This window comes from Xenopus laevis, chromosome 8L (assembly GCF_017654675.1).
Source record: "Xenopus laevis strain J_2021 chromosome 8L, Xenopus_laevis_v10.1, whole genome shotgun sequence".
NCBI lineage: Eukaryota > Metazoa > Chordata > Amphibia > Anura > Pipidae > Xenopus > Xenopus laevis.
The window spans coordinates 111,121,467-111,193,555 of record NC_054385.1 but is presented as its reverse complement, the minus strand read 5'-3'; the positions used below and the strand labels follow the sequence as shown (position 1 = coordinate 111,193,555).

The 72,089-nt window shown below is 37.8% G+C and overlaps 1 long non-coding RNA gene across 1 annotated transcript; it reads left to right on the top strand.

The window, feature by feature from the left end:
- The first annotated feature begins 20,832 nt into the window (after positions 1 to 20,832).
- LOC121397171 lies at positions 20,833 to 53,598 on the top strand. Its single transcript, XR_005963559.1, has 3 exons — positions 20,833 to 20,912; positions 52,716 to 52,797; positions 53,123 to 53,598. It is a non-coding gene; the product is annotated as an uncharacterized LOC121397171 (long non-coding RNA).
- Positions 53,599 to 72,089: the final 18,491 nt, after the last annotated feature.

Genomic DNA, 72,089 nt, shown 5'->3' with positions numbered 1-72,089 from the left:
CTCAAATAATTTGCACCTTTATTTAATTACCCTCAATGTTATTTGTCTAAAAGCAATCATGTTGATTGGTCAAATGTATATGTGTTCTCCTCTGGGTAATATTACTACTAATTTGAATAACTGGGCTACCTTTTTTCAAAAATGTGTTCTCCTAAAACTGCCAAAATTACTAAATTGCCAAAGGTGTCGCTACTGTCATATAATTTCCTGTTGTGCTGATTTTGCTGCTAGTATGTTGCATTCCATTAGTAGATACCAGTGTATCACAGAGTGCATTGCTGGGCCCTTTATAGGTTCTCAGAACCTTTACTGAAGGCCAGATAAGGTGAGATTTAGGAGAATGCCAATATGCTTTCATAGATACTGTTGGATGCTAACCTTCAAGGTCATGTAGAATGACATTTGGGGATAAATATTTATTTTCTGTCCCTGTTGTTATGTTTGCTATGGCTGAATGACTAATACATATAATGTTTTTGTTTGTATGTAGCCATGACCACATAATGGACATCGTATGTGTCTTTAGTGAAATTACACGGGCATATGAAGTAGAATTAGAGGAATACGCTTCTTTGTGTATGTGAACAACTCACTGGAATGTAATGTCATTATAAAGCAAAAGTTCTTTGCCCTGTATTTGCAAGACTATAATACTGAATTTATATTTGCCCCCTATATGTTGCCTGAGATTTAATTGTAATGGGACTAGGGAAAAAACAGACTTAGCAAAGCCCCACGTAGGAGTGTTCAACCTATGGTTCTTTTGCAATATGTCCTCTCAGCCAATGGTTTTCACACTTTGAGAGTAGATCCCCTGGAGGATCCTGGAGCAGTGGCAGGGGTTGGCTCAGCGTGACTCAGCGTGAGGCTCAGAAAATGTGAGATTTGAGCAGAATGTCTCCTAGACACACCTGAAAGCCAGTCAATTATGGTGATATTTGGTCTGTCCTATACATTCTTGGAACAATTATTCTTGGTTTTCCTATATTTTAAACCTTGTTATAAATTAATTGGTGCCTAATAAAACATTGGAATGGCAAGTGGGGCTTGAACTTGAGTTTGAAAATCCCAAATCGCTCTAAGCTGCTCCCCTTTGCATATCCCTTCACTGAATCAAATTCAAACTACTAACACTCACATTCAAGGCCCATAACAATGAATCCCTTGCGCAGCTTTTAATCTGCTTCTGACCTTTACCTCTCATCACTTCAGCCCATTCTGATCTACATGTCTTCTCTCAGGCTTCTGCTTTTCTCTGGAACTCTCTATATTGAGCTTTCAGACTCTCTCCTTCTTTCCTTCCAAACTTTCAAATACTCCCTAAAGACCCACCTGTTTAGGGAAGCTTATTCAATGTATCTTAATTAATCAGTCCTTGATCATTATCTAATGTAAAGCACTGAGTAACTTGGTGCTATATACATAAATGATGATGATGCTTGTGTGCACAGAAAGATTTTAATGTGCACACAACAACTTATCAAGTGCTCAAGTTATTCCATGCACAGACAAGGAGGGCTTGGACTTGCAGTGCATCATTAGGTACTCCTTTCTTTTGAAATTCTTTTTATTGAGATTTTCAATAAAATACAAGTATATGACAATATGATAAACATACAGTGTTTCAATAAGGAGCAAAAGAAGTATTCATGAGCATTACAGTAAACATTTGACATGAAAGACAACAAAATAAATAAACAAACAAAGAAAAAGGGGAAATACAAATAACATAAAATAATGAAATATCAGAATAATAATAATAAAGTAAAATAAAATTAATTTAGATAATTTAGAAAAATAGACCTGGTATTCTCTCCTACCAATTAAAGTCTGACAATGCCAAAAAATATATGAAGAACCATTTTTGTGAATGAAGGCATTAAATATCTCTTTTAGCATTTTATTAGCATAGATCTTGTCCCATAAGACCAAGGATAAATGACCTCTTATCAGCCTCTAAAGATGAGATATAAAGAGACCATCTATTCCTTATTCTATTTCTCTGGAGAAGATCATCCATTCTAAATCTAATTACCTCTTGAATACATAAGTTAAATAGATAAGACAGCACGTCCTTCAAAGAAGGGGGGTTCTCTTTTATCCAGTACAAGAATATAGATTTCCGAGTAGCTGCCATAACTAACCAACAAAAAGATAATATTTCATCTGAGACATTAATAGAAGAGCCATTGCAAGATACCTGAAAAAAGCATTAGGTACTCCTTATAAAACATTTGTAAATGTAACACTAGTACTGATGAGCATGTGATCACTAATGGACTGCTAACATATTGGCCCTTGAATGGTGGGTGCAAGATGTGCCTACTTGTTGACCATTTGCTGTCAGCTACAAATCTATGCTAATGATTCTGGAGGTGCAAACATTTTACATGTGTTTCGTGCACTCTATGCAGGCCGGTCAAGTTGTTCCACTGGTATTTTATCCAACCCATTCTGAATGGTCCTTGTTTTGTGTATTGGTTCATTATTGTTCTGAACCAGGTGTCCCCAAACTGTTGCAAAGTTGGAAGCACAACATTGTCAATAATACCACCAGACCATCCACATTACAAATTTAGGTAGGTAGAGTTCTCCTGAATCTACCAAACCTAAACTTTTATGTCAGACTGTCATATGGTGAAACATACTTATCACTCCAGAGTTTCTTCTGTTGGTGACCTTTGCACTTCTTCAGTATGCCTGCTCATCCATAAAAACTCTACACTATCAATCAATAGATCTTCATCTGGCTTTGCTTCCAGAGAGAGTTGGAGTGTGATAGTGTCTTCCAACTTAAGACATGCATGTAATTTTAGACAGAGTGTAACATACTGTGTGGGCTTGAACCAGTGACCTGGTGTTTTCATGCTATCTGCATTACCTGTACTCTACATGAGCAGACAGATAAGGGCTCCAATGATTATGGTATCCCTGTATTTGCAAGTAGGCATGGCTTGTTTCACCTGTTGCTAATCTGGACACAAATTAGCCATCAGTCTGGCTATATAACCCCCTGCTCTGTACTGACTCACTGCCCATTATAGGTCATGCCTAGGTTCTCTGGTCCTATGATTGCTGGTCCTCTGATTCCTGCTACCTGCTCCTGTCCCCTGCGTGAATTTCTGGTTCTGACCTAGCTTGTTCTTGATCTTGAGTTTGCCTCACTTGTCTGTTCCTGTTATCTGGTTCTAACCCCAGCTTGTTCCTGACTTTGAGTTTGTCTCACAATTCTGCTCCTGTTACTTGGTTCTAACCTGGCCTGTCTGACTACATCCAGCTCCTTCCTTCCCAGAGTATATGTTTTGTGCCCTTGTCTGTCCCTGTTGGAGTACTGGATTCTCGTGCAGTAAGTCCTGGCCGCAGCTGAGTAGCTGAGGGCCAGGCCCAAAGCCAAAGGTGGCTGTTAAAGGCAGAAGAGCACACCTAGACAGGAATCTAGTCACTGCCCTCTGGTTTAGGTATGCCATATGTGACACAGAGTGTCCAGTTGACTTAAAATTGACTAAAAATGTTTTTGGATATTTTATGGTTATGTTGTGTATTTTGTGACCTGTTATCTTGTTACTTGAAGCCAATAGTTTAGATCAACCTCCTACTATTTACTAATGAACACAGCATGAAGTGGGCTTACTTACCCCTCTGCATAAATACTGTATAAAAATAATATAAGGATATATTTTATTTTATATTCAAAGCTGTATTCTTGAATAACCCAAAATAGGTAGAGTAAAAGCAAGAGAAGAAGTTAGTTCATCTGGTTTTTCCTTCATGTCCCCTTATATATGTGTGTAAGTTGGCACAGAAGATGGTCTCAAGGGTGTCTGGAGCTGGTGGACTTGCAAACACTACAACCCCTGCACATCCACTACATTAAATTCACTTTCAACATTTAACAATCCACAAACCTTACTTTCTGGAAAGCATTATGTACTTTAGTTTTAATATATTTCCACGAAACAGGCTGTGTGGTTAAAAAAGCCGCAGTTATTACATATCAGCTGATTGCCAGCATTATCATTACAGGCAACCGAGTGGGTGTGGCACTTATTTTCTTTGAAAATACTGCAGCAGGTTTTGTCTGTGCTCACAATAACTTTTGCAGGGTTCCAACATTCAGCAATATAATGGAAAATGCTGGTCTTTATGTTGATGCAACCTGACTGTTTTCTAGTCTTCTGGTTCTTTAACAGCTGTGAAAACAATCTACTGCAATTCTCTAGTGAAAAGTACAGTTATAGATTTAAAAGATAATTTTGCCAGACATTTGGCACAATAGTAGGAACGCTTACTTCTTCATTTTCTTTTTCTTTTTATTAGGTAATGAATCAAAAAGAACATTCAAAAATAATAGCCGGACCATAGAACGATGCTGCCAAATTGTGGCTGTACATTTTTCCATCCGTCTTTACTGCACATTCCTTAACAAATGTGAGAGCTGACACAGATTTATCCCCAGTGTGAATCAAATCAGAAAATGGAAGTGAAATACATGTGGAACAGTAGGTTAAACAGTAGGCTAAACCATGTCATTAGTAGAGGAGTATTTATAATTGATTGATGGACAAATGGAGCAATTATAACTGAACAGGTTTGCCTTTATAAATCATGAAGCCCCATATGTCTGTCAATCCAAGCCACACTACTTATAATTTCCATATACAACATTTTCATATGTATTTATTGTTTTTTTGAACTTAACAATGTTAACATTATACATCAGTGGCATGTTATTAGATTCATATACTCACAATAGCCTACTCATTGGACTCCACTCCTTTTACAAAGTCATTCCTAGACTGCTGATTGGGTTACCCTTACGTCTACAACATAGAAGGGGAGCTATAGTCCTAAAAAGGGTGACACCTGTAAGGATGCTCCTTTCAACTCCCTACGGGCTTCCTGCTGTATTTCATTATACACTCAAATCTACTGACGGATTATTTAGCATATGATGACACATAATCTAAAGAATAATTATATAAATAAAAATATATTTCTCTTATTAAATTAAAGTGGGGCCACATTTATGTGTGTTAATTTTTATTTATAGCACTACAAGGTTCATTGCTTTAAATTGTCATAATTCAGCTATAAAGCTATAATTAGGATAGTTAAAAGTATTGATAGGCTCCACAGAGAATATCAGAAAGGTTTAATACTCGAAATTTGGAAAAAAAAAAACAATCAAAACTTTTTTAAAAAAATAGAATTTTTCAAATTCCGGTTAATGTTACCGATTCAAGTTTTTTCACCAAAAAAAAAACTTGATTTTCAGGATGTCTCCAAACAACTCCAAATTGATTTCAAGACGTCCCCATAGGCTAAAACAGCAATTCGGCAGGTTTATGGTGTCGAATAGTCTAATTCGAATTCTTAAAGGGCCATTACATGATACATTTTGAAATTCAATTTTTTTTTTTAAAAAACTCTTTTCAAATTTTAATTATTCCCTAGTTGAGTTACACTAAAATAAACTCGAAAAATGTACATTTTTAAATTCCAAATTCGGATTCGAATTAAAAATTTGAATTTTCACTTCGACCCTTAATTAATCTGCCCTTATAAGTCATCCCCTTGTGTATGGATTTAAGAATTGAAAGATCCCAAGAGGAGCACCAAAGGAAGGGCCTTGTTCTCTAAGTGTTGACTGAGTATTATCACTGGCTGTTATTTATGTCCTGTCCATGTCGCCCAGTGAATTAATATATTGAGTGAATCAATTAATTAATTTACTGTGTATCATTATTATTGTTTCATTTGTGGAATATATTAAGCTGTTTTTGTGAAGTTTCACCAATAAAACAATAAACTATTACTCAAATTATTGGGGATTTGTGAACACTCGCAGAAAGGTCCTCCTCAGAAGAAAGAAGAGTGGCAACAGGCTTGTGACAAGTGAAAGGTTAACAGCAGCAAGCTGGGAAAGATTCCTATGTAGGTGCCATTCCTAGTAATTCATGAGTTAATGAGTATTGTCTATAGTTCATTTCACAGAGAAAGTAAAGCTAAAAAGGAGCAAGTCGGTTCATCACCCTGCTGCTCAGGCACCAAGCCTAGGTTTAAGGCTACGGGTTTACGGAACGCATTTTAGGACATCTTGCGGCTAAATACCTGTCCTTCCTGCGATGTCCTATGCCTTCTGAATGGGGCTTTGAGTGCTTTTACCGTCACTCATCGTCCAAATCTGCGCTCACACCTCCATCCTGTACTCTCCCTTCTCAGCCGTCAGTCATGCTAACTTCGCCCTCAACCTTCCGCCCTCAGTCTTCTGACCTCAGCCTTCAGTCTTCAGCCTTCAGCCCTCAGGCTTCCGCCATCTGTCAGCTGAAAAGAGAGATCTGAGGGCTGAAGGCTGAAGACTGAGGGCAGAAGGATGAGGGTGGAAGGTTGAGGGCGGAGTTAGCATGACTGACGGCTGAGAAGGGAGAGTACAGGATGGAGTCACTCGACGCCCCATTCAGAAGACATAGGACATAACAGGAAGGACGGGTATTTAGCTGCAGGATGTCCTAAAATGCGTTCCATAGGGATTTGCTTTTGCGGAATACTGTTTGGCATGTCATTCGTAGCTCTATAAGTAAGGATAAAAAAAACAAATGTTAGCACATGTGTAAATTAACTTTTACAATTAAAATGGTGCAAAGAACATTCCAAGAATTGCAAAGTAGTCCTATTATCAGTTATCTGTTTTCAATAAGCAAATGTGGCCTACTCTATATAAAGCCAAGGACTTGAGAGCATATTTAATAGGCCTCATAGCTTTAATATAAAGTGGTTAAAACCTAGTAGAATTGTTTAGCACAGCATCTGGTTAGTAGTCAAGGGAAAACATGCACTAGGACTCATTTATCAACAATAGGATAATCTGCACCTGGGCAATAACCCATGGCAACCAATCACATTTTTGCTTTCATTGCAGCTGGCTGAAAAAAAAAAGAACTAATCACTGATTAGTTAATATAGGTTTAGTGTCTTTGTGGTATTTGGGCCAGCTTTGATAAATGAGCCCCACTATAGCTTGCCAGGTAATTGGCAAACAGAAGGTTTTGCAATGCTGAGCATAGCATAAAAAATGATTTATACTCATTCTTACAACATTATAGTCACCTTGCTAACTTGCATTTCATGTGTGTGTTTACATCCGTTAGTACTGTTATGCTTTACAGATAGAATGATTTCCAGCAAGCTCTATATTTAAAGCAGAGTCATAAAAGGTGTGTGTAAAAAAACTGAAATATCAAAAAGTACTTATTAGGAGAAGGAGAGACAAGGATTGTTTTCTGTGTAGCGATCGCTTTATATCAAGTCACATGTACTTTTTGCAATATTGGAGCAAAATAAAGGAGAATAGTTCTAGATCTGTAAGAGCTATTAGCATCAGAGATCCTTGTGAAACCTTCATCATTGACATGGTAATTAAACAAGGCATTTGATCAAATCCTTTTTTATCAAAAAAAATGGTGACTGCTTGTATTTTTATGAATTGCAACGTCAGTGTTTGAATTGGGCAAGAAAAGATTTTTTGCAGGCAGGAGAGCAGTAGAACACCTCTTACAAAACTATTCCAGATTCCAAGGACTACTTTGAACGAACTTCTTTGCTTTGTAAAATGGAGAGATGAAAAGAGCACAGTCATTCAATCATTTCCTTTATCCCAAAGGCCTGTGAAAGAAAATAACACACTGAATTGAAACCAAGAGTTACTCAGAGAGCGCCCAAAAGGTTTCTTTTAAATATCTGCCTTTTCATATTCTAATATGTGCCGAAATGCAAGTATTGTACGGAAGACATTTCAAAGAAAGGACAAATACGCATTCCTTACAGGAGAAATAAAAGGTGGTTTAGCTGGAGACCCATTATTTTTCTGTAAAAAAAAAAAAAAAAAGCTAATACAACAAATTAATGAATCTCTACTTTAGTACATTAATTGGAAGATAGGTTTGTATGGATGCAGAGAATATTGCTAAGCTGGATTTAACTTTGGTTGGCAAGGCCAGTGTAGTCATGGAGAGTGATTTTCCACAGCCCGTACTTACGTATTAAAAAGCCAATAGAACAGTGAGTCTTTGATCTACTACCAATTTACAGAGGTTGCAAAGCACAGAAAGATGTTGTCTTCTCTGCTCACATGGATGTATTTATTTTTATTGAAGAACCTTGTGTATAATGTCTTATAAATGGTATTTTTAAGATATTTGTGATCTATACCCAAAAACAAAGATCACAGCATTGAGGGCCACTGCATTTATAATACAAGTTGATTTGGCTTGCAAAAGCATCTGAAAGCATTCGGCATATCTCACTTTCTACACACCATTGCATAAAAGAAAGCTTCTAAAACTGCTATATGCTTAAAATCTGATCATTACTGAGTCCCCAGAGATTGCTAATTAAGATACCATACCGTGTGATGAAATGTGGAGCGGATAATCCAAATTAAAGGGATACTGTCATGGGAAAAAACATTTTTTTAAATGAATCATTTAATAGTGCTGCTCCAGCAGAATTTTGCATTGAAATCCATTTCTCAAAAGAGCAAACAGATTTTTTATATTCAATTTTGAAATCTGACATGGGGCTATACATATTGTCAATTTCCCAGCTGCCCCGAGTCATGTGACTTGTGCTCTGATAAACTTCAATCACTCTTTACTGCTGTGCTGCAAGTTGGAGTGATATCACCCCCCATCCCTTTTCCCCCCCAGCAGCCAAACAAAAGAACAATGAGAAGATAACCAGATAACAGCTCCCTAACAAAAGATAACAGCTGCCTGGTAGATCTAAGAATAACACTCAATAGTAAAAACCCATGTCCCACTGAGACACATTCAGTTACATTGAGAAGGAAAAACAACAGCCTGCCAGAAAGCATTTCTCTCCTAAAGTGCAGGCACAAGTCACATGACCAGGGGCAGCTGGGAAATTGACGAAATGTCTAGCCCCATGTCAGATTTCAAAATTGAATGTAAAAAAATCTGTTTGCTCTTTTGAGAAATGGATTTCAGTGCAGAATTCTGCTGGAGCAGCACTATTAACTGATTCATTTTGAAATGTTTTTTTTTCCCATGACAGTATCCCTTTAACATTAGTGCTAAAAAAACCTCCTCCATAACACAATTTAGCAAATATGCATGCTTCAAGATCAAAATGATCAATAACCAGAAGAGCTTTATTTTACATATTATATGGAATTGTCCTGGGATGTGATATATTTCAACCTTTGTATTAGAAATTTTTTTTTTAGGTGTCAAGTGTTTCATATTCCTCCTCCTTTATCTTGTAAATTATGCAAATTGTAAGAATAGGCCAAAATTTAAATACATTCAATAATATGCCCATCAACATTGCAACGTGCAACATTATTTAGGCTATAGTGATCCTAACCAGTGGCTTATGAGCAACATGTAGCTCACCAACCCATTGGATGTCACTCCCAGTGACCTCAAAGCAAGTGCTTATTTTTGAACTCCTAGCTTGGAGGCAAACTTTGGCTGCATAGAAAAAGGATGTACTGCTTAACAGAGCCTACAGTCCACCTAGGAACTGCCAAATGGATGTGTTGCTCCCCAACTCTTTTTACATCTCAATGTTTCCTCTTTTGCTTATGAAAAGTGATGGCTTCTTTGCACTTTGAAAAATGATTGCTATAGAAATAAGTTGTTTGAGACTGACTGTAGCTTTATCTTCAGATCATCCATTTATAGGTAGGACTTATAAACTGAGTGATAAGTAGAACATTTTCTTGGACTCAAGTGAGGAACCTTGTGAGTAGTCTACAGTCTTTTAGAAGGCTGGTCACTTTGTCTTCCCTCCCTTCTTTCTGTTTCTACTCCATTGTCACTGAATTAAGTCTGATTAAACCTTCTTAAGATATCATCTTTAGATGAAAACATGTAAAAATCTACAAGCAAGAAGGGAAATAGCAAATGTCTAAAAATCCAGCAGAATCTGTTTCCCAAAAGGTCACTCCTCTTGCTGCCCAGCAGATAAAAACATAAAAAGTTTATTACTAACTTGAAAATATTTTATAGTAAAATAAAATATTTTATTAAGGTATTTGGGTTTTATAATGTAATTATTATGCTCTTGAACAATGTTGAGTTTGTCCAACAAGGGTTTGTTCAAATTGTATTAAAATGCTGGCTCATAAAAAGGTGTCTCTGGAACCCTTGCATAATCAGGAGCCAATAAGAATATCTTAGTGGGATGACAGTAAGGGTTTCGAGCTCAAAATGCTTTAGATTATAGTGGGTACAGAAACAAGTGTATTGGTTGTTTCAGGTATACGTTGATGTTCTTCATTTCATATAACCGCACAAAATGTTTTTATCATTTCTGTGCCTCCCTTGCAGAAGAGGTTAATGAACATATTATACTTTCAACTTTTTCACATTAAAATAACGGGAATACGAGAATAGAAAAACATGTAATCTAAGAAGCTTTTCTTCAAACAGCCATGGATTGTGTTCAATGCTATAATATCCATGCCTGCTGAAATGAAATCCCACAGCCATAGTCTTATACCAGCTGCTCCATTTATGTAATGAGGTTTTCGTGATGAAAATAGAGCTGGACAAAATGGCTTGATTGATTTACATGCTATAAATTCCATGCATCAAATTGGGACCTACATTCACGAAAATATTGGATTGGGCCAATTTACTTCATGTGTCAACAGGAATCACAGAATCTGCAGCATACTATTAAAAGTAGATTTACAATTTATATAGTTTTGGACTCTAAAGGATCTGGCAAACTTTGTGTACCACATCAAACGCATGCTTGGTCTTGTTACCACAATTTAAAAAAGTCCCTTGTTAAATGCTGACTTAAATGAACTTTTTATTCTGAAATTGGCATGGTGAACGTTTAGCAACACTACTCCGATTACAATGTATTTTGTTAAAAGGCCAAGTTCACTTGGTGAAATAAAAAGTATAGCCATTCTCTTAGACTCCCAAAAACACACTCCTACATATTTGTAGGTAAAATTATGTAAAGAGGAATTGGCTTTTGTGTTTTCATGCTATTTCTATAGACTCAAGAAAGAATATGGAACATTCCAACAATGGGTTTTGTATGGAAAATTGTGGCCATATATCATCATCATCATCATTTATTTATATAGCGCTGTCAAGATACGCAGTGCTTTACTGCAGTTATAACAAACAGGGAATAAATGGTGGATAACAAACAAGGATTACAGAGTACAATAGGGTTAGAAGGACCTAGAGATTAGAGTTTACAAACTAAAGGTTAGGGTACAATTGAGACATTAGGATTATATAAACACGTTGTCATTTTTGATACAGCAACGATTAATTAAGGTACATCAAATATATGTGCCATATGCCATGACCTGTCTATTTAATCACTTTCAAAGAACTATTTGAGTGGTTATCTAGATTTTTAAAGAATTGACAAAAAATATCAGTTGAAGGCATTTTTCTTTGCTTCAAAAACCTTTTTCTTGCAAATAGTTTCATATGAGGATTAAAGTTTGAGTACAAGATCATTTTAAATTCAGGAAATTTTTATTTTTAAACTTGACTTTAATTGCTCACTTCATCAGTAGAACTAAGCAGGCAAATGCATGTAAAGGCTTAACCTACTTTTGAATCTTTCATTCAATGACTTAGGGTTATGGAGAGCAGCACCCCATCTCTGGAACTCTCTTGCTTACTTGTTAAAGGGATACTGTCATGGGAAAACATGTTTTTTTCAAGACACATCAGTTAATAGTGCTACTCCAGCAGAATTCTGCACTGAAATCCATTTTTCAAAAGAGCAAACACATTTTTTTATATTCAATTTTGAAATCTGACATGGGGCTAGACATATTGTCAGTTGTCCCAGCTGCCCCCAGTCATGTGACTGTGCTCTGATAAACTTCAGTCACTCTTTACTGCTGCACTGCAAGTTTGAGTGATATCACCCCCTCCACTTCCCCCCCCATCAGCCTAACAAAAGAACAATGAGAAGGTAACCAGCTCTCTAACACAAGATAACAGCTCCCTTGTAGATCTAAGAACAACACTAAATAGTAAAAGCCAAGTCCCACTGAGACTGATTCAATTACAGTAAATAGGAGAGATAACAGCCTGCCAGAAAGTAGTTCCATCCTAAAGTGCAGGCACAAGTCACATGACTGGGGGCAGCACTGGGGGAAACATAAATTAATTTGGGGTACAGGTAATTTATGCTAAATACACCACTTCAGCTATTTCTCCACTAAGAAGATGTTAAAGTAGACAATCTGCATTGTTTCTCTGCATTTCTGTTAATAACTTTTAGTTCTTTCTTTCTCCTTTTATAATATATTTTTCTCCCCCACCCCTTCAACTCCCAGCAAAACAACTTTTAGCCAATGTAACCCTATAACTTTTTGAATAAACTCTTAAAGTTTGACCCCAGGAGGCACTATTAAAATGCACGACTCAAGTTTGCCTATTTTCCAGAGTTAAGCAATTTCCCATAATCGTGAGAGTGGAAAAAAGGCAAAACAAACATTGCATTTTTTTCATCTTGTTGCCTTCTACCTAAATGATTTCCTGATTCGAGCAGCTTACTCCATATGTTTCCACTAAAGAGCTGATACCAGTTACATGGTCTCATTTTGCTCATGACTCAAGCCTTAGTATGGATGATGTCTGTAAGATATGATTTATTTCAAATATCTCCCGGGAGTTGAATCAAGAGAGACTGATTTGAATTTCTTTTCAGCAGTCTGAAAGACACATAGACCATTTTTTAGAGTTAAATAATATCACTGGAGTCATGATATTTCAGTAATTTGTTAATTTAGGGTTGTATTAATTTGAGCTTCACATTCTATAGCTCTTACTAAATCTAAGCCACAAAACTGTTCATAACACCCATCTGAACAATCTGTTCAGTTATAGCTGGATAAACTCATTCAAATAATAAGCTAGAAGATGCCTGTGGACCTCTGTAAGAAAGTAAGCATGGACATGTTAAATATTGCAGTAAATTAATTCACAGATTTACTACATGGCTGTAGCTTTGACTGGCAGCTATAAACTGTATGTGATAGGAAATTATTAAAGTGTTCTGCTTTCTAGTCATTATGGGAAAAAAAGTATTTTTTAGGGAAATTTTAATATTTTTTTTTAATGGCGCACAATGACTTTAAATTTCACTTTATCTTTAAAGTTGTAAAGTATGTTGAGTTTAAAATATTTTTGGGCTGGTATAATAGAAACTGTAACCTCTGCACCTGGATTAGTAGCACCTAGTAACTAAGCACATTTGTTTTTAAACAGCCGGCTTATAAATGCTACCCACTGGTTAATTTCTGTAGGTTACAAGACCAGGTGCAAACTTTTCATCTTTGAATACATTAAGCGATTTGAGTTTTATACCTGTAGAAAGGACAGATTGTTTTTTCCCCTCCAGGCTGAGTCTGCTGGTTAGACCCTTACATGCCATCTACTCCATACAACAAAACAAAAAAACTTGGGCAAATGCAACCGATTGCATCAATTACTTTCACCAAAATATTCATGTTCTCCGTGAGGTTGCTATTATATATCTAACAAAATGTTAATGCTGTAGTCTACAAATAGCACTGCCTCATAAAGAACCGCCAATACAAATGCATTTAAGTATTGTGTTTAAATTGAATACATTTGTTCATAAATACATGTATTAATGTGTAAAGTATCATACATGGGCACAGGTAATGTGCATAGTCCATTATCTTCCATGCCTGTATGTTGAAAAGAAATTTGAAATCCATACCTCTAAATGTTCTTGACATTGATCACAACTCATGCAGGTCTCACAGGGTGTGTGTGAAATGGTCCACAAGGAAAATTGTTATTGTTAATATAATAGTATCGCAGTAGAAATGCACTTTAACCAAGGGGCTGCTATGGATAACTCCCAGAGAGACTTCAAGTCAAGAATTCATTACTGCACCACATATTTTATTCCACTCAGAGCTTTAGATTTTCAGTATACATTAACTATTTATTGTATGGCTAAACTCCAACTACTTGTTTGTTAACAATTATTTTCTAGCCCCATACCCTTTGCCAAACAAAAGAATGATGAATGCACATTCCCTTGTCCCCTGTTCATCATCATCATCATCATCATCATTATTATTATCATTAATAATGAACATTTAAAAATTGTCAACATATCCCATGGTGTTGTACAGTAAGGGCAGAGAAACACGCTCAGATTCAGGGAGATTAGTCGCCCATCGACAAATCTCCTCTTCTTCAGACGACTTATCTCCCCAAACTGCCGAAGTTGCCCCACGAGGAAACTTCGGGCGACTTCGGAAAACTAATTGTTTTGAGTGCCATCCCATTGACGATTTGGTGGGAAGGCATTCAGGGGAGATTAGTCGCGATTTTTTTCGCCTCAGTTCAACTAAAAAATTATGCCCATAGACTTGTACGGTGGCGTGCGTAAAAAAAAAAAAAAAAAAAGACACCGGGCAACAAAATTATTTTAAAGCCCATAGACTTTAATAGGCGTTTGCGACATTTCGCCGGCGGCAAATATTTGGCGAAACGAAACAGGTCAAATTCGCCCATCCCTACTCTCCCCAAGAAGAGGCGAGTAATCACCGGGCGACGAAATCTCCCCAAATCCACAATTCAGGGTGTGATTCACAAGTGTTATAGTACTTTCTAGATGTGCTTCAGGATTAATAAAAGCCACCATATTGAGTACTCATCAAGTCTACCATATAGTGTTGACTAAACTCAGACTCCAACCCCCAACACATATGCTGACTGCTGAGGGATGTCCCATGACAGATTTGAGTAAAAACAGTGAGATATAAAGCTTCAGAATCTAGTGGAAGCAGATCCACAGAGATTTGGAAAGGAAAATAAATTCTTATGTTGAGCTCTACTGTCATCTTGATGCAGATTAAGGCTGAATTTATCTTTTGTGCTGCCACATGACGGCTATCCCTGATGAACACAGGCAGCACTGTATTCTTAGGGGAACACAGGCCTCTGTGCTTAATATTTGCACCTTGCCTAATATATCACACAAAGGTTAAACTGCAAGTAAGATAAAGTAGCTTCAACCTATATGTTGGTGAGTGGTTTTCTTGTAAATGTGCACAGCAAATCATCTTGAAGTACATCAATAACGAGGCTCAGATTTTTAGAGACCATTTTTCTCCTTTTGCAGGTGACCGTGCCTTTACTGTAGCTACTATGCTGTAAGATGTCCATATCTTTATATAAGAGTCACTATACTTGAATATGCAAGGGATAGACGAAAACAGAATTGTTAACAATTTGCCTTACTACAGAACTGGTTACCTATGATGGGAGTAGAAGAACCTAGCCCTTACCTGATCCTACTAATAATGTTCCAGCATCTAGTGGAAAGGCCTCCAAGAAAAAATTAAGATTGTTATAGCAGCAACAGGAAAACAGACGTGATAATGATACCCTTGGAGATGTTGGACAGGCAAATATCCAAATACTGTTGGCCACAAAGTGTTTTTGTTGTGAGTTTTGATGAAATTTGTCTGAAACAATAAAGTAAATTCCATTTTGTTTGTTGAATAATTACAATTATCATAAGGCTTTAAAATGTGTACTTACAGGGAAAGTGGTTAGTAAACACTACTCCAAGAATGAGCTATTTACAAAATGATCCAGATAGAACAAGGAGAAGTAGACGCCACATCCCAGCGTAACCTGCCAAGATGTCAAAATCCTTAGGAATCCTGATAAAGCTCACAAATGTAGCTAGCTCATCTTAAACTCATCTAAGGGTATCACAAAATTCACACAATACTCTTTTCCACATAAATAGAAGTAGAGATGAGTTTATAGTGGGAATTGCTAAACTCAGTTTATTCTTAAATACTAAAGAACTCCCTGAGTCAGATATTTGTCATTGACTTTAGGTAGTGTAAACCCTCTAATGAAATGAATGCAAAATTGTTCTATTGCAAATTACTTTTTGTTTTTCTAGTTTTTAATGTGCAGTTTTTAAACTGCTAATATAATGAATTTGAAACCACAGCGCCACCAGTATTTTTTTTTTTCCAAGATGAACATGAACAGATGATTCATTAGAGAAGAAGGCAGAAATAGTACTGGGAACAGCTCTGCGGTTGTAATAAAACAATGTTATTAATTCAATGCAAAATGATTTTGAAGGTTACTGTTGAACAACAGCTGATAAAATATTATGATTGATTACAACCAACCAGACTTCAGTGCATAGGAGTGGCAGAAGTCAGGTAAGTGGTGATTGGCTGAGGCTAATTATATTTATTACAGATTGAGTAACTGCATCCGAGCAAGAACTGAGGGCACCCAGGTAACAGTGACTTCAAAGCACTAAGCTTAGAAAGCTATCAGAATAATGCAAATCTCTAGTGTAGCTGCCAAAGTTGTTAGTCTTATGATGACTGACAAAACCCCCCAGCTGTGACCACAATATAAAGGTCAGGGCTTTGTACAGTAGTGCTCAGCTTAAATTTTTTTTTCTATTTTTAGGCCCCCCCCGACCATAAATCATGGGAATATGTTGTATCTTGAATTTATTTATGCACCTGATAGGCTTGTGCTTTCAGCCTTGTGTTTTCGAGGCACACTAGGCCCTACATAACCTAGTCCATCTCCTATGGGTGAGGTTCTGCTGGGACACTGGTCTCTCTTCTTCTATATAACTAACAAATAACCACATCTATACAAAATACTTTATATTTATATAAATATCACATACATATGCCTGTAAGAGGATGATCTGGCCGTCTCTTGGTATACAGGTCAATGAAAGTTTCGGCTTGTGTGGGTAAGGTAGTCATCAGATATTCATGTTAAAATTATTAGTCATGCCTCTCACCAGAGACCGGAACCAATTCATCCCTTCTTCAATCGATCACTTGAGGAAGGCTAAACTGGTCCCAAAATATTCGAGCCATATGTTAATGTAATCCACCTCCAATAAATATTGGGACCACTCCACTTGTTTGCATCTAACAAGTACAGACTGCTTTTTGTTTTTGTAGAGTCAATTACCATGTTCCTAAAAATAAAGATACAGCTCTTTATTTGAAGTCTAAAAATTTCCTTTCTTAAAATGGCATCAGAAACCATTGGTATATGCATTAAGGTAAGTCATAGCACACCACAACTTGAGTATTAATGCTTTATGCTTTAATGGCTCCATAAGTAGATCCATACAAGACATAGTTTCAGGACCCCTTTCTCAAGCCTCAAGTCCTAGAGCAGTTGGTCCTTCCACTGTCTAGCACCCGACCCACAGAAAGAGTTTATTCACAGGTAGAAGCTCATCCTCAAGCGGTATATGCATTAAGACCTCAGATATCCATTGCAACATTTTTTAATTTAGAAAATAAAGAATGAATGATGTGGTAAGGAAAAATCTTGATCTAAAGCTATTAGTGAATAATTGAATTACATGTATTCTCATTTCAAAATATGCAATAAATGGGCACAATTCCCACCACACCCTGTCTCTGTGTTACAAAAGTAACAGAGTCATCTTTAGCTAGATAAACCTGCAAGGCAGTGGTGCTTTGTACAGACATATTCTAGTCTTTATAACATGCTATTTTGCTGGAGGGTGTATTGGCATACATACAAACCAAGATTTCCCTGTTGTTGCTTTGGGTGGGTAGATCTCTTGAAATAATTAAGTAGAGGCAAATTACCATGTATTAGTTAATCTCTGGAGATGTGTTGAAATCTTAAACTGAGTGTGTAGTATGCTGAAATTACATTTATGGATATTTGGCTGCTTGCAAGGGGATGGAAGTAAAGTAGTCTGTGTGGGTTCTGGTATTGGGTAACATGGAGTACAAAAAGATTTTTTCATGGGAACTATAGCAAAAATTTAAATTTATATAAGCATCAGAATCCTGAAATAAGAAACTTTCTAAATACAATCAATTAAAACGTCTGTACTGTTTTAGAAATAATCAAGTTTATCTTCTCTATTCCTCTCTCAGATGAATGGAGAGAGGCGGTATTTCATTCTAGCGGACTGTGATGATCTCTAACTTCACTCTTTGATAAATATACCCCTATGGGAGATGGCCTTCCTGTAATTTGAAAGCATTGTGAATAATGGGTTTCTGGATAACGCACCCTATACCTGTACCAGAAATACATTCTTAGGCTATCATAATATCTAGTAAATATCTGGTTGTGTTTCAGCCCTGATAAGCTCTCAAATCTCAGCAGCCCAGAGTTACTAAAAAGGGATGGATGGCACTAAGGGATCATATGAAAGTAAAGCGCTACATAGCAGAAGTTACATTTAGCATATGGTTTTAGAAAGATAAAGAAATAATCGTAATAGTTGGTGGGGAGCAGTTGTCATACCTGTCACCAACCCCTTCCTTTACTATCTTCCCATTTGTGAACTATAAAAGAATTTGAATAGGACACTTTAACTTATCCATGAAGATAAAATATTTATTTTCACATCTGTTGGAATGAACTTCATATATTATGGGATATTGTGGGGCAACTTGCTTGAGGTGGGTACTAGTGCATTCACAATGGTGATCACACTGTATAAACAGAACATTTGATAGCAGTAGGATTGTGGATTATCTGATGACCCCAAACATGCCCTTTGTTGGATTCTTGTTCTGATTTGAGGCTTAGGGCTGATGTATTAAATCAATCTTATAAATGGGTCATACAAATAATCACCTGGAAGCTAACCAAAAAATGTGTGGCCAGCTTCAGACAATTTTAGCACAATGTCATATTGATACTATTCAGAGCTTACAGCTGTTGGTGGTGTTGTTTCATTAGGTAATAACTAAGCCAACATGACCAAAGGTGACCTTAACTTCTATGCAGGAGGAAACATTATGATTAGTAAAAATATATTATATACTATATAAAATATGCCATGTTAAGACCATTTCTAAAGCCGTATTAAGCAACAGGTTGAATACGATACAAAAGGTACTTAATACCATTTTTTTCAACGGGTGCTTAATCAAATTATGCATGCATCATTAACTTGAGAAGTAAAGCTCTCAAGGGCAGAAATTCCTGTCTTATCCAAACAAGCTAGTTGTCTTTTTCCATGTCATTAAGACAATGTGAGTCATCACGGCTGGTATTAACAAATGTCTTTTAAAGTTTCTGCCACTGGTAACTGTTCCCTAAATGAAGATTGGAGAACAAATGAGCTTCCTGCAGCTGTTATTTAGTTATAGAATGATGTTCAAACAGTGGTTGAATCACACCATGTCTAAACATGCAGTGCTAAGCTGCAGACGCCCTCTCACATCTGTAAAGATTGGGAGAAGGTAGCAATTTGGGAGTGCCTGAAGGTGCAGGGAGTTCTAGTAGCAGCTTGCATAAATATATCCCAGTTCAGGGCCCAAGGGGTTAAACATCCATGTCTGGGCTTGATGTACAATTATTTTTGGTACAATAATAACATTAGTGCTGGTTGTTATCTTCTCTTTAATGGGGCTTTAGAACAATATAACACAGGGCAACAACATTTATATATATGCTTCCAACCTTCACAGAATGGTTATGCACTACCGAATGACTTGATATACATCTCATATGAGGCAAGCATTCTGAATAATAAGATCTAAAACTTGATTACATGGTGCAGATATCTTGTACAATGTTTTGTTTGGATAGGGGGTTTGAGTCTCCTTTGCTCAGGTGAAAACAACCTGATGCAGAAGGGAGGTTGCGGCCCCTGAAACATTGTGCAGGCTATGCATTTTCTGAGCAATGTACCCGTGCACTTGTGTATGGCAAGCCATGTAAAAAGCAAGGAGGATGAGTGACAGGTGAGGTTATAGGACTCAGGAGATTAAAGGAGAATAAGCCAAACCATAGCTGTTTAGCATTGAATGAAGATCTATTCTAGTCTATGAAGATGACCCCAGTGGAAACTCATCCTCTTTTCTACGGATTCACAGTACATGCTTTGGGCTACTGACCTGTTATCTGATCTTAGGGGAAAGCAACATATAATAAACACATTATATAAAAGTCAAAATACAATTCTAATTCATTTTGCATTCAGATTTGCATTGTCTGTGAGAGAAAATAAATTGACATGTCTGCAGATTCCATTGGGAGCCCACCTGATTTGGATGGATTCTGTCTCAAGCTAGCCTTGGTTACTACTACCCTGGCCTTGAGGCAGAGCCACCAGTTTGGCTGAAAGAGCAGTTGTTTGTTTTTCTGTATTGTTGGGTGATATCTCTATGCTCTCCCACTGGTAATTTCCCTTTTTGCAAGTCTATAAAATCTGTGATTCCTTTGTTCAGGGTTCTGACTCTTTGTGAATTCAGAAGCCACAGATCTTGTGTCAAATAAACTTTATATTTTACCTCAAGTGGTCTCCTGTTCTTGCAATTCCACAACGGTTTCTTGATGATTTTCAAACTTTCCCATGCTCAGCTTTTCAGCACAGCACAGTGAGCATGTTCGGTGTCATTGACACTCAAAATATAGCTAACAAGATCCAAGATGGCAATTTCCTGTGGACAAAAGGCCTGAATCTCAATGGTTTTAGGGCTGCAGATCCTTTCTGGTACATTATGTCCAGTACATAATATACAACATTTCTAGCAGTAATTATAGTCTTTTTAAAGAAAATGCAGATTTTTTTTTTCTAGAAATAAATCACATACTGGGCAGTCAGTGGGAACTCCACCTCCCTGGGCACACAAGAAATTGACACACCAAATGGATACAAAGCAAATAATTTAGATGCATGTTGAATGGGCGTACACAATCCAGTGCAGTCTTCAGCATGAATCTAATTAATAATACCTGAAAAAAGAGATATTGATCTGTGAGTTTAGTTTTAAGGAGCAGAGGTAGAAATTCTAGCCGCCTTGCATAACTACACAGCCTGCTGTTTGCCAACATATGCGAGTAAGTCAATCTCTTTCCTATGTACAGCAGACATAACCACAGCTTGCATAACTGCAGATCTGAATAATTGCCTAGTTTTAGTATTGTCTCTATTCTAAGTAAACATCTGTCTCTGTATATCAAGTTCCAAATAAAATAAGTACAAATCGTTCGAGAGTTAGTCATAGGAACAGCAAGCAAAAATCCCCATATTTTTTAAATACCTGGATGTGTTTATTGTAATGCCCAGATGACCAGCACCCAATGTATCACTTTAGAACCAGAAACTGGATGGTTCTATCAATACCATGAACATTTTTGGGTAAAATATATCAATTAGCTAGATGGCTCACTGAAAAAGATTTTGTTTTTGTTTTTACCCAGAATTTATTTTTTCAAGGAAGGAAGATCATTCTGCTGTCAGCAAAAGGAGGAAGGATCTTTGTATTGCTGCAATCTGCAGTTTTAACTGTAAATATGGGGAAGCACAATGAAGGGAAGGACATGAATTGAATTACACAATACGTAAGCTAAAACGGAGTCAGTACAAGGACAAGCTGAAGTAAGCAGTCAGCATTGCTATTCTTGCCTTAAAATAGGTACTGAGCAAAAGACTCCATCGTTTTTGAATTACACATTAATAATCATTCAATGACTGAATTAAATCTATCTCCTCACATTTTACTATAGAGAAGGATGCTCTAGGGAGAAAATTACTTGAGTTGAATTAATCTCAGTTTAATGTCTTACTGGAGCAAGGTGCAAATATTTGTTGTAGTCTCTTGTAGCATTGAATGTGGCCATGCAGGTTACCAGGATGACAACACCATTGTAATTCAGCACACTACTTATTTGGTCACATACAGGTAGGACCATAAATATTTCGACAGAGACAACTTTTTTCTAATTTTGGTTCCGTACATTACTACAATGAATTTTAAATGAAACAACTCAGATGCAGTTGAACTGCAGACTTTCAGCTTTAATTCTGTGGGTTGAACAAAAAGATTGTGTTAAAAAAAGGCTTTAGTTCCTCAAATTTTTATGCAATCACTGAATTTCAGGGGCTCAGAGTATGGAGCTGGAGTATGCGAGATATATATATGAGATACAAAAACAGCATTTATGAAGATGAGAAGTTATCAAATTGCTTTTCTGCTGATTTATGTATAAATCTCCTGCTGTTGCATGAATTTCAGCTGCCATACACTTTTTATTGCCTTATCAAAGCAGAAGATGGTGGGTGGTCTTCATAGTGCATTATTAAATCAAATTACAAATATACATTGCAGACATCTACAGGTAGCAAAAACCTTCTTGCAGTCTGATATTATATTGTAGCTGGGAAGATTCTGGACAGTGGGGGGGGGCAGTAGATGTGATCTATTTGGATTTTGCCAAAGCGTTTGATACTGTGCCCCACAAACGACTGCTTTATAAACTAAGGTCTGTTGGGCTTAATGAAGTTGTTTGCACATGGATAGGAAACTGGCTACAGGATCAGGTACAGAGGGTGGTTATTAATGGTACATTCTCTACTTGGAGTAAGCTTCTTAATGGGGTCCTTCAGGGCTCGGTATTGGGTCCACTTTTATTTAACTTGTTCATTAATGACTTAGGGGAGGGTGTTGTAAGTAATGTATCAGTGTTTGCAGATGACACAAAATTATACAGCCCAATTAATTCCATCCAGGATGTGGCATCCTTGTAACATGATCTTGACAAACTGGCAATCTGGGCAGCTAAGTGGCAAATGAGATTCAATGTTGATAAATGTAAAGTCATGCACCTGGGATGTAAAAATATCCAAGCCACTTATACCCTTAATGGGACTGCACTAGGCAAATCCATTATGGAAAAGGACCTTGGAGTCCTTGTAGATGATAAACTTAGCTGTAGCAAGCAATGCCAGTCAGCAGCATCAAGGGCAAATAAGGTCTTGAGCTGTATTAAAAGGGGCATAGAGTCAAGGGAGGAGCACTGTATAGAGCACTTGTAAGGCCCCATCTAGAATATGCCGTACAGTTTTGGTCTCCATCACTCAAACAGGACATTATTGTATTAGACAGGGTACAGAGAAGGGCAACTAAGCTGGTAAAAGGTATTGAAAATCTTAGCTATGAGGAAAGACTGGCCAAATTGGGGATGTTCATGCTGGAGAAGAGGCGCTTAAGGGGTGATATGATAACTATGTATAAATATATAAGGGGATCATATAATAATCTCTCTAATGCTTTATTTACCAGTAGGTCCTTCCAGCTGACACAAGGTCACCCATTCCGATTAGAAGAAAAGAGGTTCCGCCTAAATATTCAGAAGGGGTTTTTTACAGTGAGAGCTGTGAAGATCTGGAATTCTCTCCCTGAATCAGTTGTACAGGCTGATACATTAGATAGCTTTAAGATGGCTTTTTAGCAAGTGAGGGAATACAGGGTTATGGGAAATAGCTCATAGTACAAGTTGATCCAGGGACTGGTCCGAATTCCATTTTGGAGTCAGGAAGGAATTTTTCCCCCTCTGAGGCAAATTGGAGAGGCTTCAGATGGGGTTTTTTTTGCCTTCCTCTGGATTAACTGGCAGATAGGTAGTTAATAAAAAAAAAAAAAAAAAAAGGTTGAACTCGATGGACGTGTCTTTTTTCAACCTTACTTACTATGTTACTATGTAAATTAATTCACCCCTTCTTCTTTTCTACTGTCAGGGTCATGGCACACATTCAGATTCGGGGAGATTAGTTGCCGGGCGACAAATAACCTGTTCTTTGGGTGGACTAATCTCCCCGAACTGCCTCCCGTCGGCTAGAATGTAAATCGCCCGTGGGATGGCACTTAGAGCACTTTGTTTTCCGAAGTCGCGCAACATTACCTTGTGAGGCAACTTTGGAAAACGAAGTACTCAGAGTGCCATTATGCCGGCGATTTACATTCTTGCCGGCGGGAGGCAGTTCGGGGAGATTATTCGCCCTGAAGAAGAGGAGATTTCTATATATATATATATTTATATATATTAACCTGGCTCTAGACAAAATGGATTCTAGAATACCTGACAGTTAATTATTTAGCTAGATCACAATCATGGTTGGTCATATTGGGTGACAGGAGAACTAATCAGAATGCAGAAATGTGTGCCCATGCAGTTCCAAATCAACCCCGAGACTCCATTCTTACTGCAGCCAGTTTTTCCCTTTTGGTCGATTGCCTGTTGGGAATTTTCTGCACCATTTAAAAGAGGAGTTTTAGGAATCCATCTGGTGAGATAATTTTGAGCTTTCTGGATAATGGGTTTCTGGATAATGGATCCCATAACTGTACTAGTATACTTTCCTTTGTGGATTACTTTCAGGCTGTACTACTTCCAATATTGCTTTGTATAGGAGGAGCCCCTGATGTGAAGCTTTAACAACAATAATACATCCAGCTTCTGATGAAGTGGCAAGGAGCCACGATATGCGTTAAGCGGGCAACCCCCTTGGGAGATATGCTGCTGTGATTTTTTTTTTGTAAATTCTTTCTTTATTGCAATTTTAACAAAAAGGGGAAAAGTAGGGAAGGGTACAAAAAGCAAGAGGGGAGGGGAGGGGGGGAAGTTGAGTACATCAATATTGGCATGTAGATAATACAAAAGTGATGCTGCTGCTGTGATTTTTAATGGATTTACAATAAATTTTGAATACTCTTAACTCTTCATTCTGGCTCTATGGTGCTCCGTTTTTTCTACACAAATGCTGCCATAATACATCCTTGCCAGCAATTTCCCTTAGCCACTTAATACTGCTGATTTAGTGAACACCTGCAAGTAATTTGCTAAACCTTTAAATGCATCAAATACCTCAGTACTCAAGTATCTTGGCTCACAGCAAATCAATGTTCCCACCTCCCTCATCTAATCTTCTACAGCAGTGGGAGAGGTTTTTGGCAGAAATCTTTTTTTTTCTGAAGTTACATATTAATTAGCTTTTGAGTGAACCAAAGGAACAGTTTCAACAACTTCCTGGAAAAATGATAACTTTATCAATTTACCTTTACAGGCATTAGAAAATATAAAGAATACTTATTTCAGAGGAAATAAAGACAGATCAGAGTGGTATTTTAGGAATTGATAATCTACAAGTTAGATGCATGCCACAATTATTCCATGTCTAAAATTGCTACACGTTGTAAACATTTAAAGAATACTGAACAAGAGCATGCTTTATGGTCATAGGACAAGAGAAAGGAAATGAGAATGTGAAGACGTTTAAAGGACATGGGCCATATTTCATTTTATTTCAAGTACAGGTATGGGATCCGTTATCCGGAAACCCATTATCCAGAAAGCTACGAATTACAGAATGGCCATCTCCCATAGACTCCATTATAATCTAATAATCTAAATTTTTAAAAATGATTTCCCTGTTCTCTATAATAATAAAACTGTAGCTTGTACTTGATCCCAAATAAGATATAATTAATCCTTATTGGAAGCAAAACCAGCCTATTGGGTTTATTTAATGTCTAAATGAATTTCTAATAGATTTCAGGCATGAAGACCCAAATTACGGAAAGATCCGTTATCCGGATAACCCCAGGTCCCGAGAATTCTGGATAACAGGTCCCATACCTGTACAGAGAGAGGATTTCCTAGTTGCTAGAATCAGAAGAATATAGCATACTCATGAACACTTCTTGCAGTTATTTATCAAAGTCTGAATTTATCTCAATATTTTCTGCTGCAAACTCCAATCATCTGTTTTTTTACTCTTAATTATTATTACATTTTCCTGAAAATTAGTTTTATGATAAAAAAAATCAGATTTTCATGATTTTTTTGGATTTTTTAATCCGATTTTTTTGGATTTTTTAATCCGATTTTCATGATTTTCACGATTTATTCGGAATTTTCACCTGAAAACTCTGAAAACTTCGGGGTATTGCATGAAACCCAGCGCACAAAAATCATTGGGACCTCTCCCATTGACTTATATGCAACCTCGACAGGTCTGAGATGCCAGATTTTTAGATTCTGATTTTTCCATCCTCAGGGTTCAATAAATTCCGAAAACTTTTGTGATTTTTTAAAAGTCCAATTTTTAAATAAAAAAATCAAAAATTTTTTGTGATTTTTGCATTCAGAGTTTAGTACATAACCCCCTATATGTAACAGAGGAGTTATCCATCAGGGCTAATTTATCAACATAGGTGTAGTTGTCCATAGCAGCCAATCAAATTTCTTGTATTTTCTTCCATAGAAGTCTTTTTAAAACAAATTGCTGATTAGTCATAACTGGCAACTGCATTGGTACAATTTAGCAACTGGATAACTGAACCCCTGTGCTATAAGCGCTGGAGGGGTCATTTATGATTAGTAAGGCAGTATGAATAGGCACACGCCACCATTTTTTTTCATTTTGCAAACAGGTATTCAACCTGTAATCCTGAATGCTCGGGACCTGGGGTTTTTTCGGGATAATGGATCTCTCTGTAATTTGGATCTTCATATCTTAAGTCTACTAGAAAATCATGCAAACATTAAATAAACCCAATAGTTTTGCTTCCAATAAGGATTAATTATATCTTAGTTTCGCTCATGTAAAAGGTACTGTTTTATTATTACAGAGAAAAAGGAAATCATTTTTTACAATTTTCATTATTTGGATAAAATGGAGCCTATGGGAGACAGCCTTTCCATAACTTGGAGCTTTCTAGATAATGGGTTTCCTGCTAATGGATCAAATACCTGTACTGCCTTTCTTGTTTAAAGGAGAAGGAAAGGTAATTTGTTAATACCTACCTCTTAAGTGTGGCATAGGCGCACCCCTACTGAACCGATATACTTTCCCGACCCAATTAGTTTTCCTGCACTAACACCATGTCATTGAAGTTTTTCCCCGCTACTGACTTTGCAGCCGCCATGTTGGCGTCACATCCTGTGTCTCCTTCTGTAAAGTGCCACCTGACCTGATTAGCATCGCTCGCATGGAGGAAGTAAAGCGCTCTTGTGCGTATGTGCAGGGCTTTCAGAATTTCTACTGTACATGTGCGAGGCCATTTTTTTATAGTGAGAGGGATGTCTTTTGTATTACATACCTTTAGCAAAAATTTACTACGATTTTGTAATACAGCTAAAGGGAAAGTTATATAGAGGCACGATTCTTGTAGATCTCCACTTTGTGGCCAATATATACAACTTTATTTGTTTTTTTACCATTCCTTCTCCTTTAAATAATTTTTGCCGGTCTCGGCATGCCAACTTAGAGCACAGACCTGTAGCTGCCCTAATGAATATACTACTGTGCATTCAGTGTCAGGCGGTGGCTAGTGATGGGCGTAAAAATTTGCCAGGCATGGATTTGTGGCAAATTTCCATGTTTCGCCACCCATGAATATTTTCGTTTAACTGCGTTGAAAATTAGCCAGCAAAAAATCCGCTGCAACAAAAAAATTGTCATGCATCAAAATGATTCGGACACCCATCGATAATGCATTTGGACAAAACAGTTGCGTGTATGAAGATGTCACTTGCGTCAAAAATGTACGCGCATCGAAATTATTTTGATTTCAATGCATTTCACAAATTTTCACCCATCACTAGCAGTGGCATGTAGATAACTCACATAGACATATACAATCATACAATAGGTCAGATCCAATATGATGTGAAAACATATCCCCTAATTCAGTTCTACATTTTGTCCACAGACTATGAATTTTCATGAGATACGTTTTTCTCTTGGAATTAAACTGGCGGAACTGCATTGAAATTAGTGATGTGAACGGCCTTCATGAAGTATCCAAAGTGTTTAGTTTGAGGAAATGTGTTGTGTAGAAAAATGAAGGGTCTTTCTAATGCTTGATGTAAAAAACACAGTAAATGAACTGCATGCCCATCTTCGATCATTTTGCATGTTAGAGGAGGGAAATGGAAAATGAAAACAGAAGGGTGTTGGTCTCTAGGAAACAAAATAGTTCTGCAGAGGATTAAACTGTGAATGAACCGATCATTCATGTAATTACACATGGAAAATGATGGGCAAAGGAAATGTGTAAAATGGAATTGAACATTGGAATGAAGGTTGATGTAAAACACAAGAATTCTACAGTAGACTTAACTTAGAATAAACTCTGAACCGCTCAGGATTTTTATCTTTTAGGCTTGCAGAGAAAGGTTACTTTTTATGCAGAATATATTCTAATAAATTTATAAAGTTTCTATAGAACTATAAAATATATTTTGTATATCTTGCTGAAGGGTGTGTACAGAGGGTGACTGCTTGGAGAAGAGTTCTTAGTTGTTTATGAATAGTATGGGAGATTGTAGGTGTATGCCACGTTTGGTGGTGTTTGTAGAGGACACAAATGTATGCGTGCCAATAGATTATATCCAAGATATGGCATTCTTGCAGGGAGAGCTTGATAAACTGTTACACTGGGCAGCAAAGTGACAATTGAGGTCCAATGATGATAAGGCTATGTATTTTTTTACAAAAATATGCAAACCAATTATACCATAAATGGGATTAAGTTAGACACATCTTTGATGGAGACTGACTTGGGTATATTTTTGGATATTAAACTTAGCTGTAGCAAGCAATGTCAGTCAGCAGGAAGAGCTAGCAAGGTATAGTCCTTTACTAAAAGAGGCAAACATTTACAGGAGAAGAGAGTCATATGCTTTACAAAACACTTGTAAGGCCCCATTTTGAATTTGTAGAGCAGTTTTGGTCTCCAAACCTTAGAACAGATATTATTGAAATAGAAAGAGTCAGGAGAAGGGTTATAGATTTTCCTTAAAGGGAAATGTGATTACTTTGTACAAATAAACAAGGGGTATTTTTTTGCATTCTTAGGCATTCAAGGTAATCTATTAACATTAGAAGAAGGAGGTTTCATGTTAAGTTGATGAAAGGGTTCTTAATAGTGATGGACGAATTTATTCGACAGGCGCGAATTCGTGGCAAATTTGCGCAATTCACCACCGGCGAAGAAATTAGCGAAATGGGTGCGAAAATTCACCAGCATAAAAAAAATGGATGCCGGCACCCTTTTTTTGGACGCCGGCACATTTTCGCCAAAAAAACGGACGCCAGCATCAAAAACAAGACGCCGGTGCCGTTTCTCTAATTTTTGGAGAAATGGCTCAAATTTGCCCATCACTAGTTCTTAACAGTGAGAACTGTAAAGCTGTGGAACTCTCTCCCCAAAGTTGTTGTACTGGTAGAGTTATTTGTTTTAAGAAATGGTAGGGTTTCAAAAAATCAAGTTGCTGAAATGACTTTAACTCTAGTATCAATTTAGTTCAGGGTCTGGTCCTATTTCCCTCTTGGGAGTCAGTAAGGATATTTGTCCACTTCTGAGGCAAGTTGAAGAGGCTGCAGATGGGTTTTTTTTTAATCCCTGTTAATCAATTTCTCACTGCATCAGAGGCCACTCCTTTAGACTAGAGGAAAATAACTTTTATTTGAAGCAACGTAGGGGATTCTTCACAGTCAGGACAGTGAGGTTGTGGAATGCACTGCCGGGTGATGTTGTGATGCTGATTCAGTTAATGCCTTTAAGAGTAACTTGGATGTTTTCTTGGAGACGAATAATATCAAAGGCTATTTTGATACTAAAATGTACAGTTAGTTTAGATATTGCTATATACAGTTTATGTGATTGTTTGAAGAGGCTGGTGTGATTGTTTGTATGTATTGACACTGGGTTTCATTTGGAGGGGTTGCACTTGATGGACTTTTGTCTTTTTCTAATTCGATTAGCTGTGTAACTGAATTTAATGAACAAGTGATTTCATACTTTTCAATTACTACTATGCTACTACCCACTAGAACTAGACAGTACAAATGGAAAATTTGCCTCCATGTTAGGAAGGAATCCCATGCATTGTATAAATATGTGATGATAATACTATAGGCCAGGGATGTGCAACTGAAGACCAGTGGGTGTATTTCTCATGCAAGTGCTTTAATACTGCGGCTGTCTCTGTTTAGAGGCTGTATATCAGTAATAAGTGAGAAAATAAAATGTCAGATTAATTAATTAAAATGTCATAAATAGTAAATTCCTGCATGTCTTCTTTGTTGATAGCATTCAGTCACCATGGAAACATGTGCAAGGCTCCGAAGAAGCAGATAATTATCCTCTCAGGAGCAGAAAGTAATTAATTCATAAAAAAGGGAGGTATGGAAACAAAAAGTGAAAATGGGCAGACTATAAGAGAGTAAAAACCGAGAGCTGATTTTAAGGCTGCAAAGCAGGTGAGGGAAAGAGACATAAGAAAAAAATAGAGAGGGTATAGTAAATTGAAAAAAGTCAGAACCCTGAAAGTGGAAAGAGAGAGAGAAAGGGATAGATGCACAATAGATAATTATAGGGTGGAATGAGAAAGCAGAACACAAACAAAAAAGTGAGACAGGGGGAAAAGAGAAAAGATGGAGGAGCAGAAGAAGAATGTGAAGAACATTACCAAAAATACAAAAAAATCAAAAACAAAATGGGGGTCAGGAGAGAAGGGTGGAGATGGATAAGAAGAATAGTGAGACAAATGGGGATAGCATTAAAATATAAGAAAGAAGAAGAGAGTAGAGAAAGAATGACATTTGGTAGAAAAGGAAGAATTAGAAAAGAGGAAAGAAAGAATGGAACTAGAAGAAGGGAAGGAGAGATCAGTAGGTGAATCTGAAAAAGGGGAGAGAAAAGCTGTAATGAGTAAAGAGTTTAGGAAAACCTTAAAGAAACACATGAAACTATAAAAACGGGTAAAGGAAAAAGAAAAGAAAAAAAACAAGGAGATAAGGTAGATATTGAAAATAATAGAAAAGAGCATGGTCAGGCCTGCTGGGTGACCCCCCACGTGAGCATGCAAGCACAAACAGGCACACATCCAAGCTCTTCAAGTTTTCAGAGCAGAGCACACTCTGAACTCAGCCTGATTAGGGGTAGGCAACAGGGAAGGTATGTGCCTGGCGCCCCCCCCCCCCCCAAGCTTTGTGCCCTAGGCACATTGCTCTTCTGCCTACCCCCTAGTTCTGGCCCTGGAAAAAAGTTAGTTGGCATACACTGAAATATGGGTTTCCAACTGTGATTACATAAATATGAGGATACTGCTCTACCTGCTACGATACATGTAGATATAAGGAACAGGTGTTGCTGGTAAAAGTCAGCAGAACTTTACCATGATCATTCCATAGACATTTGAGTCCTCCCTCTCTAAAAGTTTGACAGCATTTCTATGGATTTTATATTTAACACTCTTGAGATTTGTTTATTGGCCCATAAATATTGAAGTCTGGTCTCATTAGTCTCCAATTCATAGATAGATGATACTTTGGTTTAGGTTAGGTTTCCCCATTTTCCACACCCCGAAGTGAAATGCAATTAGTAGATAAAGAGCATTCTTTTTAAACTTGAGCTCCATACAGACCACCACATGCAACTCAACACCATGTTTTTGAGCCTTAATGAGCTTAACTGTTTTTCTTCCCAAGAATGTTTTAATCCAGTTACTGCCTTCAATTTACTAAAGCCTAGTTATTATAACTGATTTTGTCAGACAAGTATTTAGTTCCCACATCTTGACACACTTGTTTTAATGTTTTCCAGTGCAGTGAATGGAAAATGTTGAAATGCCATTTGGTATGCAGAAGGGATACATTTCATGGGTATTGAAAGCAAGTTTAATGGGAAATTCATTGCTCTGAATGTTATTTTGTTTTAGCAGAACCCCAAGGAGCAAAGTTTGCCATATAGAAATATATAGCATTCATGGAAGGCAATCTCATGAAAGATTAGAAAAATAAATATTTTCTTTGAGTAGAGATGTTTGCCAAGGGAGCTATCATTTTTAAATACAGGTATGGGACCTGTTATCCAGAATGCTCGGGACAGGGTTTTTTCCGGATAACAGATCTTTCAGTAATTTGGGTCTTCATGCCTTAAGTCTACTAGAAATTCATTTAAACATTAAATAAACCCAATAGGCTAGTTTTGCTTCCAATAAGGATTAATTATATCTTAGTTGGGATCAAGTACAAGCTACTGCTTTATTATTACAGAGAAAAAGGAAATCATTTTTAAAAATTTGGATTATTTGGTTAAAATGGAGTCTATGGGAGACAGCCATTCCGTAATTCGGAGCTTTCTGGATATCGGGTTTCCGGATAAGGGATCCTATATCTGTACACTGTCAAAATATTGTATTGAAGTAATTTGTTAGAAACAGAGACTGCATTTTTCAATTGCTTGTCTTTTCTGATGGAGACTGGATAATGCCATAAGAGATAAGCTGCTTTGGAGAGACCCAATTATAATTATTCAAATCTTTTTGTAGACCATTATAGCCAGCTATCCCTTTTAATTTGATTTAGTGCAGGCCAATATTTAACACATTTTTGGGGGCATGTGTGTTTTCTCATCAACAAATACATATATTGGACTAAGCATAGAATATGCGGTCATTAACCATCAGTGGGTAATGTTTAACAGGGTATTCATCGGTGACAATCCAGGGGGACATATAATTGTACATCAATAATAATATTTGTGTTTACTTTGACATTGGTGGGTTAAGAAGGATACTTTCACTTGTCAGCATGGAAGCTAGATGTAGAGGACAGAACTCTGGGGTGGTAGGTTCCATACCTGCTCTGGCACATTCATCTTTTTGATTGGTATTACCAATAGAAGTCATCAAAAGAGTGGAGGACTGTAAAGATTGGTGTCCTTTAACCGCCATGTTACTAACTGCGAGTAGCTAGGGGTCTTTGATTGTTGTTGTCACTCAAAAACATGTCATGCCACTGCAATACTGAGGAACTGCTTAATTGACATCATATGTGCATGAGATAGCTCTAATGTCGATTCAATGAATTTTGTTTCAATTAAAGGAAAACTATACCCCCAAAATGAATACTTAAGCAACAGATAGTTTATATCAAATTGAATGACATATTAAAGAATCTTACCAAACTGGAAAATATATTTACATAAATATTGCCCTTTTACATCTCTTGCCTTGAACCACCATTTCGTGACTCTATCTGTGCTGCCTCAGAGATCACCTGACCAGAAATACTACAACACTAACTGTAACAGGAAGAAGTGAGGAAGCAAATGGCAGAACTCTGTCTGTTAATTGGCTCATGTGACCTTACATGTGGTTTGTATGTGTGCACAGTGAATCTTACGATCTCAGGGGGCGGCCCTTATTTTTTAAAATGGCAATTTTCTATTTATGATTACCCAATGGCACATGCTACTAAAAAAGTATATTATTGTGATAATGGTTCAATTACATGAAGCAAGTTTTACACATGAGCTGTTTTACTCAGTATCTTTTAATAGAGACCTACATTGTTTGGGGGGTATAGTTTTCCTTTAACCTATAGATTTAATAATCTACTATGACTTGCAAAAGCTCTGGCCAAGCAAAAAGTGTTAATTACAGGAGAACTGGAGCTGAGAGCAGAAAGCCTCAAGCAAGATGCATACATTTGTAGATCCACACGCATGATTATAACTTTTAAAAAGTTTTTCCGTATTCTTCAGAGCCAAAGGTAATATCAAAAAGCGGTTTACATTTAGTATCCCTTCTTCACTTTTTCAATTGGACCATGTTTCTATGTAATCTGTATGTTTCCTGTATAAACCTAACGATTGAACAAGACTGCAAAATATAATGGCTATGATTAAGTGTGGAAGTGCTTGAAACGCATAAGGCCCTTCCTTGATTTTCCCTTTTATGCAGCGCTAATAAAGAGTGCTGTCCACTATTCTTCTATTTGTACCAAAATACACTGTAGTGCTGTCCACTATTCTTCTATTTGTACCAAAATACACTGTAAATAAATTAAAGTAGCGTGGATTGCTTTGTCTGCCTAATGCAAGTTAAATTACTGCATGTTACATTTTAATATATACACTAAAAAAATGGTTGATGTATATTCTTTTGCATAATGTACATTGGTAAAGATCCCAATCAAAGTTATTTCAGAAAGCTTTAGATGGTGTCAAAGCGTGAACAATTCTGGTTCTGGTTTTAGTCCTTCTGAGGCATGGGAATTTGGTATGTTTGCATCGGGTAGCAGGTGGGGGATGACTCCTTATTCTTGAGGTTTTCTAAACAAGAAGAAATAGAAGCTGGAAGCAAGTGAGTTATCGGTGGTATATTCAGGACAAGGTTGCTCACATACATTTTGCACAGAATGTGTGTCCATGGAGTGGTGTTGTCAGTAATGGAAAAGAAAGAATGCTAAATACAGAGGAACAGGTGCATGAGACTAGTATGATTTTTTTCACAGGGATAACAATGTTGACATTGTTCAAGGACTGTGGTAATTCAGTAATGGTGTTTTTCGACTTCAGGGCCTCATGAGGATTCTGGGAACAATTTTGGAAGGCTAACACTTGCTAATGGCACATAAATGTTTAAAGAAACATCACATTGTTTTTTTGTGAGAAATTGAAAACATATTCTGTTACACTCCTATGGTTTATTTCAATAAGTATTGTTCATATGTGGTCCCCTTGAAAAATGTATGGGTAAGTAGTAGTGATGGGCGAATTTGGGGCATTTCGCTTCGCCGATTAATTTGCGAATTTCCTGTGAAACAGCGAAAAATTCGCTAAATGCCGCCGGCAACTTGTTTTTGATGCCGGCATCCATTTTTGCCGCCGGCCTCCGTTTGTTGGACACCGATGCAAATTCGCTGGCGTCCATTTTTTTACGCCGGCGAATTTTCATGGCGGTTTCTCGAATTTATTCGCCGGCGGCAAAAATCGCAAATTTGCGCCTGGCGAATAAATTTGCCCATCACTAGTAAGTATATCATTTTGTTACAAAACCTCAACAGAGCAGTTAATGATTACTAAATACTGTTGGTCTGACCTGCTGCTATGATACCATGCTAGTGAGTTAGTTGAAAAATAAAAAAATATTGCTAATTTTAAAGGAACAGTCCTTCCCCTTTGTTTAATATGACCACAACAAAAAAGGCTTGCTCATACTTTTGTGTCTGTTGTTTTAATTCTGAAATATCTATTTTTTTTATTCTATGCATTATAGAATAATTAATTCTAATATTTAATATATTCTAACTACCGGTTAGAAAACAATTCTGCTGAGTGACAATTTAAGGTAGAGGAGGACAAATGACCAATCCACTATGTTTTCTGCACTTTTTGCTCTGCACTGCTACAAGTCACTGCATTCCAAAATGGAACGAAACCTGTCTCTTTCTGCAGTGCTCTATTCATAAGGGATGGGGCTACCCAAACTTTTTAGCTGAAAACAACATAAACCATAGATAATTTATTATTTAAACAAAAGGCAAAAATTATGTTTAGCACAAGCCCTATTCAAAAAGCTCATGTTGAACTTTCATTTCTAGGCAAGTATAAAGATACTTTTTTTTACAGGAAATAGAATTTTAGTTCCTGTGAAAGATTAAAATGAAGTAGTAGAATTTTAAAGAATCAGATAAAAAGTGAATTTAGGACCGGCCAGACCACCGATGACTTTGATGTCATTATCCATCTTTTAATATATTGCAAATATGGACAAATCCTTGTTTTATTCAAAGGAGAGGCCATTTTAGTACCTTACCTTAGAAACAAGTAGGTCAACAGCAACAAATGAAAGTTAGTTACCAATTTCCTTTATGAATGTTAACAAATTCTAATGAGTACCCTTCTCAGTTAATCAAAGAGGGGAAGTCCTCCTTACTTAGGAAAACTGGCAATTAAATCTCTCATAGGATCAGCATTTTCCTGTAATTAGACTAATGACTGTAACTCTGTATACTCTAGTGTGCACTAGAAAGTAGTCCTTTCATTTCATGCAGATATTACATGGGGCTTCTAACATGAGCTCCCTATTACATCACCACAATATCAAACTATAACAGGCATAATTGCCTAAATCAAAAGGGACATATCATTTGTTTAGGTCACAAGAAGGTCCTCCGTAATGACCATGCATAAATCTAAACATTAAATTCTATTCCTAAATAGCCTGTTTTCTCACCATACTGATGGTCACATCGGGTAGGAGGGAAACAGAAATCACAGTAAAATGAATGATAATTTCCAGTTACCTTGTGCACTTTTGTCTCAGTGGTGTATCTATGAATGTAGCACTCTTTACACTTTATAGATCTTGGCGGTAAATCAAGACATATCATTTTCTGAAAATATATACTCATTTTGAATTTGATGCCAGCAACACATTTCAAAAAAGTTGGGCAAGGGGTCCCAATGTTTTGCAACAGCACTTCTTTAAACAACACTCTACTACCATTTGGGAACTGATGAGAGTGCTATAGTTTTGAAAGTGAAATGTTGTCCCATTCTTATATGATGTATGATTTTGGCAGCTCAACAGTTTGAGGTCTCCATTTTTTGTGTCATAATGTACCAAACATTTTCAGTGGTTGACAGGTCTGGACTACAAGCAGATCAGTTTAATACCTAGACACCTCTACTATGAAGCCAGAAGCAAGTCTTTTGTAATATGTGGAGAATACCCGGAGACGTGGTTTTACATTGTGTTGGTAAAATAAGCAAGGTCTTCCCTGAGAATTTTTGTCTGGATGGCATCATAAGTAGTGATGGGCGAATTTATTTGCCTATCGCGAATTTGCCGCCAGTGAATAAATCTGCGAAATGCCCACGAAAATTCGCCCGAAAAAATTCGCCGGCATCAAAAAAAAATTTCAGCGCCGGGAAAAAAAACGGACGCCCGCGTCAAAAACGGGCGCCAGCGTAAAAAAAACTGGCGCCGGCCGTGCCGTTTCGCGAATTTTTCACTGTTTCACAAATTTCGTGCAAAATTCACGAATTTTACGGCGAAGCGAAACGGCGCAAATTCGCCCATCACTAATCATAAGTTGCACCAAAACTCATTCAGCATTAATTGTGCTTTCCCAGATATGCAAGCTAGCCATGCCATGTGCACTAATGATTGCATCACTATGATATTGTGGTGAAACTTTAAAATTACTTACAATATTGGTTAAAAGCTCAAGCAACTAGTCAGTGTGACATCCACTAGTTGTAGTAGTAGTCTCTTGGTTTGAATGACCCTTTACTTCTGACATATAAGTATGAGACATGCACCAACAATTACCATTTTCATCAATATTCATGACGTGCATTTTACAGTTGCAGCTACAGTTTTTCCAAAATAAATTCAGGGTATCTTCTTCACCTAACAATATGGAATATAGCTATCTTGGATATTCTGAGATATGTACATTACTATGTACATTACAGTCCCCACTGACTGTATAAGGAAGAGCTTTATAAAATGACTTGGTGACAAAACATCTCATGAGCCATAAAATTGAAAACTTATAAACATGCTTATATCATTCTCTTGTTTTGTTTCAAAACAAAATGACAAATGACTCACAAAATCCATGGAATATGTTGAAATAACCCTGTCTAAAGAATTTTGGATAGCTATGGATCAGTGCTTATATTTGTACATCTGTTCCATGTTTTTTTAGCCTTGTAAAAATAGTCTAGCCATATGAGTGCAGTTCAACAGTCCTTTAGTGTACTACTGAGGAAGGGATCATAATCGTCCTTTGAAATGAACAGGCAATGCAATTGCTCAGAGAACATTTCAGACAACAAATGACATGGAGTACATGCCTTCACAGACAAGCAGCAGATAGGAACCATGGTGGGAATTTGTTTGATGCAACATAGAGGCCATTGACGTCTGCTACACCAAATGTGTTTTCCCCTGTAACTCAATCTGTCATATAGCACATATGTGCCGACTCAAAGACCAATTCTTATGTCTCTGTGTCTCTTTTGTCTCTGTGTCTCTAATAAGCCACTCTCTATGTTAATAACATGTTCTCTTTGTTAACTCCAAAGGGGTCATTTGAGTATGGGTGAGTCTAAAAAACCTAGTAATTGTTTGATAATGGTTAATAATTGTTTAATGAGTAAGATGACCATTTCCAATATTTACCTAAATATTTTAGCAAAGGAGAATATTCATTAACGGAATTTACATATAAATAGAACATTAAGGAATTAAATGGATAATTAAATGTAAATTGTGTGATAATATACTCACTTGCACATACAGTAATTGGAGTTATCATTTACAACATTAATCCTTGTTATACATACAAAAATTGACTTCAAATTCATTCATAATGATTTGGATTTTTATGTAGTATTTAAAAAAACTTGAATTTATCCCATTTTTTTTTTTTTTATTAAAACAAAGTCAACCTAACACTCATCCATGAATTTAACTCATTTATCAAAAAATCAGCTCGAAAAAATTGGTGCAGGCAAAGTCTCGTCAAAATTGTTCAATGTTTGAATTGTACGAATTTTTAGAATTTGACATCCGACTCGTACAACTTTTTCAAGTTGTTGCCGAAAACCCCAGACTTTTTTAGATTATTGTAGAAAACCAGCACAGGTCACGATCTCAAGAAACATCTTCAAATTGTTAAATGGACATCTGCCATTGACTTCTACATGACTTCTACATTGACTTTCCGCCGGCTAGAATGTAAATTGATGGCAGGATGGCACTCTGAGCACTTCATTTTCCGAAGTCGTCTGAACTTGCCTCCCGAGGAAACATCGGGCGACTTCGGAAAGCCGAAGCGATCTGAATGCCATCCCGCTGGAGATTTACGTTCTAGCCAACAGGAAGGCATTTAAGGGAGATTAGAGAAGAGGTGATTTGTCGCTGGGTGACTAATCTCCCCCAGTAGCAACGTGTGCCACTGCCTTCATACTTAATAATGTTACAAGACTGCCACTGCTTATTCTTGTAAGAATACCTGGTGGTCTAGTGGGCTCATCATGGGGACACCCAAAGTCGTCTTCATTCCCTCGCGGCTCATGCATGATGTGCCACTTCCGGGTCCCTGGGTGTGTTTTCCAAGTCTGATATTCGTTCTTGACCCTTGCCTGTCCCTGACTTTGCCAATCTGCTGCCTGTATTGACTACTGCCTGTTTTGACCACTCTTTGGAGAGAAGAGTGAGGCAAAAGAGTGAGAGTGAGGCAAAAGAGTGAGCAGTGACTGGGTCCTTGGAGTTAGATCTGGGTTTGGGATAAATTCTCTAATAGCCCAATATGTGCTTTGGTCTACAAGATTTAGTAGTATTGCACAACTTCTGTGCAATAAACAATTACAGTTTGCAAATAAAGATATAAAGATAACTACTCATTTTTAAAGGGTGCTTGAAATACATAACACAGACTAAAAGAGAACATAAACAAGAGTTCATTATGTGGTAAGGAGTAAAAGAGCTCTCACTGCATTAAGGAATTTCACTGACATGAGAAATGTATATTCAAGCATTAAGTACAGATGATGTCCGTTCAGTTGGTCCTTAAGTAAATATCCTTCTGTACATAGTAGCAGCTGGTACTTATAACACAAACAATTGCAAGCCATTTGCCTTCACCAAATAAAGCTTTAGTGAATGTCAATGCACACTTTTTAAATACCAGCGATATGCAGATGGTTTCAAAGTTGCCATTGCCTATGGTGACGTTTTTTCTAGTACCGAGAATTTATTGGCTTTTTCAAGGAAGGTAAAAGGAGATAATTATCTGCTTTATTTTTGGATGTATTTCTGTAACAGTAGCGAATGCACATGAAATGGAGGCAGAGGGAGGCTGTGAGGCTTCCTTGGTAATTTTGTCTGATTTAAAGGCAAATGTGCTAGGTTCCATTTTTTTATATACTGTATATTGGAGTAAGGGGATTGAAAATACTGTTTTTGTTTATAGTTTACTATATGCTTAATTGCCACACCCCATTGCCTGTTACCTATTACCCTATCATTATTATTTCTAGCAATATCATGTGTTTACATAGCACCAACATATTCCACAACGCTTTACATTTAACTACATACAAATCTACCAATACAAGAACTTTGCTCTTTCTGTATAATCTATGTGTCTTTTAAAAATATTAAGGAACTGGTGTGGCCTTTACAAAGAGGTACAATTGCCTAAGGTTAAATCTGTAGGCTATATCCAGGTAATCATGCCTGTTTATTCTTGTAATGTAGTGGGAGTGGGGATTTGAATACGTTTAGAAAGGTTAGCAGCATTTGTGAGTTTGAACAGATGTGGGAGATGGCAGATACAGTAGGTATATGGCAGGGGCCCGGATTAGGAGAGATATTGGGGTTTATGTAATAAAGGGCACTAAGTTTGCCCAGGAGCAGTAACCCATAGCAACCAATCAGTAGTTAGGATTTACTGGTCACCTGTTTAAAAGCAAACATCTTATTGGTTGCTATGGGTTACTGCTCCTGGGCAAACTTAGTGCCATTTATTAAATATGTGGGTTTGCCTGCAGCAAGTAACAGTAGAATAGAGAGTGAGAGCAGGTGGGAAAGAGATTTGTACTTACTATGCCTATGTGAAGTGGTGGTACTTTTTGCGTCTAAAAGTACAAGTAATAATATAGAGCAACAATTAACAATAATAAAAGCAAATAGGCAGTATTCGGGGCCACAGTACAGATGGATTTGGAATAAATAGTGCAACAATTACCTGTAGAGTAAACAGAAGAGGGAAGGTGTCAATCATAATTCCTTGTTAAACTCCTTTTCAGATCACTTGTAAATTATTTACTTTGGAACTGTTTTCATTCAATCTATATTTACAACTGTCCTATCTGTGGAATAGTCCCAGAAGCACAAGTGTAGGAATATGAAGTCATTCTGTTATTGGCCTGCCTGATTGCTATCTGGTTAATTTTCATCCTCATATTCAATGCACAGGACCTCTCAAGAGCCCCATACACAGTCTGATAAACTGCCTGCTTGGTCTGGAGGGGCCACATTTACTTGATGATGTTTCATGGTAAAAAATAAAATAGTGTCCATTGTATTCTGAGGTTATGTGATTAATCCCTGCACTGTATTTGTGCCACTACTCTTTGAATGTCATATGCCTTATGTTTACACTTAAATCTGATATATGAATAAATCCCTAAAATGCATTACAATTCTATATTTTATCATGTCATTTGCTCACCTCTAGAAATGAGTAAAGAATTGGGAGTTTTAAAAAGTTTTAAAAATAAGTGACATTGTGCAGCTACAAAATCATTCAAAGAATGTGGAGAAGATATTAGCATGTTGTAGCAGCACCAATAACTCCACATTCAAACATTTGACCATATTAGGCAGTCAATAAGTGGAACATCTAAATAATATCTTAAATGGCAAGCTTTATTGACTTCTTCAGGTTGACATTTTTCAGTAGGGATAGAATTGTGTAAAGGAAAGTGAAATGACAGACAGAGGAGGCAAGGTCAAGGCACTGGAATATAAAATAAGAAAAGGGGGAATAAATATGTGATGGGGGAGACAATTGGGGCAAAAGATGAAAAGACAGAATATAAGTGGAAGGAAACAAGTAAAATTAGAGATCACAAAAAAGTGGAAGAGACAGGAAGAGAATGAGAGGGAAGATATGATCTTATAAGGGAAGAAGGAAAGAACAAATTATAAAATTAAAATGAGGGCACCATGTAAAAGAAAATATCACAAAATTAAAACAAGAACAAAACAGAAGAAGAATAAAAAATAAAAGTGATGTCATTTAGGAGTGAGAGAGCAATATTTAGATTTGTGAAGTTTAGAAAATAACAAATGGATAGCCTAAATAAAACACAGGAGACTCCGGAAAGAATGTGGAGATGGAGATCAGAAGTGGAAGGAGTAAAAAACAAGATGAAGAAGGGTTTTTTAAAGCTTTGAGAATGCTTTTCTATTACACAGGCTATCTGCTGTGTCTACATTAGGATACCAAATGTGCCTTAATAAAATGGCAGTGGGATTCTTTACCTAGCAATATTTACAGTCATATGAAAAAGTTTGGGAACGCCTTTTAATTCCTTTTAATATATAACATGCCTTATGGAAACAGTAGTATTTCAGCAGTGACATCAAGTTTATTGGATTAACAGAAAATATGCAATATGCATCATAAAAAAATTACACAGGTGTTGGGCGCCCCAACGGAGATAATACATCAATATTTAGTTGAGCCTCATTTTGCAAATGTAAAACCCTCCAGACGCATCCTATAGCCTTTGATAAGTGTCTGGATTCTGGATGGTGGTATTTTTGACCATTCGTCCATACAAAATCTCTCCAGTTCAGTTAAATTTGATGGCTGCTGAGCATGGACAACCTGCTTCAAATCATCCCATAGATTTTTGATGATATTCAAGTCGGGGGACTGTGACAGACATTCCAGAATACTGTACTTCTCCCTCTGCATAAATGCCTTTGTAGATTTCGAAGTGTGTTTAGGGTCATTGTCTTGTTGGAATATCCAACCCCTGCATAACTTCAAGTTTGTGACTGATAATTTAACATTATCCTGAAGAATTTGTTGATATTGGGTTGAATTCATCTGACCCTCGACTTTAACAAGGGCCCCAGTCCCTGAACTAGACACACAGCCTCACAGCATGCTAGAATTCACAGCATGAATTGTAGAACAATGTGCAGATATACCATCTGTAACAAGATGTTCTTGCAGGTCTTTGGAGGTGATCTTTGGGTTGTCTGTAACCATTCTCACGATCCTCCGCATATGCCACTCCTGTATTTTTCTTGGCCTTCCAGACCTGGGTTTAACAGCAACTGTGCCTGTGGCCTTCCATTTCCTGATTACATTCCTTACAGTTGAAACTGACAGTTTAAAACTCTGAGATTTTAGCATTCCCCCTAAACCATGATACTGAACAATCTTTGTTTTCAGATCTTTTGAGAGTTGCTTTGAGGATCCCATGCTGTCACTCTTCAGTGAAGATTCAAACAGAACACAACTTGCAATTAAATACCTTAAGGGCTCTTACACATGAGCGTTTTTACCTGTGCTCCCCTGCGTTCCGTTTTTCGGCGTTCAGCCGCAGGGGGGCGCAGGAATAGACGCATTTCATTATTTCAAATGGGGCTGTACTCACACAGGCGCATGTAGGCGCTGAACGCAGGTTGAGACGCAACATGCTGCATTTTTCCTGCGTTCGGCGCCTACACGCACCTGTGTGAGTACAGCCCCATTTGAAATAATGAAATGCGTCTATTCCTGCGCTCCCCTGCGGCTGAACGCCGAAAAACGGAACGCAGGGGAGCGCAGGTAAAAACGCTCATGTGTAAGAGCCCTAAATACCTTTTCTCATAATTGGACACACCTGCCTATGAAGTTCAAGGTTTAACAAGCTAATCCAACCAATTTGGTGTTGCCAGTAATCAGTATTGAGCAGTTACATGCAATCAAATTAGCAAAATTACAAGGGAACCAAATGTTTTTCCCATTTGATTTAATTTTTATACATCTGAATACAGCTTCACTAAAAATCCTTATTCAGAAAACACCCCAGTACTCAGGTTCCTGGGAAATGAAAGACATACCACTGTTATCTTTTTTGTTGAAAGTGGAGTAAATTATTATGCAGTCTGAGAGGGGTTCCCAAACTTTTTCATTTGACTGTATGTAGCTACAGCAAGTATCCACACATACATATATGCAATTCAAATTGTTTATAAGCTCTTAAACAGGACATCTCTGAATATATGTTTTTGTCTTTCTAGGCTAAGTACTTTATAATTATTGCTCATCTGTTAATCTAGCTATAAAATTCAGGAAATATTTTTTTAAACGTAAATGGGAAATCTTAACAGAACTCAGGGCTTTCATTTATATGACTTCTAGCAGATGTTCACATTCAGTTTGCTAGGTTTTTATTAACGTTGACCTTTAAGCCAGTTTGCCGGCTGTTAGAAAATGTTACTTTGGACAATGTAAAATCCTTGGATTAAGTTAAAATAAAATGAAAGGCTAATGACCTGTTCCAGAATTTAAAAAAACCCTTACAAAAGTATTTTCTTAATATATTCATTCAGTTGCCAAAACCCAATCTTTGTTCCTGCCAGTAAAAGATGTTTGAGCTCTAGGGAGATTAAAAAGAAGTGTGGTTTGTTTATAACACACAGCAGTAAAATAACACACCCAGCAGAGCTATGACAAACTGATCTGATCATTCAAAATGGTTTTCCTCAGGGAGGCTGAAGTACTGTACAGATTTGTTCTGGAGAATAACAGATCTCCAGAGAATATGGTTCTATGGTAGACTGAGGGAAATTAGATCTTTTTCACAAGATAACATTTATGGGCAAATTTACTTAAGGTTGAATATCGAGGGTTAATTAACCCTCAATATTCAACTGCCGAATTGAAATCCTTCGACTTCGAATATCGAAGTCGAAGGATTTACCGCAATTCGAAGGATTTTTATCTATCGATCGTTTTTTCTTTGACCAAAAAAACATGGGAAAGCCTATGGGGACCTTCCCCATAGGCTAACATTGACCTCGGTAGCTTTTAGGTGGCGAACTAGGGGGTCGAAGTTTTTTTTTAAAGAGACAGTACTTCGACTATCAAATGGTCGAATAGTCGAACGATTTTTAGTTTGAATCGAAGTCGTAGTCGATGGTCGAAGTAACCAAAAAAAACATTCGAAATTCGAAGTTTTTTTCCTCTATTCCTTCACTCGAGCTAAGTAAATGGGCCCCTTAAAGTGTCTTATTTTCATTTGCAGTACAACAACAAAAAGAAAAATATTTTACTGCCAAATTAATGTCAAGCCACAAACAATCTGTACACACTTGTTATATAATTGTTTTTAAAGGTAGCAATATTTTTAATTAGTCATTTGGATTCTAGAATCTTGCTTGCCCCACCACTTGTTTTGGGGAAGTCCTAGATATCAACAGTTTATCAGCATTATTGTAAGAATACAGAGAGCAACCCAGGCACATGAAACTGTTCAGTGGTATGCAAGGCTTGCCATGCCAAAATCACAAGCCCATGTTCACTTTTTGTGTCTAATACTTATAAAACTGCTCCCATTAACTGCAAACAGAAATAACCATTACTCATATTTTCCCCTTCTTCTTTATCTTCACCTTCTCCTGCCCCTTTTCTGTGTTCCTATCCTTTCCTTTTATTCTACCACTAATTTACTAACCTATCCCTTTTGAATTTCATCTTCATCGTCTATTCCTCTTCAACTTCTGCTCTTCTCCACTTCTCTTTACTGATGTGGAATATTAGTTCCACCTATAAACCGGTTTAGCTGCAATGCCAGGTGTTAAGCCATTTGCAGGATTGGACAGTATCCAGAGCAGGATTGTTGGCAGCCTACGGTGCTTGGGGGAGTGATATGAAGAGCCAAACATGAATTTTTTTCAGTTGTTAAAAGTAGAAAGTGACATTGGTGGTCTCACTTTTTTTGGGTTCACTTTTTGTAAATGTGGAAAAATGGAAACAGCACATACTGATTAGAATCTAGACCAGAGAGAAATAAATAAAAAAAAATTATTGATGATGGAGATAAGTGGAAATAGGTGTAAAATTAGCGGCAGACTTATCAAGGGTCGAATCGAACTGGTCAAAACTGTCAAAATTGACTAGGGTGTTGTTCAAATTTGATTTGGGTATTTCAAAAAATTAGATTTTTGAAATTTATCATACACTGGCCCTTTAAGAACTCGAATTCCACTATTCACCACCTAAAAACTGCCAAATTACTGTTTAAGTCAACAGGAGACGTTCAGCGATCAATTTGGAGTTGTTTGCAGCCTTCCTGACAATCAAGCTTTTAAAATTCGAAATTGAATTTGATTCAAATTGGACTCCAGTTTTTGAGTCGATCCTAGTGAGTCGAGTTTAAAAAATTAAATTTTTATAATAAATGTTGATTGGTCGAATTTCGAGTTTATGGAAGTTTTAAAAAACTCACATGAATTTGAAATTCGTCTGTGCCTCTTCGTGTATGTTTGAGGGCAATATATCCATGTGCTAAGTGTGTTGGACAACATAGACAATCTTTGTATGGGATGCTACTAATGACTACATCAATCTAATCTACAAGAATGAAGCTTGAAGTTCACATCAACCTCATAGGGCCAGCCTGCCACTCTTCAATAGAGATGCCTGGTAATAATATAAGACACATTCAGGGATTGCATCTCCACCCCATCATTATTGCTAATGAGAGTTTTAAATATACCCATCGGGTTTTGTATATAAAATCAATTATTTTAGCATTAAAGAGGTTCAGATAAGTAGGCACTATGAGAAGAAGAAGGGCTTGAACCAAGTAAAGGATCCAGGGTCCAGTGTGTTATATTCATTTTCACTACATTCATTCTGTCAAACCACAATAGTGCAAAAACTATTTTGTATATAAAATCCATTATTTTAGCATTAACGAGGTTCAGATAAGTAGGCACTATGAGAAGAAGAAGGGTTTGAACCAAGTAAAGGATCCAGGGTCCAGTGTGTTATATTCACTTTCACTACATTCATTCTGTCAAACCACAATAGTGCAAAGACTATTCAATTTTTCAGATTCCTTCTATTTTTAGTAGTAAGATCATGCAGATTAAGTCCTACCCATTCATTGAGAGCTCTGGAAATTCTAATTCCCAGATACGTAATGGACCGATTAGCCCATTTGTAAAGAAACAGTTGTGAAAGCCTGTATTGTGTGTAGGGAGAAAGGAGATTTTAAGGACTTGAAGGAATTAATATTTCTTATGGAACAAAATGTTTCCAGTTTATTGACATGATTTGGTATTGCAGTAACAGGGTTAGTGATAAATAAAAATAAGTTCATTATGATCTGATAGCTGCTTGCCTAATTAGCTTATGTGGATATGGCCTAATCGTATCAATGAGGTGTTTTAATGTAAGCACAGAATGTATGTGGACAACACATGGATAACATTGCTGCTGAATGGAGTGGAAATTATGTTTTATTATTTATTTTACATAATTATTAATATTAAAGGAAAACTATACCCCTTAAACAATGTAGGTCTCTATAAAAAGTTATTGCATAAAACAGCTCATATGTAAAACCCTGCTTCATGTAAATAAACCATTTTCACAATAATATACTTTTCTAGTAGTATGTGCCATTGGGTAATCCTAAGGAGAAAATTGACATTTCAAAAAATAATGGCCGCCCCCTTAGATCATATGATTCACGGGTTATACAAACGTACCAAACAAACCAAATATATAAGGTCACACGAATAAATTAACAGACAGAGTTCTGTCTTTTGCTTCCACACTTCTTCCTGTTACAGTTAGAGCTGCAGTATTTCTGGTCAGGTGATCTCTGAGGCAGCACACAAAATGGTGGTTTAAGGTAAGAGATGTAAAAGAGCACAATTTACTTAAATATATATTCCAGTTTGATAAAATTCTTTAATATGCCACTTAATTTAATATAAACTATCTGTTGCTCAGGTATTCATTTTGGGGGTATAGTTTTCCTTTAATAAATGGTCAACATATTCTGCAGCACAAAAAAAAGATCAGACATCAATTAACATGCAAATGCTGTTCAATACAAGAGGTAAAGAGGGACATGCTCAATAAAACTTATGAACTAAAAGGAAAGGGAGAATGAGTTTTGGCACTGAGCATTGCATTAGTAGGTGACAGTTGTATACTGAAAGAATGATACGTTGAGTTATGCCTAGTGATGGGCGAATTTGGGCCTTGAAATTCTCAAAATGGCGAAAAACTCACGAAACTGCGACTCGATTTTGGATGACGGCGTCTGTTTTTTTGGACACTGGAGCAAATTCGCAGGCGAAAATGTGCCTGCGTAAAAAAACGGAAAGATTCGGCAAATTAGAATTTGGATTCGGTTCGACTGGGCAGAAGGATTCGGATGAATCCAAATCCTGCTGAAAAGGCCGAATCCCAAACTGAATCCTGGATTCGGTGCATTCCTAATAAGAATGGAATAAAAAACTTATAAACTCTAGATGTGTTGTACATCAAGAGCACAGTTTACCTAAACCATTGAACTCTTATTTTTGCACACATATATGGTTGTTGTGTTATTGTTATGTAAAAATAATTACCCCCTCCCTTTCACCTTGAACTGTTGTTCCCTAATCTGACTGTAAACAATTATATGAAGTGTTCCTATAGAAATAATCCCCTTCTGATAATTCCTTTTTACCACATGGCATTTTATTGTGGTATAATTTATATTTTATATATATATATTTGCAATATTTGCCCTTAGTGGTTGTTCATTTCTGTACTGTAATGTAAATGTATTCTTTATTCTAGTAGCATTATATAAATTAAGTTCTACACAATTGCGAAGTTAGAAAAAAAGATTTTCTACGTTGTTTCTCATTCTTGGGAGACGGAATAAAATACTCTGTGAACTGTGCATTGTTCATAACCCAATTTCCACCTGAAACGTGGACAAGTTTTAAATAACACTCCACGATTGTCTCCAAGACTTTTGTTCCAAAATGAAAAAGGAATATATTCTCCGGAAAGTTTTTGAGTGTCTGTGAAAATGTCAAATTAACAATTATTGCTAATTCATTGCTTCAGTACCATTATGGTATTCTCTAATTAACTGGATGCCTGTGCAGAACATTTCAACTGGCAATTAGTTTGGAGATTTTACAGTTTTGATTGAATTACTGCAAGAGGTTAGCACCGTCTATACAGTTCACAGACTCGGCTGAATACTCTGACATTGCTCTGTGCGTCATAGCTGTTCATATTGTTGCTGTTGCCTAAAGTTAATTTTAGAATCATTGCTTGGAAAAGCCAAATGGAAGTTAAAAACAATAATAATCATACGCCACCATAATGTTACCAGTCTGAACTAGACCGATATGGCTTACAGTGTGCTAAATAGTGATGGGCGAATTTGCGCCATTTCACTTCGCCGAAAAATTTGCGAATTTCCCGCTAAATTTGCGAAACGGTGAAAAATTCACTAAACTGCGCCGGCGTCTCGTTTTTGACGCCGGCGTCCATTTTTATTCCGATGTTCTGATACTGAATAAATTTGCCCATCACTAGTGCTAAAAGAACATGTTAGTATGAGCTGTCATTTGCTTATTTTCTTTAATATGTTGTATAGTTAGAATTGAATTTAGGAAATCTGGATTTTTGTATGGAAATTGTTTCCCTACGGATCACCGCCTTGTCATTGAGTTTTTGGTGATGAAAGAATCCTGGTTTCTAGCAAAAAAAATTTTCCCCATTTAATATATAGTTATACATTTTTATATCCAAACAGCAGATGCAAATCCACCATACCAATGTCAAGAAGAGCCCCACCCCCTTGCATTTTGTGCTAAAGGTTTTTCTTGACAAATGGATCTTGCAGGGTTGATTTAAGCAAGAGCTATTCTGAAAAAATGTTTTGCTTAATAAGAAAGATTATTCTATTATTCTATAAGATCATTGCAGTGGTTGGAAGACTCTTTTCTAGTGGGAGGAAACTAAAGGAAAATAGTAAGGCCCACCATAGGGCTTTAGCTTGACATGGGTATTGTAGTCTAGCAGCAGTTATATGAACATTAAATCAATACAGAATCCCTAAGAGTCTCAGCTGTGGCTTACTAAAGTTAGCCCATAGGCTTTAAAAGAGCAAACTTTTTTTATATTTAAGTTTGAAAATTGACATAGTGCTAGACATGTTGTTAGTTTCCTAGGTGCCTTCAGTCATGTGACTTTTGCTCTGTTAAATTTCAGTCACTCTTTCCTGCTTCACTCCAAGTTGAAGTAAAAACCCTGTCTCAATTTCTTCCTTAACAGACTAACAGCATGACAATGGGCAGGTAACCAAATAACTGCTATATAACCCTGACACCTGCATTGCTAAAAATGCCCCAGTGGTAGATATGAGAATAGCAACAGTAAATCCAATAGTAAATCCAATAGTAATAGTACATATCCAAGCTCAACTGGGACTCCTCCAGTTACATTAAGTAGGTGAAACAATAGGTTATATTACAATAATTATTAATATTAATTTTTTATGGTAGAGTGAATTATTTGTAATGTAAACAGCGTAATTTAGAAATAAAAAACACACCATAAAAATCATCACACAATCCCTTTAGTATATTTATTATCTTAATAATATCTTTATATTATTATCTTGATACTTTATTATTATTATTATTATTATTATTATTATTATTATTATTATTATGTATTTATATAGCTCCAACATATTTTGCATCGCTGTATTTTCTTTGCTTACTTACTTATACCCACCACATTTATTGAAGCACAAATAGCATGTTTGTGTCATTTAAGCTTGCAATAGAGAGTGCATATTGATGTTATTTAGTAAGGTATTTGTGCCCATACACACTTCTACATGGTTGCCAAAGTGGTTTCTTCTGATGAATGATGAGCAGTTGAGCCCACTGACATTGCAAAACCCTGGGGGTACTACCACCCTGGTCCTGGCACTAGTTCCAGAGTTCCCACAGCACACTAGACTTCATCCAATGAATCTGTTGAAAATGCCATTTTTTTTTTATCAACTTGTTTTTATTAAGGATCAGGCATGTACATCAATAGGATACATTTAGACCTTCCAGAGGTCCTAAATGAGAAGAAGGGTGACATAGAATGGTACATACATGCAATGCAAAGGTAAAGAGAAAGAAAAGGAGTTAGAAAATAAAAGTAAACAAATAAACAAGGGGTAATTGCTCTAAAATAGTAAGTCACAAAATGTGAAACATTTCCATAGGTCAAGATCGATTACCTTAAGTATGAGGCCAATAGCCTATTAGTTCGCTGAGTCCTGGGGGGTGATCCTGATGTCGTCCCATTCCCGTGAGATAGATTTTGAATATACTGGGCGGTTTCCAATAATAGTGGGTTATCTCTAAGAGTTTCCAAGTCGTACCATGTAGTGTGTTGAAATGTGTATGTAGTTAGATACTTAAGTGAGGGTGGGAGACTGATGATATAGGTGTGCCAAATAGAGAAAAATGTATCAACCTGTTGTCCTTTTGTGACTGTAGCCTCGAGCCAGTCCATATGAAAGATGTAGTGTAGTTTTTGTCTAGTGAGTAGGAGGGAAGGGCCATCGGGAGAGAGCCATCGATGAAGAATTGCCTTCCTGGACGCTGCTGCCAGCCGGGCTGCCAATTGTTTCTCTACCCTAGTGAGGTGCGGGTAATGTGTTATAGAACTAAACAGTGCCCACTCCACGGTTGGTCGGAGCTCTTTGGTAGTTATCTGCGTCCAATAAGAGGAGACATCCCGCCAGAAATCTATGATTTTAGGACAGAGCCAAAACATATGTAAGAGATCTGCTTTGGGGGCCTGGCATCGAGTACAACTATCCGAGGGGAGACTACCCATTTTATAGCGTCTTGCGGGAGTCAAATATGAGTTGTGGAGAATCTGTAGGGACATTTCTTGATATCTGCTGGCCGGGAGCAATGCGATTCGAACATGGGATTTCAAGATCTCTGTAGAGCACAATTGAGGGATGGACTGTGTCCACTTAAACAGAGAATCTCCAACCGTAACCGTATCAGTAGCTATGTTAGTACGTATTGCGCAATATATGTGTGAGGTGGAGCGTAAGTATTCCGATCCTTCCAAAGAGTATCAATCGCATTATCAATTCCTTTGTCTCTCATGACTTGTATGATGGTCCTGACAAAATGTAATAATTGTAGACTAAGAAAGAGACTTGGTTTTGTGAACGGGAATTTCTCATTCAATTCTGCTAGGGATAAGACATCTAGATCATGTTTTAGTAAGTTACCCACATTGTATAGACCATTGGTTTTCCAGGTTTGTAAAATTGGATTCGATATGCCGATAGGAAAGTCAGCATTTCCAAGCCAAGTAAGGTATGGCGAATGTTGTGGGGAAAGATGGAGCTTTAGTCTTAGGGAGCGCCAGGTTTTGTAAGTGTCTGCGAAAAGCGGGTTATCTTTCAGAGACTGTGGAATGACCGAAAGCGGGGAGTGGAGAAGATAGTTTAGAGATAATCCACTGGATTGGTGTTGGTCTAAGTCTATCGTAGTGAACCAGCTTCGTTCTGCGAGCCAGTCCCCCGAATAACGTAGTAGTGCAGCGTCATTGTATTCCTTGATGTTTGGCAAATTAACCCCCCCTAAACTTTTGGGTAAGTGTAGTTTATAAAGACCGATTCTAGGGCGTTTATTTTGCCAAATAAAGTTGCGAAATATTTTATGCAAGCGTGTCAAGTCTGATTTTGTTATACAATATGGTAACATTTGGATGGGATATAAAAGTTTTGGAAATAGAATCATCTTAATAAAATGAATTCTACCCAAAAAGGTTAGATTAATATGTTTCCATAGTACGGTCTCCTGTTGAATTTTATCTATGATAGCTCTAATGTTCAGGCGGTATATATCCTTATGTTGTTTTGGTATCTTGATGCCGAGATATTTAATATAATGGTCGGCTTTTTTGAAGGGGAAATTTGGGGGCCAGTCCTGTTGCGTTGTGTCATGTAGCAATAAAGCTTCTGATTTATCAACATTAATTTTGAAATCAGCTATACGTCCGAACCTGTGGATTATAGAGAGTATGGGTGGTATTTCTAATTGAGGGTTTTGTATGAACAACAATATGTCATCTGCAAAGGCAGTGACTTTCAATTGGGTGTCATTAATCGATATGCCGGGTAATTCTGGGTCTCTTAAAAAATGACACAAAAGGGGGTCTAAGGCCAGATTGAACAGCAGGGGGGAGAGTGGACATCCCTGTCTTGTCCCTCTATGTATGGTGAATTCATCAGAGTTGAAATTGTTAATCGTAATAAAGGTTCGCGGGTTGGAGTACAGGTTATTAAATAAGTTGAGCATGTGTAAACCAAAATGTTGGTATTTTAATAGTCTTTTAATATGTGAATGTGAGATCCTATCAAAGGCTTTGTCTGCGTCCAAATTCAACAGCATTCCCAATTTTCTTTTATCTAGGTTATTATGGTAGACAACTGTCAGGATTTTCCGGATAGATCTTACCGATTGGCGCTGTCTAAGGAATCCCACTTGGTTATTGGTAAGTATTTTAGGCAAGATTAATTGCAATCTGTCTGCCATAATTTTTGACAACAATTTCAGATCCTGGTTTAGCAACGAGATCGGTCTGTATGATGTCTGGTCAGTCGGGTCCCTCCCTTCTTTCGGAATTAATATGATTCTGGCAATATTAGCTTCACTCCATAGGGGGGAACCTTGCAAAGTACTGTTATATAAGTTTGTCAGAATGGGGGAAATGTCATCGACCAATAGTTTATAGTATTCAGCTGATAGGCCATCAGGGCCCGGTGCTTTATTGGTTTTCAATTGTTTAATTGATTTTACTATTTCCTCTGTCGTTATAGGTGCGTCAAGTATTTCCCTATCCTGAACCGTCAACTTTTGAAGGTTGGCCTCTTGTATAAACTTGAGTCCATCTGGTGGGTCATCTGAAGGAGTGTCATACAGGGTTTTAAAGTGAGAAGTCAAAATGTCCTTTATTTGGGAGGGGTCTTTAGTCCAGCCATGCGTGGATTTTAATTTGGATATGTAGCAATTTGTTGAGCGTCTATTCGCAATTTTGGCCAAGAGTTTCCCAGATTTATTACCCCACCTATAAAAAAGGTTTGCTGTATGATGTAAAGAGCTGTGTGCCTTGTCAGTCAATAAAGTATCAAACAGTTGCTTGGTCTCCTTGTATTTATTCTTGTCTTCTAGGAGATTAGACAGTTTAAAGGTCGCATAGTGTTGAGTAAGCTGTTGTTGTAAAAGAGCATATTTATCAAGAAAGATTTTTCTTTTCTTAATCAGATAAGATATAATATGTCCCCTCAAGACAGGTTTCGATGCAGCCCAAAGCAGATGTGGATCGTCCCAATGCACGAGATTATCGTCTACATAATTAGCCCAACAAGACTTTAAGAATAGGGAGAAGTCAACATTAGAGGACAGATAAGACGGGAATCTCCAATTGGAGGAGCGCAGTATAGGGCGTGGGAGTTTAAAGTGCATAGATATTAGAGCATGATCAGAAATATCTATAGGACAGATTGTGGTCGCAGTGAGGTGAGGCAGCAGCGTCTGTGAGACAAAGATGTAGTCAATTCTGGAGTGAGTTCCATGAACTCCTGAATAAAAGGTATAATCATTGGTGGTTGGGTCATGAAGATGTAACAATTCGCATAGTGTATGCAGAGGTTTAGCTTTTGTGTTTACTCGTGAGGTAGGCTTACCTGATCTGTCCATATAGCTATCCCAAATTGCATTCGCATCGCCCCCCAAGATAAGGTTGGTCGCCCCCCAGGAGTCTAGCTTCTGCAGAACATCTGTGAAAAAAAATTTGTTGTCAGCATTAGGAGCGTAAATGTTAACAATTGTATATTTTACATTTTGAATCTCTATATCCGCTATGAGATACCGCCCTCTCCTATCACTATAGGATTTCAGAATCGAGCATTGCACAGATTTGTTAAATAGAATCGCTACCCCCCTGGATTTGGTTCTATAAGACGCTGTCAGAATAGTATGAATCCAGCGTGCTTTAAACGAAGGACTATCTTTAGATTTCCAATGCGTCTCTTGAAGCAGCATAATGTCTGCTTTTTCTCTATGTAAACGGTCCAGCACCTTACATCGCTTCATCGGTGTGTTAAGCCCGCCCACATTCCAGGAAATCATCTTTAAATGAGTAATCGAGTAATCAGGAGTTTGGGTAAAAACATTAGATTCCGCCATAATTATCTACCCTATACCTAGCTTGTAATGGGAAATCAAAACGTAGTGGCGTTGGTTAGGGAAGGGTCCATCCCAGCGAGTAGACCCCAACCCCAATTTGTGTGACCTATGAATAGGATGATCCCAAAAAGTTTGGGAGCTACTATCAAAATTCAGAGCAAAAATTTCACTAATTAAATGTAACCAAAACAATAATATAAAAAAATAATCAAGGTGTCGTGTCAACTGTGACATTGGTTTCAACATACCAAATACCCATTGAACATTTTAAAATAAAGTAACATAATGATATTATGCATAGATTGAAAACATTGTGGAAGACAAAAACATGACCAAGCAGGCACTACAAAGAGTGAATGACTAATGTCTAAAGCAAAATACTTCCAATATTCCCGTCAGGCGGAGCTGATCCGTCGGAATGACATTCAAGTGTCCTGGCCGCTAGATTCAGCTGCCTGTGGTAGTGTTTTGTAGTAGGACATAGCTTGTGTAGGATCCTCAAAAAACGTCGGTCGACCATTATCTTTACTCAGTATTTTAAGTTTGGCCGGGAACAACAGGGCAAATTTGTGGCCCGATGAAAAAAGTAGCTTGCAGATGGGGCCAAATTCCCTTCGTTACATGGCCACTGAGGCAGAAAAATCTTGAAACAGAAGTAGTTTGTGGTTATCATAATAAAGAGTCTTAGTCTTCCGGTAAGCAGCTAGGATGTTCATCTTATCCGCAAAATTTAGGAGCTTAAATATGACCTGCCTTGGTCTGGTAGCATCTTTAGTTGAGGGCGGTCCGATTCGGTGGAAACGGTCAATTTGGAATGGAAGGGTAGAGTGGTCGATATGTAGCAATTCAGGCAGTTTGGAGGTCAGAAGAAGTTCCAATTCGGATCCTTTGACGGACTCAGGGAGTCCCACCAGGCGTAAGTTGTTCCTCCTACTCCTGTTCTCTAAGTCGTCAACTTTCTCCGCTAAAATTGTAATCTCATGCTGTTGTGTTTCCAAAGTTGACTGAGATTTTTCCAAGCGGTCTTCCAGATCCGAAATCCGTTGTTCAGCTTCCGTCATCCGCTGCGATTGAGTCGTGAGTTGTTGCAGGACCTCTGTTACCGATTCTTTTAATCCAGCCAATTTTTGATCTAATAAAGGTCCCAGAGCTGAAAGTAGTTCTTGGGTTTGAATCTGTAAGGTGGATGGAGGACTCGAGGGTTCCAGATCAGTTGGGGTGGAGGGAACGTCTTTTTTACTCTCTTTCGGTTTGGACTTAGCAGCTTTTGGCGGCATAGTTGGATTCTGTCCCAAATATTTTTCCATAGTATAAAGAGCAGAAGATGTAATAGTAGCGTGACAGGCAACGGGCCAGTGAAAAAGGTAAGGTCAGTATCCCCCTCCTAAAGCAAATATAGATATATCACATCTCGGCAACAGTGCATAAGGTGGTGGGTATGGTAACGTCTGTGTAACTATTTACATGGTAAAGAGACACTAATGTCTGAGCACAATGTGGAGGGAGTCAATACAAATTAGTTTGTGCCAGAATCAGTTATGTAGAAAAACCAGAAAGCTTCACGTGCCGTAAGGATATAAGCCCTTTCGGTAGAGATTATGTGGTAGGTATCCAAAAGTACACACAAGGTGAGGCTGCGAAGGCAAAACGTATGTAGAGGCTGGGATGTAGTAATCAGCCAGTCCAGAGAAAGGCCTTGTAGTGTAGGTGGCCGTAGGTAAGGTGGGACTGATGGAGTAGTTCAGCGTAAGGGGTCCCCCAATAGTGGTAGAGGTAAATGATATTGGTAAACCACATAAACGGGGACAAAGCGCTGCATCAGTAGGCAACAGTTTGGTTTGCAGTCTGTCCCCCTGTCCCACAGTACTCACTGCGTCAATGTAGGCCAGTAGTGTTACACAATGGCGCGCGGATGTAACCGCGTGGTGTGGGTCCGTGTCTGGCTAAGTCAGAAGGCAGCTGCTTGCGCAGAAAGCAGAAAGGCAGCAGGTATTCGAGATCGGCCCGTCCTCCCTCGACCGATGGAATCTCCCCGACAATTGTGCCCAACGTATCGGATGGCTAGCGTGGGCCAAATGTGAGCAAAGCAGGCGGCTCAGAGGATAACGTGGCAGTCCAGGCCTGCGGTATAGATGCGCCGCTATCCGGGGCTGCAAGGTGAGGGTGAGCCGGCCGATGTGTCTTAGCACTTCACCCCTCTGTTATCCGGACACCAGTGGCGAGGATATCGCTCCCTTTTGTGAGTGTTTGGAACGCTGGTGACGGAGCTCAATAAAATGCGGCCATCTCGCGGGTCCGCCCCCCGGAAGTCCCCGAAAATGCAATTTTTGAAGACATGCTCTGGAAGTGAAAATCTCCATGCTAGATGCAATTGAATGATGCAGTAAGCAATTGATTTCATTTTTTTGTTATTTATTCATAAGCAGATCATTCTTTTGAGTCATGGATTTAAAGTGTGGGAACCATTGTACATAGAGGAGGCCATTTAAAAGAGAAAATGCATATTAAATTCCATATTATTTTTGTGTTGCATGATTTGTGGGTAACAATTAATTTTAGATTTCAGCTTTAAATGGATATCTCCCAGAGCACACAAGGATTTAACCAGACATCACTCACGGTTCAGCAGATCTTTTGATTGCAAGTACTAGACTCAAACGACTAGATACCCCAAGGATATAAGATTAAGCATTTACAGACAATACATTTTATTGCTGTTGTCAATTAGACATATAAATATGTTTTCGAAATGGAAATCGATATCTAGAGGCAACTAAAATGTGGCTTATATGGCCCCACTTAAAGTGATATAGAAAACAAAGGCTTAAATTCTCCATAAATATTTTATCAGATTCAGTTTGGTATTTATTTAGCAAATTATTGATAGCTATTTACTTTCCTACTGACAATTATCCCCTACAAGTACCGGCATATGATCTGTTTCATTATTACAGAGAAAAAAGTAAATCATTCATTAAATGCTTATGGACTCTATGGGGCATGGGCTTCTCTTAATTCGAAGCTTTCTCGATAACAGGTTTCCAGATAAGGGATTCAATGCAATGTTGAGGAGACTATCACAGCTATTTAAAGTCTACATACGATTCTGTTCATAACACAATGTGCTATGCAGCTAATTAAAACAGTTACAAAAAGTACAGACAGCAATGTAAGGAGAATTAAAGGAAATGCAGCACATCAGTTATATATCATGATGCTCACCCAATGTCATAAGTAACTTAGGAAATAACAATAAGTGGCAAGAAACCAAAAATAATAGGAAACAGTCCCTTCTCCGGTTGTAGACAGACACCTGGCAGCATTAGTTATTATTATAATTATCAATGTTTTCATTTCCACGCTCTCATCTCCTTTTGAGCCCTATTTTAGTTTGTTCTTTAAAGGGCCACACCACACTTGTTTTGCATTTTCCACTGTGTTATACAGCTACGTTATTAAGAGATGGAAGTGTTTGTTTTCTCTTTACGTTTTCTCATTAATCCTTGCTCAGCTGGCAGTTTTATTCTTAAGCAGCCATTGTTCTTCTGGGTGGCTACTGACTTAATAATAATTTTCCTTTGACTCCTATTGACTTTTAACTCTATTATTTTTAGTGATGGGCGAATACATTCGCCCATCACTAATTATTTTACTAGAAATTAGAAATGGCTGCAGACCAAGGGCATACATGACATCGCAAGTAACCTTAACATGTAAATGATACTGAATTAGAAGTAGAATACAATGCATTTATGCTAGCACTGGTATTCCCTTATGGCAGGGATTCTTAAAAAAATGAGTTGGCCCAGTTCTCACCCTAATTGGCTTTCTAGCTGGACCCAACTCAGCCACAGCTTTGCTCATCTGTAGAAAGGAAGGCCAACATTCTCTGAACCCTTGTGCTACAGTAAGCAGAAATCTACAAGAAAATGGTTTTATAGTGAATGTTTAAATAGACTTATTGCCCACAGTTGATGATGATTTAAATAAGGACTCTGTTTCTGAGAATGTCACATAATCTGAAGTAGAAAATGTGTGCTGTTTAGGGGAGTGAAGGTAGAAATATTGGTAGTAGATATTAATCTGTTATTTAATACATGAGATGAGTGGAGATTTGAGGCCTCATCAGGAGTCAATTAACCTGCCTGTGTGTTTTTGGAGTATGGGAGGAAACCGAAATACCCAAAGGCAACCCACTCAGACAACATATAAATAGTGATGGGCGAATTTATACGCCAGGTGTGAATTTGCAGTGAATTCCTGCAATTCGCCGCTGGCTAATAAATTCACAAAACCGCCAGCATCCAAAAAAAACTGACGCCGGCGACAAAAATACGCCGTTTCGTGAATTTCACAGGAAATTTGTGAATTTTTTGGCAAAACGACCCAAATTCGCCCATCACTACATACAAACTCCTTGTAGGGAGTACCCTGGTTGGAATCATTTTCAGGACCCGAGGACTGCGAGGCAGCAATGCTATTCACTGAGCCACAATATTATGACCATCTCTTTTAACATACGCCCACTTAAGTGAAGCATTTCATTATCTTTTGGCCGCAAATAATAATCTGATTTGGTGCTGAGCACTGCTATCGGCAAACTGTATAAACCATCAATAAAAGGTTTATTTTTGCCTCCTTCCATGAGATCATACGACTTAACAAGACTCATATCTTAGCTTCAAAGATAGAGTTTCAGACTTGCCAAGATAGAGTTTCAGACTTGCCAAGATATTATCAGTTTAATTCCTTTTGCTGCTTTGAAACTTATGCCATGAAATCATGAAATGCTGGGGGTGGTTAGCTGGGGCCTGGCCAAATTTCAGAGGGCCACATGTGAAAAGAGGGGGATTTAACCATAATTTCTTATAAAATTCTGGATTAAATGATTTCTTACATTCTAATTTTAATACTTTCATAATAGATAAGGCCTTGCTGGGGGTTGCAGTATTTGTCTTGCCATCATCTTGATAAAACATGTACATGATACAAGCATTTGTCAAAAGTGAAACATTAACTGTTTATTAATGAGAGACGTTAGGGAATTCAGAAAATAAAATCCAATAAAACATGATGTGTTCAGAACTAGACCATTATTACGATTATTTATATAATAAAAATGATTATTATTGTTATTATTATTTGGAATTCCCTAATGCAATTGCCCCTGCACTGAAAGATGTGTCTTTGGATATGGGTACACTTGGTAACTTGCCCTGATGAATTGGCTACAGGAAAATAGGCAAAATGAGTAATTATTAAAATTATTATTGTTATAATGATTTGGAATTCACTAATGTAATTGCTCCTTCACTGAAAGATAGCGGAGAACACTGCAGAGGGAAACAACATTCAATGGTGAATTTAAAAAGGCACAGCTTTGTGGGTTGACTGCAATGCACTTTATTATTGGTTCAAGTGGAGGTTTAATCTTCGAAATCCAGTTTAAATTTATATTATTCCTTGTATTGATGAGTGTCTTTGATATGGGTACCCTTGGTAACTTGCCCTGATGAATTGGCTAAAGAACAATAGGCAAAAAATAGGCAAAATGAAAAAATCTGTCCCAAGCAAGCTGCTGTTTAGCCATAGGGGTAGCCATTCAAGATGAAATAATGCTAAATTGCACAGTTTACATAGCTGATAAGCTCTGTAGAATAGATGGGTTTAGTTCTTACACAGCAATAATGATGGGCGAATTGGCGCCGAAAAAATTCATGAAATGGCGCCGGCGTCTCGTTTTTGACACCGGCGTCCGTTTTTTTTACGCAGGCGTCTGTTTTTTGGACGCCGATGCATTTTCACCAAAAAAACGGAGGCCGGCGTAAAAAAAACGGACGCCGGTGTCAAAAACGAGACGCCGTTTCGTGAATTTTTCGGCGCCAATTCGCCCATCATTATTCCTGTACATTTTTTTTTGACGCCGGCGAATTTTTGCCAGCAAATTTTTGCGGCCGTTTCGCGAATTCGCGCCTGGCGAATAAATTCGCCCATCACTACACAGGAATCTAAACCCCTTGTATTATACATATCTTAATTGTCATCTATTACTTAACATCTCATTTATATCTGCAAAGTTAAAAGTTGCCATCTAAAGAGAGTAGTACCAATGATTTAGGTATGTTGCATTGTTTACTCTCTCTGGGAGATTGGTAGTCAGCAAGTGAAAAACTGCCTGTAGTTGGCATTTTTTAAATATACTTTTTATCTGAAATGTCTGTAACTGGATGTGTTCTTTGTACTCTAGACTGACTGCAGTTATTTTATTAATACATTCTGTATTTTTAGGCACAATGAGTCACTGTCCTAGTGATCTTCAAGGCCAACTTTTTGGCGCCTGAAGCTGATAAAATGACTTGTTCGATATTACACACAGCTGATGCAGAAATGAAATTCTCTCCGTCTCACCTTTTATGAGTCAAATACTCCCCTGTGGACTTCTTAATAGCATTACTGCTCTAGGGATTTTAACAATGAAGGTACTGAACATATAACAATACATCATTTGGCAGTTATTTTCTAAAATTATGGTTGGACAGGTGCCACTCTTATGAATCCAACGGGCTAGCTATAGATTTCTACTAGCAGCTATGGTTTTCTGGGAAACTGCTGCAGGGATTGCCAGATATGGATAGCTGTAGCAGATTCTGAGAAATAATCTCCTTTTGAGCTCAGCTATTTCCCATGAACCTATGAAGTTTTGGATCTTACTAACCTCACTTGTTTGCCCTCACAGGGAGACATAGCTTCTTGTCTTAATCTCTGATGTGATCAGGCTATGACATTTACCCGTGGGTCATTGCACACAGCTGTTTTTCTCATTTGCATTCAGTGTGGTTTTTATGGAATTTCTTTGAAAATGTTGAATGACATTATTAACAATAGTGATCATTTATTTTGTATAAAACTTTTTAAACCATTCATAAAACATTCAGACCAATGGGTATAGGCTTTGATAGAATTTGTTAGAAAATTATATATATATATATAGAGAGAGAGATGTCTCCTAAATTAATATATATAGTGAATAATGTATCCTCTATTGTAAGGCACCAAAGAGTTCCATGACCATATAAAAGCAGAAAAATGAAGCCTGAGTGCATTTACATAGGTCATGGAACTCCAACTTGTCTTTTGATATCCCCATATTTTTCTAAGGGAGCGTACACTATTTTATATAATGCATGTTTACAAGGATTCGATATACGCAATTTGTATGGGTCTTGTGTATTATGATGATATAATAAAGCCATGAGAAGTTACGTAACTATATAAAGGCGTGTGGGCAAAGGTAGAGAGTACACGGAACTTTGAAGAGACGGTTCCACATTATATTTCAAATATAGTACAAAACTGGATATTTTTAAAACCCATTTATTAAACATACCCTATAGAAAATGATTTACTGTTATGACAGTTCGCCCTTAATATGTCTGTGTCCTATCCACAAGTCTTCCTGCTCTGCGTTATCGTACAGTAAGGGGCTGATTATCAATGTTTGAATTCAAATTTTTACCATGATTCAGGTTGAATTGTAGAGGTCCTATGAAGGTCCTGGCCCTGATGCAGTCACACTTCTAATCCAATTTCTACCAGTACTTCCACCTCTGACAAAAATAACACTATGGGGCACATTCACTATTGGTCGAATATCGAGGGTTAATTAACCCCCGATATTCGACCCTCAAAGTTAAATCCTTCAACTTCGAATATCGAAGTCGAAGGATTTAGCACGATTCAAAGGAAAAATCGTTAGATCGAACGATTAAATCCTTTGAATCGAACGATTCAAAGGATTTTAATTCCTCAATCAAACATTTTCCTTCGATCCCAAATTACTTAGAAAGCCTACGGGGACATTCCCCATAGGCTAACATTGGTGCTTGGTAGGTTTTAGGTGGCGAAGTAGGTGGTCAAAATTTTGTTTAAAGAGACAGTACTTCGACTATCGAATGGTCGAATAGTCTAACGATTTTTAGTTTGAATCGTTCGTTTCGAAGTCAAAGTCGTAGTCGAAGGTCGAAGTAGCCAAAAAAAATACTTCGAAATTCAAAGTATTTTTTATTCTAATCCTTCACTCGAGCTAAGTAAATGGGCCCCCAAAAGTAATTATCTTTTGCACCCCATGTAACTGCACATTAACATTAAAATTAGAGTGTAAGTTATATAGTAAAAGGTGAGTGATCTTTTATTTGTTTGTATTTATACATGTAGACTGGAGAGCAAGAAAAAAACCTGGACATTTGAAATTGTATTAAAAGTTTTTTTGTAATAGAACAGGAAATAATACAGCTCTAAATAAGCTTGTGTATAAAGTGAAATTGCAATATTATAAAAGTAACTGTGTGATTATTTAGCAATTTTTACAGACAACTAAAGATAAAGCATAGAGAGAGGATATAGAGTTTTCTTACTTTAAAATTCAATAATATAAAGGCATTGGCAATTTCAGCCTCAATAGACGTTTCTCTCTCTAGAGTGCAGCCAGCTCAGACATATGTTCTCATGCCAACAAACCCTATATTTTCTCATTTTTAAAGTGTGATTCATTATTCCTTTTGAAGCCTTGCCCAAAAATAAGCAAAATAAGTTCACCAACCTGGGCAATGTTTGGAGTCAAAATGCTGCCTTGATGCCCAAACTATTACCAATCAAGCTTTATTTTGGCAGGCACATAGTATCCAAGGGTTTATTAGACCAAATAAATGTTCCTTCAGACAGTTTCAGTTTTCTAAGCACCTGCAATTTCCAGGGAGATTTTAAAAACCTGGCACTTGCTGTTTTAAAAAATAAATGTTTCCTGGATCGCAGTGTGCTTTGAATACTCTATAAGGATCACTGTTCTGATACTGGTTCTCCTAGTAAAAAATATGTTCAAGCCACTTCAGAGGAATCATAGTAGACAAACAAGCTAACTATATGAGGCACAACTCATTTAAGGCAATTTCTGATTTTTATTGGGATAACTTCCTAGTAACTTACCGTTATTGTGTTTGCAAAGCTTTACATTTGTATGCAAGTTAACAATACTTTTAATTGATATCAGTGGGTGTTTACCTGTTTGGATGACTCTGTAAGTATAAAGGGATGCAGTTATGAATTCCAGAAGGTGTTATTTATATTGTATGTGCGTTTGCAGGGCCACCATCAGGGGGGCACAGAGGGTAGATTTGTACTGTGCTCAGGCCTAAAGGGGGTCTGGCTGTGCTGCACTTTTTGAATTAACCAGGCCCCCCTTGACAGTGCCAAACCGAAGTCCTGAAGAGCTGAAGTCCCAAATATCTGAAGTCTCGAAAAGCCAAAGTTCCAAAGCGCTGAAGAGCCGTCCTGAAGACCTAAAGTCCCGAAGACCCAAAGCAGCAAACATAGCCGAAGCCGCAAAAAGACCCGAATCGCCGAAGACCCAAAGCTGCGAACAGATCCAAATCGGCAAAAAGACCCTAAGCTACGAAAAGACCTGAAATTTAAATCCTGAAGTCGCAAAAAGACCTGAAGCCATGAAAGGAGTCTAAGGTAAGTTCCCTTGAACACCAATATGTTTTTTTTTTAATATTTTATTTAAACCTCTAGTCACTAATGTAATATTTTCATACTATATAGGCCCCTGGCCACCAATGTTTTTTTGTTTTTTTTAATATTCTATGGGGCCCCTGGCGCCATTTTTTTTTTAACTAATAGGGGGTCTCTGATCACCAATGATTTCTTTTAACTTATATGAGGGCCCTAACCACTGATGTTTTTTTAAAACCTTTTACGTGGAACCCTGGCCGCTAGTGTTTTCTATAACTTATACTGGAGTCCTGAACACCAATGGCTTTATATAACTTGTGTGTGTGTGGGGGGGGGGGGGTTTACCCTTTTAGAGCTGTCTTTGTGGCCTTTTTAATGTGGTGAGCGCAGGATCTGGGGTGGGGCTTGGGTGCTGGGCTGGCGGGTACCAGGGGCCCAGAAAATTTTGTTGTACGGGGCCCCGTGATTTCTGATGGAAGCCCTGTGTGTATGTTATGGGAAACTTACCCCCATATGTAATAAAAGACACACATTTTTTCCCAGGAACAGTAACCTATAGCAACCAATAAGATGTTTGCTTTAAAACAGGTGACCAGTAAATCCTATCTGCTGATTGGTTGCTGGTTCTCCTTGCAGTTTGTAAAAGTGCATTTCTCTACCTGATCAGCCTTTCCCTTTTTATAATTGGGAAATTCTTTTCCTGCTGGATTGTGCAGACAACCCATAATTTTGCACAGAAAACTTTGTAACCTTGAAAAGTAGAATTTGAAAAGTAGAATCTGTATATCTGCGACACTCAGGCCAAGACTGGCAATCTGTGGGCTCTGGCAAATTCCAGAGGGGCTGCTGTAAGATGCCATAAGCAGTTACTATTTAGTGGGCTGGTACTGGCTGCTTGGGCCTCCATGTACTTGAAATGCCAGGGTCTATTTTGAATCCAAGTCTAGACCTGGCCACACTGTTACATATGAGTTGTAGATTCTATGATCTATGGCACACAAAGGGTTACATTTTCTCTAAAATGCAATATCCTCTGTATGTTCTCTGCATACTGTATGTGTCAGGGCCCAAAGGCTCAGGTTGAAGTTACGGACCAAGGAGGAAGCAGCAGGTTCCAATGCAGTTCACGGTTTTCAAGGGGTTAAGAAGTAGAGTAGTCAAATCTAGGCAAAGGTAATTTCAGGCAGCAAGGCTCTTAGTCAGTATAACAGGCTGAGGTCAAGATCAGGAATCAAAGGTCAAAAAGTAGTATAACACAGCCAGAAAAACAAAAAGTTGAACCTATAAACGGGCAATGACTGTAGGCCTCTGGCGTCCTTTTATAGGGAGATTTTGTCAAAACGTGTGTGATGACATCATGCATCATGCGCTGACATTGTGCATTGACGCCGCATGTTATGATGCCGGCGAGCACTCCTTACAATATGTTTGTTGCTACTAAAGGTCTGTGTTGCAGATCAGTAGCTGCTACTTATCGCTGACTAGAATTATGCTTCTTTTTTTTCTCTGCGCTGAAATGTTCCTGCCCTAGAGAAAAACATAAGACCAGCTAAAATAAATAGTTACAATCTCTCTGTATCAAATAAAGGCTCATATATAGTGATGGGCGAATTTGCGCCATTTCACTTCGCCGGAAAATTTGCGAATTTCCATTGAAATTCGTGAAACGGCGCCGGCTTCTCATTTTTGACATTCATTTTTTTTGACGCCGGTGAATTTTCGCCAGCGAATTTTTGCGAATTCGCCCATCACTACTCATATCATCCAAACTTTTTGTTAAATTATACTCAGCTAAACATCCCAGAAAACATATGCTTATCATTCTTTGACTGGTAGGAAACGAATTTAATATACAATTAGATTAGCCCACTAAGCAGTTCTGTGACTCCAACAGAAAATGCTTAAACATCCATAATATATCTGTATTCATTGTTTATATTACAAGTTGTTCAGTATCAGTGCCTGTTCATATAAAAATGCAAAAAACGTTGTGGTGTCCTGTATTGGTTGTTGAGTAACAAGGGACCCTCAAACTTCCGTCTTGAATAGGACATAGAGATTCCAATAGGGTTTCAATGGTGGTCATGCAGTGAAGTTTCAAATTAGTATACTCAAGGATCGTATTGGCGTAAATATGTTTGCGTTCATCTTTCATTTTATACTGGACAATGGTTGTATTGAGGTGGAAAGGTTACTTTGGGTTTAAGGGCAAAAGATCACATTTCTCATTAGACTGAAAAGATTTGGTCAATGCAAACTGAAGCTGCCTACAGTGTTTAGTTGCCAGCTGCCATGTATGTAGGCCTCACAACCCTGACAGTGACCTTATCCATGACTTGAAGAGACCACCATCTTTAGGGTGAGAGGTTGACACATTTATTCAGCCAAGGAATTCCTTGTGAGTTGAAACCATTGATGCTTAATTATAGTTCTGCTTTGTGTGGTAAACATTCAGTCTGATCAAAGATAAGCACAAGCACTACCAACTGATGAAGAGATCTATTAAACCATGAAATGGCTTCTAAGAAAGAAAAAGACGAACAGGCACAATTGTATAATAAACTGCACTGCTGTTTTTTTAAAAAAAATGTGAATGGAATAATATGAGTGCAAAAGAGAACTGTGAGGTTTTTGAAACACATGTTCCAGTTAATCTGTGGCCCTTCATTCTGGATTCTTGCAAGATCACGTAACAGCACACAATATTTTAGAATTGTTTAACTTAAAACAAAAAATATGCTTTAAAGAATAGAAAAAGGCAAAAAAAACTTGTTTTTTTAGCCAGACCAATACAATATGATCTTTGCCATGCTGCTGAATAGGGTTACCTTTGCTACTGAGAAGTTATGGTTCTAGAAGACTACTTTGCTGCTATTTTCCTGAATCGGATGTTTTTTTTTTTTTTAATCTCATCATCGTCGTCATCATCACCTTGCTGAGAACTACTTTTCTATATCCACTTCACTGAATTTGCGCAACTTTACACATAAGCCTAAAACATAAATGAACATTAAGTTGTTGATAAACCTCAATTTCTCTTTTGGGGATACCAGCTGTTGGTAAAGTTGCTGAATATTATTGCTGACCATGCTACACCCATCAGGCAAATGCATTTTTGTCACTTACTGAACACCAATTTATTTCCTTTTATGACTTAAACCATAGAGAATTGGAAGGGATTACAGTACAGGTGTAGTGGACTGATAAATAGTTTCCCCATTTATTATGCAATCTCCTAAAGTTTGGCCATAGAAGGGCCCCTTCACTTACAGAGGAAGTAATGCTCCTCTTCCTGGGTCAAAGCCTGACCCCTAGTTTTCCCTAGGTAGTGTGCTAAAATATATAAAGGAAAGCCATGTGCTTCAAGGGCTTTTTGCTGGAGACTCCCCCAGGTGAAGGAGTCAAAAGGGGAGCCCCATATTAGTGCAGGATTTAGGGGCAAATTTACTAAAGGAGGAAGTGACTAATGCGGGGTAAAATTGGCCAGCGTGACGTCATTTCAGCACTTCGCCGAGTTACTGGCGTAACTTTTGGACTTTGCTCGCCAACACCTGGCAAATTTGCGCTCTGGCGAATGGATGTAACTACGCAAATTCACTAAGATGCGGATTTTACTGAACGTTTCCTCTTGCGCCAGACTTGCCTTCACCACCTCTAACCAGGCGAAGTGCAATAGATTAAATAGGAGTTCCTAAAAAAATAGTTGAAAAAAAACGCTTGCGTCTTTTCCTTTTTCAGGGTGATATGCTGAAAAAGAGCGTAAATTTTTTTTTGGGATAACCGGCTTCCCCCCTACATTTCCTAACATATGGCACACAAACTATACACTGGGCTCATGTGTAGGGCCAGTGTCGGACTGGGCAGACGGGACACCGGGAAAAAACCTGGTGGGCCCCCGCTGGGCCAGTCCCCTTCTCCCAATATTGGTATTGACTTTTTCGGCGCTGCGCCGAGTGCCGCCGGCTGCGTATGCACCGAGTGGCTCGGTGTGTCACAGTAGGGGGGGCGGAGGAGCCCCCCCCAGTCCAACCCTGTGTAGGGCAATATAACAACTTTATTTTATTTTATTAAGGTTTCCCCTGGCTTGTGTAGTGTAATGTATTTGCTGCAACATATACGTCCACTCAACTTTAACTTCCCACCGTATGCAAATTAGGCAATTTGACTTCGCTTGGCGCAGTAATGCTAGCGCAACTTTGCCAGCATTTGCTGCCCTGGACGCAACTTCGAATTTTAATATAAATTTCGAAATTTAATGTAAGCTTCATCATACTGAAATAAGAAGTTTTCTAAAAATTATCAATTAAATATTCTGTATTGTTTCTGAAATAATCCCGTTTATCTTAACGATTCCTCTCTCAGCATCTGTTTCTCTTCATTCCCTCTTCATGCAGGAATTGGTTGTCAGATTTTCTTTGACAGTTAGATCCAATATGTCTTATAGGGGGGCTTCTTTTGCCTTGAAGATGTATTAGAGCTCACTCTATTAAAATCACCAGACACCATGTCTCTCTATATGCAGAATTTGTGAAAAAGCCAGTTATTATGTTAGATTTTGTTTGTACTGGAATCAGTTATTTGAGTGATCTCTAATACATCTGCTAGGAAAGGAACCCCCCCCCCCCAATAAAATATATTGGATTTAACTGTCAATGAATATAGGTATCTGACACCCAACTGCTGCAAGAAGACAGAATAAAGAGAAACAGATGCTGAGAGAGGCATAGTGAAGATAAACTTGATTATTTCAGAATAGAATATTAAATTGATTGCATTTAGAAATTTTCTTATTTCAGTATGTTGAAGCTTATATTAAATTTTAATTTTCGTGATAGTTCCACTTTACATACAGAGTATGTTTTCCCTTTACGCATTATATTGTTGCATTAAGACAAGACAAACAAACATCAACTTTGACTTCTCGGATCATGGACTAAGGACTTCTGACCTTCTTGCCAACAGCAGAGCAAGGATAAAAAGAGAGCCCTTATCAATTCAGTTGATAATGGGTAGTTAATGCTAATAGTTAGGGGGAAGATTTCACTGATCCTTGCCTAATCGCTGCATTGTTGGCTGAAATACATACAGGATTAGACCAAAGCAGCCTGGCAGTATGTTTAAATAACTGCTACAAAGTCCATTCAAGATCAGCCGAGTGCACATGAATCATGAAAAATAGCCACTATAAACAAAGTAATGAAAGAAAAAAAAGTAATTATTTTTTCCATTGGTCTCTTATATATTATGTAAGGGCCTGGCTATTGTTGTGTCCAGTCTGTAGGTACAGGGCCATACATCATTAATGTGTGACAACAATGAACCCACAACATTGTTCCCATTTATAGTATGACTGTATATTTTTTCTATTTACTTTTAATTAGCTACTCTAAGAATATTTCTGGCTCAAGATGCTGTTTTACCCCAATCAGACATTTGTTCTCTGGTAGGCTGACCACTAGCTCCTATTGTGTTTATGATTCCATTGCTTGAAGACAGAAAAGTTTCTGGCCTGGCTGTCCAGAGGGCATACAATCCTTTCTCATGACCTGTAAAGTAAAAAACATAAATATTTATGTATTCCCCTCTACTAAATACAATTTGTATGGATGATATCCGTGTACTAAAGAAAACTTGAATTGTAATTTTAGACTTGAATAATGATTTAACACTGGTACATGTTTATTTGCATCAGTAGTGAGCTGGGAAGTAAACAGCATTGAAGTTGCAACATACTGGAGAGTTCAGTGGGACTAAACATGGATAATTAGGGGACAAGCAAGAGGGGCTGTTTTATAGCTGGCCGCTCATGGATATTTCTTTTAACCTGGCTATTCCTTGCTGTTTTGTGAACGGATAAATAGTAAAGAAATTCCCACGTATGATGGCATAAGAAGGTAAAATCTATACTAATTCAATATTTCAGCCTGAACAAATCACAGAGTACCTGTTGATCACATACATATGGCATTGGTTTATCTATAATTTCAAATGCATTTGTTAAAATAAATGTATAATATAATTTATATACATTTCATATTTTATTAAATACATTTGTGCAAGAGGGCATGAGGGCTGAAAGTTACGCTGCTAACCAGATGCAGTGTTTGCATCAGGTTTCGTGGCCAATATCAACCAAGTCAATGCTTTTAAACAGGAGACTAGGGATGTCGCGGACTGTTCGCCAGCGAACTTGTTCGCGCGAACATCGACCGTTCGCGTCCGCCGAATGTTCGCGAACGTAACGCGACGTTCGCCAATTTGGGTTCGCCTTAGCTGGCGCTTTTTTTTGCCATTTCTCCCCCAGACCAGCAGATACATGGCAGCCAATCAGGAAGCTCTCCCTCCTGGACCACCCCCACACCCCCTGGACCACTCCCCTTCCATATATAAACTGAAGCCCTGCAGCGTTTTTTCATTCTGCCTGTGTGTGCTTGGAAGAGCTAGTGTAGGGAGAGAGCTGTTAGTGATTTGAGGGACAGTTGATAGTAACTTTGCTGGCTAGTAATCTACTTGATACTGCTCTGTATTGTAGGGACAGAACTCTGCAGGGATTTGAGGGACATTTTAGGTTAGGTAGCTTTGCTGGCTAGTAATCTACCTTCTACTGCAGTGCTCTGTATGTAGCTGCTGTGGGCAGCTGTCTGTACTGCTGCTGATCTCTCATCTGCATCTGTTCTTCAAACCACTGCCACCTAGCTGTGTGAGCTTTTTCACATTCTGTCTAAATATCAATAATAATACCGTCTCCAGAAACACCACCTGAGTGACCTTTTTCAAGCAGCAATAATATATTCCGTATCCACTGCTGTAGTGTATACGTTGACCTTGCAGGCATTATTTGCCCAGTGTGTTCTTCAAACCACTGCCACCTAGCTGTGTGAGCTTTTTCACATTCTGTCTAAATATCAATAATAATACCGTCTCCAGAAACACCACCTGAGTGACGTAGTGTGATTTCTGCCCTTTACAGCACAAAACGCAGCGCTGTGTCAACAATGGATTTTTTAGAAACATTTGATCCCCCTCTGGCATGCCACTGTCCAGGTCGTTGCACCCTTTAAACAACTTTAAAATCATTTTTATGGCCAGAAATGTCTTTTCTAGCTTTTAAAATTCGCCTTCCCATTGAAGTCTATGGGGTTTGCAACGTTCGCAAACCGTTCGCATTTTTGTCCGGACGTTCGCGAACATGTTCGCGAACATTTTTTCCGACGTTCGCTACATCCCTACAGGAGACCGTAACTGCTACCTACTGTTTGTTTGTAATAGATTACTAGAAATGGAGATAACTTAAAGGGATTCTGGCATGTCATTTTTATTTCTAAATTACACTGTTTACACTGCAAATAATTCACTCTACAATCTAAAATGTCATTCCTGAACCAGCAAGTGTGTTATCTTGTGTTAGGGAGCTGCTATCTGGTTACCTTCCCATTGTTTTGTTGTTAGGCTGCTGGGGGGGGGAGGGAGGGGGTGATATCTCTCCAACTTGCAGTACAGCAGTAAAAAGTGACTGAGGTTCATCATAGCACAAGTCACATGACTGGGGGCAGCTGGGAAACTGACAATATGTCTAGACCCATGTCAGATTTCAAAATTAAATATAAAAAAATCGGTTTGCTCTTTTGAGAAACAAATTTCAATGCAGCAATCTCCTGGAGCAGCACTATTAACTGATGCATATTGAAAAAAAATGTTTCCCATGACCCTTTAAGGCTTTTTATATCATTTATTACTATTTATGTTTATAAAGGCAATCCAGTTTTTCTTTGCCTCGTGGTAACCAGGTACAGCAGGTTAAGCCACAAGGGAATTACATAAACATAAAATCTGTGCTCCTCTAATTCAGGCCACAGTCATATCCCTATGGATCATACAATTTCAGTGCATTATTAACTTGTTATGTCCAACTACTATCAACCTCACCATGTGCTCATTGAGTCACCCCTCATATATCTGTGTGTGCTTTGCATCACTCATGTGCTGCATAAGACACGTATTTGCTGTTGTGTTACCAACGTGCTGTCTGATGTCTATGCTAGTCATGTGTAGGGTTGCCACCTGGCCGCTATTTTACTGGCCTGGCCG